The sequence below is a fragment of the Dryobates pubescens genome, chromosome 19 (genome assembly GCF_014839835.1).
Source record: "Dryobates pubescens isolate bDryPub1 chromosome 19, bDryPub1.pri, whole genome shotgun sequence".
Classification (NCBI taxonomy): domain Eukaryota; kingdom Metazoa; phylum Chordata; class Aves; order Piciformes; family Picidae; genus Dryobates; species Dryobates pubescens.
Window position 1 is genome coordinate 11787472 of NC_071630.1, and position 70112 is coordinate 11857583.

At 47.6% G+C, this 70112-nt stretch overlaps 3 protein-coding genes across 3 annotated transcripts; 1 reads left to right on the plus strand and 2 right to left on the minus strand.

Moving 5' to 3' along the window:
- Positions 1 to 3463: 3463 nt before the first annotated feature.
- On the minus strand, positions 3464 to 5332 carry FOXC2 (forkhead box C2). The gene has a single exon (XM_009904533.2). It carries the CDS (start codon positions 4993 to 4995, stop codon positions 3517 to 3519), a length of 1479 nt encoding a protein of 492 aa, XP_009902835.2. The 5' UTR covers positions 4996 to 5332; the 3' UTR covers positions 3464 to 3516.
- Positions 5333 to 11716: 6384 nt separating this feature from the next.
- Positions 11717 to 27763, plus strand: MTHFSD (methenyltetrahydrofolate synthetase domain containing). Its single transcript, XM_054170305.1, has 8 exons — positions 11717 to 11828; positions 11939 to 12042; positions 13944 to 14057; positions 15068 to 15181; positions 17603 to 17693; positions 18471 to 18583; positions 18792 to 18917; positions 27248 to 27763. The coding sequence occupies exons 1-8, from the start codon at positions 11717 to 11719 to the stop codon at positions 27761 to 27763; spliced, it is 1290 nt and encodes a 429-aa protein (XP_054026280.1).
- A 14558-nt stretch (positions 27764 to 42321) lies between these two features.
- Positions 42322 to 45186, minus strand: FOXF1 (forkhead box F1). Its single transcript, XM_009904531.2, has 2 exons — positions 44068 to 45186; positions 42322 to 42541 (listed from the first exon to the last, which is right to left on the minus strand). The coding sequence occupies exons 1-2, from the start codon at positions 45125 to 45127 to the stop codon at positions 42381 to 42383; spliced, it is 1221 nt and encodes a 406-aa protein (XP_009902833.2). The 5' UTR covers positions 45128 to 45186; the 3' UTR covers positions 42322 to 42380.
- Positions 45187 to 70112: the final 24926 nt, after the last annotated feature.

A 70112-nucleotide genomic window follows, 5' to 3' on the forward strand; every position in this document is an offset into this window, starting at 1 on the left:
CTTCTGTCTCGGCTGGGCTGAAATCACCTGGCGTGACAGACTCCTACCGTGTTATCGACCTCCGTGTGTCAGCTTTTAAATACAGCCCCGAAAAGATTCCTCAACCCCTACTTTGCTCTCACCTCATCTCTGAAACCGGCCCACCCAAAAGGAATAGAGAGGGAGGGGGTGTTTGTTGAGCTTGACACAAAGAGGCAGATGTGATCTGATTCCCCCCTCCCCCCAACTGAGTGAGGCACAGCAAAGGGATAAGTGTCTCAGCCCCCTGGTCCCGAGAGGGGGTCTGGATGTCCCCGCTGCCCCGGCTGTGATTCCCGGCCTATGAGAAAGATCTGATCCCGCAAATTCCTAGATCCGCACTGCACTCAACACCTAATAGGGCTTTTCTTTTTCTGTCAGGCTCCTGAAATCCTGACATCCTGAAAACTTGACATCTCTGAAGCCGGAGCACACCAGGGCAAGGAGGGGTAGAGGGGCTGGGAGCAGCTTCGACCCCAAGGGGGAGCATCCCATCAGGACGAGGTGGGGAAAAAGATACCGACAATGAGTTGAGGAAGAAGACAGGTTCCCCAACGCTGATTCAAGTTGCGCCCACCAGCACCCAGGAACTGTCCAGCAGCAGCCTGGGGGTTGCAGCAGAACCCCGGTGTGGTGCTCTCTGCCCCCAGCACCTTGGCATCCCCGTCCACATCGCGGGGAAGGGCCCCCGGGTGCCCAAAGTCTCCAGCTGGCGAGGGAAGATGTGGGAGCAGGTCGGGATTTCTCGGTACAGGTCGGAATTTCTCGGCACAGGTGGGAAGACCCACAGCAGCCGCCTGACTTCAGACACTTCCAGGGGTGGGTGGGAAGCAGGCACCCACTCGGGGCTCCCCTTCAGGAGAAAATCCTAGGGGAAGGGGGAGCTGGACCAGGGAAGAATTCTCCCCCACTTTGTTTCTTTTTACCCAATTTATTTTCTTTTTACCCTTTTAGTCTGTTTGTTTTCTTTACCCTATTATTTTTGTTACCCTTTACCCTGTTTATTTTCCCTCTTTAAAACAGCACTTTCGGTTTTGTTGCATTTAGAAGGAAAAAAAAAGAAAAAAAAGAAGAAGAAAAAATAAAAGAAATTTTTTTTTAAAAAAATTAAAACTGTCCCTCCGAGCCAGGAAAAAAATGGCAAGAGTTTTATAAGAATGTTCCTTAAAATACAGATCAAGTGAGACTTGGACATTTTTTTTCTCGTTTAAACCCAGAATTTCGGTGCTTTTTGCCAGTTTTGTAGCGCATGCAGAATTTCCCCCATCAAACCCAATTTCTGTCATCGATTTTAACAGGATCTAACTGCTTTCTAACCCAGCCAAGCCTACAAGGGGTACTGAGGGAGGTGAAAGGGGAGCACAGCTAGGAAATGTCCCCGGGAAATACTGGATGGCTGAGCCTCTGCAGGGTCTACGAGGGAACCGGGATCCAGCGGTTGGGCTCGAGGAGTCCCCAGGCTCCTAAATTGTTTCAGGCTTCACTGGAATTTCCATGCCTCCAGCGTTGCTGTTCCCCAGTGCTTCTGGGCTGGGTTAAAGCTGCTCTAACAGGTTAAGGACGATTTAAGGAAAAGGCACTACATCTGTCAGTGCCCGGCATTGCGAAAATAAGCTTAAAATCGATAAAGAAAAGGTTAAAATCAGCCAAATCTTCACAGGGGAGAGGGTTTAAAAGCTCCAAATGATTCTGAAGTGAACCTTCCACCTTACTTTTAGACTCTGCAGTAAGTCCGGATTTAAGAGCGCTGTTATGACCCACACCTACTCTTAGCTTTTTAAAATACAGGGGAAATTAGTGTTTTCTGCCATGGAAGGAGCCGGCTCCGCATCCTGGAACACGCGAAGTGACGCTTAAAGCCCCCGCAGGCGGGGATGAAGCGAGGGGAGCAGGGGGACGGGGACACACACACACACACCCTGCTTCATTTTCCCCGCACAGGCCTGAGAATTGTCCCTGTGTTTCAAGACGGCCAAGAATTTGGGATCGGGGAAATAGCTGGGTCTCAGAGCCGGCCGCCCAAGCCGTGTTTTATTTGTTTCCCTTCCCGCAGTTGTTTAATTTGCAGGTCTACAGGTGAATTAAACATTTTCCCGAGGAAATAACCATTATGAGAAACACTAGGTTGCAGGAAAAGGACTTTGCTTTAAAAGCAACAGATTTTATGCATAAAGAAAGGTGGAGGAAGAGGGGGGGGAAAAAAACAAACCAACACACACACACACCTGCAAACAACACCCCCATATGTACACAGAGAAGCGCCAGACTTGGAGCAGAAAAAAACAGCATGGATTTATTTTAAGGTAAGTACAACAATCAGGACCACATAAGACAAACGAACTTTGAAGCAGGTTAAAGCAAATAGTCCTTAAGAACGGTCAAGGTGAAATCTATTATACAAAAAAAAAAAACCAACCCAAACATCACACGTCGTAAATAAGAATTTTTTTTTTTAAAAAAAAGTATCAGATACTTTGGCTTTTTTTTTTTTTTTGCCTTGCCAAAAAAACCACAAAATAAAATAAAATTCACCAGCAAAACAAAATAAAAAATAAATTATTTCCTCGTCTTGCGAAAAGAACTGCCTCTAAAAGAAAAGGAATTCTATTGCATAATGGTAACACAGAGGAAGAAGAAATCACTTGTCATTAATTTGGAAGTTAGGAATGGTTGGGCGAGACAGGGGAAAAAAAAAAAACAAAAAAACAAAACAAAACCAACCAACAAAAAACATCCAGTGAACTCAACTTTAAATATTATATTAATGGCTCTGAAAAAAAAAAATTCAGCCTGATTAGAAATCCACACATTTTTTACAGCACAACAGAGAACTTAAAAAATTACCCAGGACATATATTTATATATATATATTTATATACTTTTTCCCCCCCCCCCCTCCTTTTAAAACGTATAAATGGTCGTTGCAATATTAGTCCATAACTTATGGGATTTTTTTTTTTCTGAGACCCCCTATACTTTAGCATATAAAATTCGCCACTTTCAGATAGACATATATCTTTAGAATTATCTCTTCTTTTTCCCCCCCCTCTTTTTCATTTTTTAAAGTCAGTTTTGGTTAGGGTTGTTTGTTTGTTTTACTTTTGTTGTTTGTTGTTTTGCGATTTTTTTTTTCTTTTCTTTTTTTACGTATTAGGAGATTCTCCCCCTCCCCTCCCCCCTCCCCCCCCCTTTTTTTTTCCCCCCCCCCCCCAAGTAGAATTTACTTGCCTGGAAATTTAAGGTGGCCCAAAATGGGGGGAGTTGGGATTAACAAACTCTGTGGTCCCCCAAGTCCACAGGGGAGCTGTCAGGTTAATTTTGTTTCCTGCGTTTGAAGCCTTTGGTGTAGTTGTATTTCTCCTGATTATTTATCAATAATAATTATTAATAATAAAAATAATTGCATTTTTGTTTTGTTTAATTATTTTTTGGTTGTTTGTTTTTTTTTTTTTTACGGATAGCCCTAGGCTGGAGGGGGGCAGGGGGGTTCGCGGCTACTCAGTACTTAGTGCAGTCGTAGGAGTAGGGGGTGGCATGACGGTATAGGGAGGGCGCGGATCTGTACGGGATCTGACAGGCGGAGTTGCTGCTCACCTGGTGATCGCTGAGCGAGGAGCTCTCCATCCCCAGCCGGTGCGAGGTGAACATTTCCCGAACGTTGGGAAAAGTCTGCTGTTGAGACCCAAAACTGTGCCCGGACAGGTGGCTCAACTCAGCCCCGTGGTTGAGGTACCAAGAGGCGGTGGGTTGCCCCCCAGCAGCCGCCGCAGCCCCTCCGCCGTGGGGATGCCCGGTACCCAGCGTACCCTCCTGCCCCGACGGAAGGCTGAGGGTACCGAGGGGCGATGGGGCACCGGTGGGATGCTCGGCCAGCCCTTCCTCCAGCGCTGCGGGGGGTACGCACATGTGGCCCGGCCTCTCGCCGCTGTAGAGGCTCATGGCCCGCATACTGCAGTGGTAGCTCCCACTAGTGTCCAGGGCCTGGCTACACGCCGCGCTGTAGCCCGACGGCTGCCCCGCTGGGTAGCCCAGTGCCATACCGGCACCCGTCCTGCCCGAGGCGGCACTCACCGGGCTGAGATCCCCCGCGGGAGAAGTCCGCAGGGTCATGATGCTCTCGACGCTGAAACCTGGGAGTCCGTTCCCGGCGGGATGATGCTCGGGAAGTGAAGCCTCCGGGGAGGCGGCGGCGGCGGGAGGGGAGGCCGTGCTGCGGGGACTGTCCCGCAAAGCCCCACCGCTGGCAGGGCTCAGCGTCTCCACCTTGGTGATCACCGGGAGCTCGGGAGATGCCGTCTCGCTCTTGATCACCACTTTCTTCTCGGAGGCCGGAGCCGAGGCGGAGGAGGAAGAGGAGGAGGAGGAGGCTTCCTTGGAGAGGTCGGTGCCGGGCAGCCCGGAGGGTTTGGGCTGCTCCTTTAGCAGCCGTTCCCGGGCCTCCTCTTTCTCCTTGGAGACATCCTTCTTCTTGAAGCGTCTCCGACGGCGTAAGAAGCTGCCGTTCTCGAACATGTTGTACGAGTCGGGGTCCAGGGTCCAGTAGCTCCCTTTGCCCGGCTTCTTGTCGTCACGGGGCACCTTGACGAAGCACTCGTTGAGGGAGAGATTGTGGCGGATGCTGTTCTGCCAGCCCTGCTTGTTCTCTCGGTAGAAAGGGAAGCGGTCCATGATGAACTGGTAAATCCCATTGAGCGTGATCTTCTTGTCGGGGGCGTTCTGGATGGCCATGGTGATGAGGGCGATGTAGCTGTAAGGTGGTTTCACCAGGTCCTTGGGGGCTGCGGGTTGGTGGGGGTGGTAGGGTCCGTAGGAGCGCCCCATGCCAGCCGCATACTGCTCAGCGTGGCCCGAATAGACGCTCATGGGGTTGCCCATGCCGCCGTACGTCCCCGCCGTCCGGTAGTAGTTCTGCTCGCTTAAATACGGCACCACTCCCAAAGCGTTGGGGTCCGAGACGGAGTAGCGAGCCTGCATCATGGAGAGGGGCTTCCCGCGGCCGGGTAGGAGAGGAAGAGGAGGAGGAAGAGGCTGGAAAGGCCTCACCCCCCTCTGCGGAGAAGGACGAGGGGAGAGAGAGTAGAGAGTCTCAGAGACGAGCTAAATCCCAGCGCGTCCTCCTCTAGCAGCGGCACCGCAGCAGCATCTTTCGGGGCGCCGGGGACAGGGTGGTCTCTGGTGGCCTCTCCCTCCCTCCTTATGACTGTGATTCTTATATACACACCTATAGCTTGCGCTGCTGCGGAGCGGGAGGCGGGGACCGCGCAAGGGATGTCGTAGGGGTGGCAGGGCGGGGGAGGGGGCAGTTCGTCTTACCGAAAAAAAAAAAGAAAAAAAAAAAGAAAAAAAATTAATAATGAAAAAAAAAAAAGGTGGGGGGGAAACAGGAGAAAAATCAGCCTTGCAGAAAGCCAGCTCTTGTCACAACCACGACCCGAAATCTTGCGGGGCCCCGGCGGCTCCTGGCGAGGGGGGTTCTGGGGGCAAGGGGAGGGGGGGGCCGCCGAGCTTCTCGGCCGCGCTGCTGCTGCCGCCGAGCTTCCAAACGCGGCCCGCGCCGCCGGCGCGCTTTTACTGCCCGCTGGCCCCGCCCCCCGCCGCCGCCGCCCGCCAATGGCCGGGTGCACTGCTGCCTGCCCAGCCAATGGGAAGCTGGCGGTGACGGCGGCATGCGGACGGCGGGTGCGCGCCCTCACACGCCAGGGCCCCGCCACACACGCGAGCGCGCCCCCGCTTCGCCGCGCTCCGGGATGATATAGCCGCGCTTAAACAATTCTATACAACCCTCCTTCCCCGTGTATGATTTTTAACGTTTTAGCACACAACGCCCCCCAAAAGCTTTGGCCGGCGCGGGACTCCTCTGGTCCGCGCTGCCTTCCCGTGTTCTTCACCAAAAAGCGACTTTTTAAGCACTTCTAAAAAGTCAGATTGACAGCGGGAGTCGTGACACAGCGCTTATCGTGCCGCAGTGCCGATATAACGGTGTCGACGGGACTGACAGGTCCTTCTTCTTCCACATTTTTTCCTAAATATCGTTATTTTAAGCGAAATCGACGACCGGGGAGGGAGCCGGTGGCGAGCGGCATCTTGTCCCGCTTTGTCCCTCTTACTCCAGTGGCCCCAGATCCCTCTGCCTCCTTGGAGAAGTTTAGGAGTATTTTTTTATTATTATTATTATTTGAAAATAGGCAAAATTTAGAGAGTTTAAATGGCCTCTTTTTTTGTTTTCTTTCCGGCCACTGAGGCGAATTTTCTTCTGCCTGTGAAATCCGCCCCGCTGCCTTTTCCCTAATGAATTCATTAGGGGCAATCAGAGCAGGACAATTAGGGACGCATGGTGACCAAGTGTAAACTTGGATATTTGGGAAAAAACTTCTGCGAGCTGCCCTGTCCCATCGGGAGGAAATCTGGATCTGCCCAGCCAAGGGAGAAAAGTGGGAAACGGCGATTTCTTCCCCTCCAACTCCATCTCGGCTACAGAAAAAATAATAATAATAAATAAATAATGTATACATATAGTCACTGCAAAATCGATTCGAGCCCGAAGAGCCCAAGATAAGGTTGAAATTAATTAGCTGTCACTTGGGCAGGCTCCTGCCCGCTGCCTCCCCCGAGCCCGGCTGATTTCTGAGCGGTCATTTTTTGGTTTCTTACACTATAATTCTGCCTTTCCCTCCTTGTAATTTGTGGGGCTTCGTAAGGCTTTAAAGAAAGCTATTTTCCTTCCATTTTTTTTTTTTCCTTTTTTTCCTCCCCAAAGGCGGATTGTGATTTTTTTTTATTATTTTTTTTTCTTTCTTCCCCTCTGGCTGCCGGGATAGAGGGTCCTTTCCCTGGTCCCCGCCGGGGTGGTGGGGACAGGATCGCGGCCGCCTCCGGTCGTGGGAACGCGGCCGTGATGGTAATTACGGGAGAGCTTTTTAATAAGAAAGGAAACGAATTTCTGCGATAACCGGGGTCTGTGGGGGGAAAGCCCTAAAATATGAGCTGTAGCTCCTCTACAAGGAGGTTAAAAACCATCGGCGGTGGGGAAAGTATTGACTGGGAACTTTCGCAAACGCTTTGAAATCGTTATTTAATGTTGATGGAAATTAATGTAAATGTTCTGGGAGGGCTTCATCAACCGAGCAAATGTCCAGGGGGATAGTTTTCAGGAAAGCAATGAGTAAATTCAGTGAGATGTGTTGATATTTTTCATGTAAATATAAGGCTATCGAGAAAACATTCCATTTTCATTATTATATTTTTTTCTGGATTAATTTGAGAACGGCTTCACATTTGTACCACCCGCCTTCAAAGAAATAATATTCCTCATTAAAAAAATAGGGTATTTTCTCAGCATATTCAAGAAGACCGGAATCTTTTAAAACTATAACTTCTTAAAAGGCAGGAAATTTTAACTGCAAAGGCTTGTCCGAAGTTTCCCCTAGAGCTGCCCCTTCCTAGGAGCCTGAGACGCTCTCGAGAAAAAATATAACCTCGCTGAAGTCTTACCTCTCCTCGGCTGCAAACCCTACCGAGCTGATTTTCTACAGGAAAGGGGGGGGAGGGGGGATAATTTATTATTTTTTTAAAAATTAAAATAACCCAACAAAAAAACCCCACCAACCAACAGCACCGGGTGTTTGCTTGTTGCAGCTGGGAACTGGACAGAGACTTAAGGAACGGGCTCGGAAAAGCCCAAATTTAAAATTGCAGGATGAAAAAGAAAAATAATCTCGCTATGAAAAATAGACAGTTTTCAAACGGGGGAGAGCGAAGAAAGGAGTCCTTCCCATCAAGAGAGCGCTAGGCAAGAGGGAAAGTTTCTCTCCTCTCCCGGACACTGCCGATTTCTCTCTCCCCTCCTTCGCGGGACTCCGGGACCGGCTTTTGCTCGAACTACCGGGACAAACGGCAGGTTTCCCTCCGCAGATTTTTATTTCCCTTTGACGAACCCCTGAGAGCAACAACCTGGCCCCTTCCCCTTCTCGGGGGGCTTTCCCAGCACCGTTTGGCCGTGCCCCGGGGCGGACGGGTGCTCGGTGCGGTGCCGGTGGCTAGTCCCGGCTGCAGGCGCATCGCTCACCTGCCCGCTCCGGGGGCTCTGCGCGGCGTGTGCTGCCCTCCAGGGGATACAGGGGGCTTTGCAACGCCGCACCGGCACCGGCTGCCCTCTTCGGGTCCTCCGGTTGTGCGGGGGTGCAGCGCGGGGGAGGAGGAGAGGGTGATGGAGGGATAGGGGAAAGAAGGCGAGGGGGAAATGAGAGAGGGAGAAATGGGACAAAGGATCAAAGGAAGAGAGTGAGTGAGTGAGCAGGCAAAAAGGAAAGAGCAAGAAGTGCATGAGACAAAGTGAATGGGGAATAAGAAAAGGACAGAAAGGAGGTATGAGGGTGGCAGAGAAAGGAAAACAGAAAGAGGAAGTAAAAGAATGGAGTAAGGAGATAAAGAAGGAAGAGAGAAAAAGAAAAAAAAGAAAAGAAAGAAAGAAGAGAAATAAAGGAAAAAGAGAAAGAAAAAGGAAAGAAAGAAAGAAAGAAAGAAAGAAAGAAAGAAAGAAAGAAAGAAAGAAAGAAAGAAAGAAAGAAAGAAAGAAAGAAAGAAAGAAAGAAAGAAAGAAAGAAAGAAAGAAAGAAAGAAAGAAAGAAAGAAAGAAAGAAAGAAAGAAAGAAAGAAAGAAAGAAAGAAAGAAAGAGAAAGGAAGGAAGGAAGGAAGGAAAGGGTGGAGGAGAGGAATGAAGGAAGGGAGGAAGGAAAGAAAGGAAGAGAAGGAAAGGAAGGAAAGCCTATTTTTACTTGTTAGCATTGAACCCCAAGCAGTGTGGTATCACTCGTTCAGTGCTCCTCTTTGGGTGCCCTTTGGGTGCCCTTTGGTTGTTTTCTGTGGCTGTCCCTGTATGTTCAGCCTATATTGCAGAGCAACAAACAATTCCCACATCACAAGGAGTTCCTTTCTGCATTGTGCACAGGTTTTCTATTAATTTGGCACTACCTTTTTATAGGTGTTTCCACAAATTGCAGCAGGAGTTCCATTTTGTCTTCTGTATGCAAGCCCAGGATCCTTCTTTAACCTATTTCAGTGGAGTATTTTATTAACTTTTCTAAAATAGATAATAAAAGTGATTCAAGCACCTCCCATCGTCTAGCTCAATATACAAGGATGTTGGTAGCCCTCTCCACTTCCCTCTGAAAGGTTTCCCAGTAACATCCATATGAGCTGCATCAGGCTGCCACAGTTGATCACAGGGTCCCAGAATCCCAGCATTGTGGGGATGGAAGGGACCTCTGGACATCATCAAGTCCAATGCCCCTGCTAAAGCAGGTTGCCTAGAATCACAATGTCAAAGAGGGTCTGGAGTCTTTCCATAGAAGGAAAGTCCACAACCTCTGTGGGCAGCCTCTGTGGTCTAGTGCTCCATCTCCCTCAGATGAAAGATTTTCCTCATGCTTAGGTGGAAAATTATGCTGAAGGTGTGATAGAGAAGACCCTGGAGAAGTAATTTGGATGACATTTCAGAACTGTAGGACCAAAGCAGAGAATTAAGCCAGCAGAAAAGACATCACCTATCAGCAAAGTCCCCATCTGCTTAAGGCCAAGTACTCCAATTTCTACAAAACCAGCTCAGGCCCTCTCATTTGGAAGCTGAAGGAATGGTTCTAATGAGCATCTTGCATAGAGGTTGGAGGGAGATGTAGGTGGTCTGGTAGGATCTCAGCCTCTCTTGACTGTTAGTGCACTCATTAATGGCACTGTTGCTACCTCACTTGCTTTCCTTTCCTGAAAGGAGAGGAGAAAGAGAGTGTATTGGAGTGGAAACAAGTCCCACGAGCTGGAGTGTGGCAAGTTTGGGTGACAGCAGACATACAGACAGCGTCGGCTTTGGCAGCTCGGGAGTGCAAATCACAATGCTGACTTACAGTGAGGTTGTAAATTGCTCACCAAAGGCCTGAACCCCAGCTCCCTGCAGAGATATCAAAGTCACTGGGAGTTTTCCGTGAGTAGGAAGTGGAGGAATGAGCTTCAAACATTTAGGCCCAGCTCCACATGGGTGGTCTATTATGCCTGGATGGATTCCCACTGGCTCCAGCAGCACTCCGAGGTAGTGAAAAGGCTGTTCCTAAATGCACCCCGTTGCAGAACTTGGGCTCTAAGTACTTTTTTTTGAATGCTTGTGAAGGACTATGGTGGAAAGGTGAAGCTTCAAGACTCACCACAGCTGTTCCACAGCATTTCGTCCAACACGCTGATATTACAGAGTTTGAAAAGCACACATAGTTGGAAGGGGAAAGACTCCTGAACCCAGCAGAGTCTTGGCCTTTGATTTGCACTGTGAAAAAAAAAAAAAAAGCCAGTTCAGCCACCAACAGCAGCCACAGAGAGAAAAGGCATTCACATTTGCCCAGCTACATCTGCAACCATTCAGAGAAGAGCATCCGAATTTGTTCCGCTTTTTGGTTGGCAGAGCAACAGTCAGCTCTGACGGTGGATGTGTATCAGTAGCATCCAAGCCAAGCAGATTAGGAACCCAATTTGAAAGCCATTTCCCTCCCCCCTTCCTCAACACACTTTAAAATAAACCTTCATTTCATTGTTCCCATGACCCTTCCATCCCACTCTGCTCAGGAATGTTGGGATTCTCAATGTCCTCCTTCTTCTTGGGGTAATCGTTGAATGCATTAATTCTATAAATAATAAAATCATGCAAACAAATAATTTGCTATCCTATTACATGCAAATGAGAAATGTGCTTTCTGAGAGACAGCAGACTTGGAATCCCACCTAGAGGCCAGATATTGCTTTATTCATAACCAGACAAATTCTAAATGGAAAAATAATTGATTTGGGAATTATTTTATGAAAAGTGGAGTGTTTCCCCCCTAGCTGTAACACATGATTGAAATATCACAGAGTTTTTAGAATCTTGGGGGGCATTCCTATGATGTTAATGGTGTGGTGGATCCATTTCTACTTTTAACTTTGGAAATATTGGTGATGCTGTTATAAATGTTGGGGTGTGAGACCACTCACACGCCTCACCCTGAGCCTGGCCATGAAGACACTTGACAGTGCTCTTAGCAGCTGCCCACCAAGAGAGACACTCAGAAAAGGGAGCCCAAACCCTCACAGGCACATTTTGTGTGAAATACACAAGGGGTAATGGTTTTAAACTAAAAGAGGAGATTCAAATTGGACCAAAGGGAGAAATTTTTCACGCAGAGGCTGATGAGGCACTGGTCCAGGTTGCCTAGAGAGGTGGTAGATCCCCCATCCCTGGAACCATTCCACATCAGGTTGTCTGGGGCTCTGTGAAACCTGGTCTAATTGCGAATATTCCTGCTCACTGCAGTGGGGGTGGGGGGTGGTGGTAAAGGTCCCTTCCAACCTAAGGCATTCCATGCTTCCAAGAAATAAAGTTTTTCCTCGGCACATGTTCTAACCTGAAGCCTGAACCCTGAGGAAAGGTCCCTCCATCGGGCTTCAGGTTCACTCATGGCTTTTAACACTGCAAGAGAAGGAAACACAGCCTTCCCGTGGCCTAGCAGCTCTCCTCACCCCACCCCGCACACCTCCACTCGCGCCACCCCCACTTCTCCTCCACTTCGCTTTCTAGCCTTTTAGACCCTTCCGCGCCGCCGTAGAGAAGAGCGGGTAGGGTGGGGCAAAGGCAGAAGTTCTTCCCCTTGGTCCTCTGTCGTCCCCGCCGCCGGTGGCGCCGCCATGGAGGGGGGCGTACGGCTGCGCGAGGGTGAGTGGCGTGCGCGGAGGGGTGGGGCGAGGCGAGGCGAGGCGGCGAGCTGCGTCACGGGTGCTAGCGCGAGCGCCGTCCTTGGTGTGAGAGGGGGGTGTGGGAGGGGGGCGGCGGCGGCGGCCGGCCCCGCGGCGGTCGCAGTGCTCCCCCGTGAGGCGCCTGCTCGTCCCCTCAACTCTGCCTTCCTCCAGGTGCTTCCAAATGGGACGTCCGGGAGAAGGTGTGGGACTACCTGGAAAGCAGCGGGCTGGCCGATTTCCCACGGCCGGTGCACCGCCGCATCCCCAACTTCAAGGTACGGCAACTCGCTCTTGCGGGTCTGGGCCGATTCCTTCTTCCCTGCTTCCTCAGGGAAGAGCAGGAGAGAATACTCCAGGTATTCTGACTGCACCCTGCCTGTCGCTGCAGCCCTCAGACAGCTGGGAACAGCACGCTGCTGTGGGCTGAGCGGGTGGCTGGTGATGATCGCTCACAAAACTGCCACAGCACGTCTGTATAATCTATGGCGAGTAATGGAACACAGACACCCGTCCCTGACAAGGCATGGCAGGTGTATGCTGCGTTTTCATCAGTGGATACCAAATCACCTTGTGAATGTCATAAATAGAGTTGGGGAGACTGATGCATTTGAAACTGGATTTCACCCCACAGCCCACTAGGACAGAAAGAAGATGTCACACATCTCGTAGGGCTTAGCCTAGGAACACTGAGTGTGCTCCTGAAATGTGAACAATGACCAAGTTATTGCTGGCAAAGTGTTGCTGAGGATCTCTCCTGATCTGTCTGCCTTGTGTCCCCAGTTTAACGGTTTGGGAAAAGGTGGTGGAGTCACTGGCCCTGGAGGTGTTCAAAAAAGGATTGGACGTGGCACTTGAAGCCATGGTTTAGTAGTCATGAGGTGTTGGGTGACAGGTTGGACTTGATGATCTTTGAGGTCTTTTCCAACCTTACTGATTCTATGATTCTAAGAGATGAAACTTCTAAATACTCAGTTACCCAGGGCACTGCTTTACCAAAGGGAACTTTTCAAATCCAAGCTCAAGGTGTGCAGCCACATGTCTGCTGTGTATTGAAGACATGATGACCAAAATAGCATTGTGGGGATGTGCATTGGGTGTTTAGCCCATGAGCAGCTTTAGGAGATGTGCTCTGCTTTTTCTCAAGGGACTGGCAGACACATTCTGCTTTAGTCTGGTGCTGAGGTAAAAAAGGTGCTGAAGCAGGCCGAGGAGGCCTGAGGCTTTATCATACCCTAAAGCAAGGGAATATTAGGAGGTTACAAGGGACCTGTCTGCTGAACTTGGGCATCTTAAGAAGGGAATCTTCTGATGTCAGTATAGTCTCTGTAAAGAGACAAACTTGTCCAGAAAGTCTTCACCTAAAAGAATCTCTGTGGCTTTTCACAGAATCACAGAATCACCAAGGTTGGAAGAGACCTCAAAGATCATCAAGTCCAACCTGTCACCACAGACCTCATGACTAAACCATGGCACCCAGTGCCATATCCAATCCCCTCTTGAACACCTCCAGGGATGGTGACTCCACCACCTCGCTGGGGAATCTGTGTTTGTTGACTAAAAATGGAAATCAGTCTCCAGCTTTCAGTTAGATCTGAATGAAGCAGGCAAAGGATGCAAGGAGCTTCTTTTTCTGAGGCCTGCATGACTGAACTCAATGATCTTACAGATCTTTTCCAACCTAAACAAGTCTATTATTTTGTTTAGTCAGGCACTTACCATTCATCCCTGGAAGTGTTCTGAAAACTTGTGGATGTGGCACTTCAGGACACGATTAATGGCCCTGGGGGTCTGAGATTGACAGTTGGACTCAATGATTTTAGAGGTCTTTTACAACTGAAACAATTTATGATTCTACCTGTTGGCATGTGAGAGTTTTCCAGAGAGAAATCACAGAATGAGCAGTACGCCCCACATTTGAAACCTGGGGAAATGGGCTTCTCTGTAGGATGGAAGATTGTATGTTTCCCATCTCTGCTGTGAACACCTTGGTGATGCACTGGTATCTTATGAAAACAGGGTTCTGCCCATGCTGCAACAAGGCTTCTGGGCTTACAGGAGTTCAGAGCTGCCAGTACTGTAAAAGTAAACCCTGATGCTCCCCAGAAGAACGCTCGCTTTCTAACGCTGGAAGTAAGTGAATGCATTCTCTTCTCTCGTCATTCCTCCCCTCATGCAGGGTTCTCACCAGGCTTGCTGCTCTGTTAAAGAGCTGGATCTATTCAGCAGAGCACATGAGATTAAGGTGGATCCTGACAAACCTCTGGAAGGTGTTCGGCTGGCTGCACTGCAGGTAATGTCACCTCTGCACCCCGGAGGAGAATGGGACAGCACCGCAGCACTTGGTGGCATCTCGTGGTCTATGCCTGCACTTTCTCCAGCAGGAGATTTAGCAGCCTTGAGTTTCATGGGGTTGCTCTTGGATGGGTATCTTTGCATTTTTGGCAAATGGTGAAGGGACAGGTAGGGTTTGGGGGATATTAATACATTTCTGTGCAGCAGTAGCCGTGTCACCATTGTCATATTCCCCAAAACGCAGAAAGTAGCCTTGCCTCAAATTGTGTTTGTCACAGGACAGACTCACCTCATGCCTGTGGCTGATATGTGGACCTGCAATTTAGATCAGTAGGTGTGTCTTGCAGCTATTTGGAGCACAAGCCATATGAGGAGAGGCTGAGGGAGCTGGGGTTGTTTAGCCTGCACAAGAGGAGGCTCAGGGGAGACCTTTTTGCTCTCTACAACTACCTGAAGGGAGGTTGTAGCCAGGTGGGGGTTGGTCTCTTCTCCCAGGCAACCAGCACCAGAACAAGAGGACACAGTCTCAAGCTGTGCCAGGGGAGGTTTAGGCTGGGTGTTAGGAAGAAGTTCTTCATATAAAGAGTGATTGCCCATTGGAATGTGCTGCCCAGGGAGGTGGTGGAGTCATCATCACTGAAGGTGTCTAGGAAGAGACTGGATAGGGTGCTTGGTGCCATGGTTTAGTTGATTAGATGGTGTTGAGTGATAGGTTGGACTTGATAATCTCAAAGGTCTTTTCCAACCTGGTTAATGCTATGCTATTCTATTCTATTCTAATTCTAGTCTATTCTATTCTAATTCTATTCTATTCTAATTTCTTAAATAAAATATTTCCTGGAATTCTGCTGTGCTGGAGGGGATCAATCTACAGGCACCTCACAATCAAAAAGCAAACTGCTCTGTAGTAAATATGACTGACCACATGGAGACCTAGAGGAGAGCAGAAGTATTTCTTTAGTTCCTCACCTCCTTTTAACATGGTAACTTCTTTTCTTGTTTATACAGGCAAGGAAGACTCTCTTGGTTCCTACACCCCGTCTGAGAACTGGGCTCTTCAATAAGATTGTCCCACCTCCAGGTGCAACTAAGGAGATCCTGCGGACATGTGCCACATCTCAGGTAGCAATGAAGAATGGCAGAGGTCTGAATTAACCTGTTGTGTTGTGGTAGTCCAGGTAGAATCATAGAATCAATAAGGTTGGAAAAGACCTCAAAGATCATCAAGTCCAACGTCACCCAACACCTCATGACTAACTAAACCATGGCACCAAGTGCCACGTTCAGTCCCCTCTTGAACACCTCCAGGGACGGTGACTCCACCACCTCCCTGGCCAGCCCATTCCAATGCCTAACAACTCTCTCTGTGAAGAACTTTCTCCTCACTTCAAGCCTAAACTTCCCCTGGTGCAGCTTGAGACTGTGTCCTCTTGTTCTGGTGCTGGTTGCCTGGGAGAAGAGACCAGCCCCCTCCTGGCTACAACCTCCCTTCAGGTAGTTGTGGAGAGCAATAAGGTCTCCCCTGAGCCTCCTCTTCTCCAGGCTAAACAATCCCAGCTCCCTCAGCCTGTCGTCTTAGGGCTTGTGCTCCAAACCCCTCCCCAGCTTTGTTGCCCTTCTCTGGACACGTTCAAGAGTCTCAATGTTCTTCTTAAATTGTTTATCCTTAAGTCGTGAGGAAATTTATCCTTTCTGGCTGTGTTTTATTAACGGAATGATGTCAATATTTCCTGAGTGCTCTTTGGAGCATTGTGAGCAACTTCCATAGGTGATCTTCGAGTTTCTAATGAGTAGAATTCCTTTATTCTTCTGTAATTTGGAGCTACTGAATCCTGTAAGGAATGTTGTAGTGTTCACAGGTTTTGCCTAATCTAGTTGATAAAATAAACTGGAAAGCTCAATTATTTCAGAATCCTAAATCTAAAGAAACATTACTTCTGTCGTTTGGGTCAGCTGAGGCACAAAAATGCCTTCGGAGTTCTCTGTTAACTGGTCTGTTGGTGCCCTCTGGTGTTACAGTGTCATACTGCACAGCTAAAGCCATCTGGCAGAGAAACCTGCGCTGGTTTAGACACTTCTTTATTTGGTATAAACTCATAATTTATTCAAAATACATAGCCCAGCTATGTTGGTTTTATTTATTTCTCTATCTCCTGCTCAACACAATAAGGTTGGGCAGTAATTCTGTGTATACCTGGAAGTTGTAAACAGGTGGTAATTAGTAGTGAATTTCTGTGTTGGAAGCTCTATTAAAGTCTAATTAGGCTTTTCAGGGTTGAAGAGTACTTCTGAAAGAGACTTATCTCTTGGCCTGCTTTAGGCCTCATCTCTGATCTTACCACCCTGTGTCTGGGCTTTTTTTCCCCCCCAACCCGGCATACTGATGAATGAATGGTATCAGCAGTTGATACTTAGAGAGCACTGTGCAAACAGTTCTTATCACAGTGCTGTGAAGTGGATAATAAGGATTATTACTGATAATCAGCCATGAATAACTGATCTTTTGGATGTTATGCTCTACACAGAAATTGGGCTTTTCATTGTGAGGATTAATTTAGCACAGAGCTGTATCAGTGTGAGAAGGATTTGCACTGTGTTCTACACACCAGGAATAAATGAATCACAAGATAACTGTTAAAAGTCCTAAATCTCTGATGTTTGAAAGGCAAAGTAAACACCAATTTTAATTTCTGCAGCTCTGGACAGAATTTTGTTAGGAAATGTTCTTTAGAGAGGAGCCTAAAGGGGGTTGACTAGGGATGAGCAGGGAGAGAGGGAACTCAAAGAAGGATGACAGAGTTATGTAAGGCTTTTCTTCACACTTGTCGGAAACTATGTGGGTTTTTTGTTCAATTAGTGTCTTGAATAAAAGGGTTTGGTAAAGATAGCTTAGCTTGGCTGTGGCACATCCTGGATGATGGCCACACAGCAAAGTGTTGAGGAATGTATTCTTGGGAAGCACATAGGCAGTTTTGGAAGGTGCCTTTGAAGACAGAGGTGTGGAGAAACTGGTAGTGCAATGTGAATTGGAGAGTGGTCCAGTGTTTCAGTAAAGCACTTTGTGCAACTTCAGGCAAGGAGTTTCCCAATTTTATGCTGTACCTGTTTACATTAACTCTGTGATTTGTATGTGAAAATGCAAGGATTTGTAGTGCTTTGATAGATCTTTTGGGGCTTGAATTTGCATATTATAACTTGAAGTTGGTAGAGATAGAGCAGGAAGTGTTCTTTGCTCTCATTTTTAGCAATAGGCATGCAATAAAGGGTTTCAAAAAAGCAAGAGATTTTGATCCTAAATAAGTACTCTTGCTTAAAAAGGTGTCCATCTCCCTTACCTCTTCTTGAATTGTGCCAAGATTCTTGTTACTGTAGTAGGGAATCTATTCTGAGATTCCCTAGAGGACACGTACAGCTTGGCTATACATGGAAGAAAGACTTGGGAACGTGGGGAGTTACTTGGATTTATCAAAATATTCTGTATTTCTGCCTCATTGGTTGGAAGGCTGTGCCCTCTGCAAACCTAAAGTTCTGGTTTTCTTGCAGGGTGTAAAAGAATACAGTGTTCCTGTGGGTCTTGATGCAAAAGCACGAGTGGACTTGGTTGTTGTGGGATCAGTGGCTGTCTCTGAAAAAGGTAAGATAAAGCCTTCTAAGCTTTTCAGGAGGATGGTCTCCAGTCACAATTCATGATGTCAGTGGTTACACTGCATGTTCCCTTTGGCAGAACCAAAACCAAACCTATCTTTGGAACCAAGTTAGTCTGGAGTTCTGTCTCTGCTGTGTAACCAGTCCCAGTCCAACCAGAAAGAATCAAATCCTGCTGTATAACAACACCAGGAGATAGTGTGCAGACAGCAGTGGGATTTAGGGCATGTGAGCCAATATTTTGGTCTTCAGTAGAACTATTCAGGCAAGCAATTGCTGGGTTTGGGGGGTTAGTGAGTTTTTGTGGTGTTTTTAAGAATCAAGGAGAGTTCCCTGTTTAGAGGATCTGCTCTGCATTTTTCCACTGGCTTTATCCATTGGCTAAAAATAATGTGTTTTCTGTCTGTGACCCAGACTCCTCTTTACCCACATGAAGTTAACCTGTGTTTGACATGAGTGGAGGCATCTAAATACACTGGGTAAATCAGGTTCTGTGTTAACTGAATTAGACTAAAATGGGTTAGTCCGAACGAGAGGCTCCGGAATCCTTTAGGAATTCATTGAAAACAATCTTGTATTTCATTTCAGATTACAAGGCAAGTTGCATTCTGTGAGAGAGGCTGAGCTCAATTTTCCCAGAGTTACAGCTCTGTGCTTGGGTTTTTTCGCAGACTGCTTGGTTTAACTGCGTGCATTTGACAGTTACCAACCTTTCTCCTCCCCTGCTTCTGTGCTCACTATCCCTGTTTACCTTTACCTATTTCAGGCTGGAGAATAGGGAAAGGGGAAGGTTATGCTGACATGGAATATGCCATGATGGTGTCAATGGGAGCAGTGCAGGAGGATACACCTGTAATTACAGTTGTGCACGACTGTCAGGTAAGTTAAAACATGCATACTCAAGTGACAAGTCCAAACCATGTGATACTGAGTGTGTCTGAAGAAGAGGCTTGGAATGCTTGGTGTGGCTCTCTACTTTGCTGCTGCCATTGTCACTGACAGATTTTCATCCATTGTGAGACATCAGAATGGTTCACAACTTGGTCAATTTGTTTTTAACTGCTTACTAACCTCTTGTTCTTTGTAGGTGCTTGACATAGCAGAAGAGCTGCTTGATGATCACGATTTAACAGTGGATTATATACTCACTCCAACAAGAACTATCAAAACTAATTGCAAACGACCAAAACCTCAGGGAATAATGTGGCACAAGGCAAGTTACCTCTGCTAATTACAGTTTACTGGTACCAACACTCTGTTAAGTCCCCCTTTTTTATTTATAAACACTTACTGTATTGGAAATACTTAGAAAAGGAGCAAATGTGTTTGTCAAATGAGACAAACCAGCATCTGTGTTCAGTGTTTAAGTGGTAATAGTGAGAAGTACATTACTGAAGCTGAGGCTGTATGAAATGGATTAGAGGGTGAGAGCCTCTGGAAACATCATTATCTATCAAATCCAGTGGGGATTTTAAGACAGGCATCATTTCTTGTAGTTGTTTGTGGTTTAATAGTCTGTGTAAGTCTGGGGGCTTTTCCACCTTTTGTGTTTCATTCCTCAGTGCTCACTCAAATGGGCTTTGGTCATTTTCTGGAGACAGTCCCACAGAGCTTTCTGTGGAATGGATGGGATATGTGCTGCTGCTGCTCTAGTTTTGAAAGGACAGCATGACCTGGTGGCTGGTACATTGCTGGTTGTTATATAGTGGATGGATTGAATTAACTCCCAAAGGATAGATGGATTTTTGGCTGGAGTTCCTTTTCAAGTAGAGGAATACTGACTGGATACTGCTTTACACCATGAATCCTTGCTCATTGATAATTATTGCTGTAGCCCAAGACTTGTCAGAAACATTTAGCAGATTTACAAATGCTTTCAGAAAAACATTTAGTGAATTGTTTTACTGGAAATTCATGCTGGGAAAACTTGGTCATTAGATTTTCACTCCTAAAATCATCCAGTGAGGGAGCAGACACAATCCTACATGACTGAGTAACAGCAGGGAACTCTGGAACAAGGAACAGTATATCCATGTCTTGCAGGAACCACTGAGGAATCACTAGGGAATACTTCTAGGGAAATCAAGAGTTGTTTTAAGTACTTGCCAACAGGCTTGAAGAGTTAAATGTGTTAAGGTAATGTATCTACAACAAACAATTCAAGCCAGTACTATTTTTATGGTGGGAGAGTATTTTACCCTGCCTGTGGTTGAGGGTTTGAGGTTAGAAATAAATAAATAAAGGCTCTGTCTGCACTGAAGCATTTTTTCCATTGAATTATTTTCGAGTCGTAAGTTTTGCAGGGTATTATTGAATGTAATTGTTTTGAGGGCCTACCCCTAGTGCTCCATCCATTTTGCCAACATACTTTTGATTGCAGTCTGTCTGTCTTGGTGTCAGGCTTCAGTCTCAGTAAGTGGCCTTGCTAACACTTTTTTTTCCCCCCCTCTTTCTTTTCCCTGTCTGGTTCCTTTTTAGCAGGGACATTTTTCAAAGGTCTCTTGCAGGGGCTGTTGAGTTCATATGAAATTTTTGCCACACAAAGTCAGTCAGTGCCAAGTGTTGTATCAGATTCAGTGTTACTTTTGCATTTATTTGCTTCTCAAGAGAAAAAGTCCACATCGATATTATATGCCTCAAACTAATGAAGTTATCTCCCACAGCTCTACAGTAGTGATATTGTCTGAAAAGCAGAGCTCTCTCTCAATGTTCTACAGAGAAATTTCCCTGAGAATGGACTATATCACACAACTGACCCTTTATTTGAGTATTTCAACAGCTTTTGGCTGTTCTTTGATAACAGTGTTGGAGAACACAGGATAACTGTGGCTTTTCTGTCGGTTTGGGTCAAAAACAAAGTGCTGTGTCTATATGAAGAAGAATTATTTTGGCATTATTCTTTCACAGAGAGATGAACAATTTGTTTACATTCTGTTTGTGCTTGAGGTGGGAACTTTGCTCAGCTCTTGCACAGAGTATCTTGGAGGTGGGAGGTCTAGATAATTGGCAGGGTGTTAAAAACGCAGGATTTGATACGGGCTATTTAACTGTTTGTCCTTTGGCTTTTCCTGGCTGCTTCTACATCCTTTTCTCTACATCCTTTTCTCCTTCAAATCCTGGCTTTACTGGTGCATTCCTGTTGCTCAGAGCAAAACTAAATGAACCAAGAGGCAGCAAGTAAATAAATTACCCACTTCTAAATATGGTATTTTGTCAACAGTAAGGAGCTTAACTTCATTATTAAGATGTGTGATGCCCAAAACACATTGCAGATAAGTTCATCCTTCAGGAACGTGGCTGGGTCAAGCCAAGACAGTGATTTAAGAACTCAATTAAAGGTGTTTGCAAACACAGGATTACAGCTGAGCATTGTGGTAAAGGATGTGCTTTACCCAAAGCTCTTAGGGTAGAGAGCCATCATTACATATACTCTGTTTTCAGCTCAAAAGAGGTAAGAAAGTACTTGGGACAAACAAAATGCATGTCTCCAGGCTGGATTTCTGTGCTCACAGAGGTTCTGCATTTTCCTGGAGGTTTTATGTTTTTGTTAGTTATGTGCTGTCTAGGAAAGAAGTAGATGTGGGGATAGGGTAAATAGGTGTTCCTTTGTGAGTAGATGATTCCCTTCTTGAGGAACTGACAGGACTTGCCCTCAGTTGCCTTCTTTCAGTTCACCTCAGTGCAGCATTTCCAGCTGAGCTATTTCTTGCTGTTGAGGCAGTGTGTTCTTCCAAACAGGAAGAGGTGAATTACTTGCTGTGATTTTTATTTTTCTTTTTGTTACAGATTTGCTGATGAAAAAACTTTCAAAGAAGTATCCTATTAATACCAAAGAAGTATTATCAGTACTAGGCACTCTAGAACATTTCTGAATACAAAGGTAGTGCTGGAGTGTGTCTATGAGTAGGTTTTCTGCATCTGAGTTCAGAGGTTTGAGAAACAAGTGTGTACTCTTAAGAGGACAGAAAGAGCTGTGAGGAGCTGAGCACTCTGGAAAACTTTATTTGGATACCAGTGGAGAATTATTTGGCTCCATCTATATTGAAAATCTAACCCATTGTTTCTGGGAACTCTAAATTGATGAAAAAACTAAACTTCCTCATTTAGTATTTTGTATGGGTAGCTGTGATCTTTATCTGTGACACTGCCTATTAGTCACAATTACAGAATAGAATCATAGAATCATTTGGTTGGAAAAGACCTTTAATATCATTGAGTTCAACCATTCTCTGACTCTACTGTAAAGACTGGTGCTAAACCGTGTCCCTCAACACCACATCTCTGCAGGGATGGGGATTCAACCATCTCCTTGGGGAGCCTATTCCAGTGTTTGAGAACCCTTTCAGTGAAGAAGTTTCTTGTAACGTCAAACCTGAATCTCCCCTGGGGCAAATTGAGGCTGTTTTCTCTTGTCTTATCACTTGTTACTTGGGAGAAAAGACCAACCCCCACCTGGCTCCAAGCTCCTTTCAGGGAGTTGTAGAAAGCCAGAAGGTCTCCGCTCAGCTTCCTTTTCTCCAGGCTGAACAACCCCAGCTCCCTCAGCTGCTCCTCCCAAGACTTGTTCTCCAGGCCCTTCACCAGTTCATTGCCTTTCTCTGGACCTGCTCCAGCACCTCAATGTCTTTCTTGCAGTGAGGGCAAAGTGGTGAGGATTATGTAGTTAGTAGTAGTGAGGATTCTGAAGTTATTTGTGCTGTGCTTATTTTAAATTGACACTATACAGACCAATTAAAATATTTGGGGTCATGGAGAGGGAAATGAGAACAGTTGGTGGAAAAATCACTGTGTTATAGCAAGCATTTCCTTCTGGTTTTTAAATCATTCTTTTGCTGAGAATTTTATAGAAGTAGGAAAAGATTTTTCCTGAAATGAACTGAACTGGGGGGAATCCCCAAGTCTAATGCTGAAAGAGTTCAGTGTGCAGTGGCAGAGATGGAAAGTATCTGACAACAGCAGCTCCTGATCAGTGATTGAATATTGGAAAGTAAAATGGCCTTGTTTAACAGCTCTGAAAAATCACACATTCAGTCTGGAAAAACCTTCAGCAGGGACACAGCATTGATATCAGGAGAGAATTGCTGTTAGTTTAGCCAGGGTTTGGGTTTGCTCTATTTTTTTGGAGGGATAGTGTGAGCAGGGGATGCTTCCACGCGTGGTTAAACATCTCAACACCTTTGCAAATCTGACCCTTGCAGCAGAGTCCATGGAATCATTTCTTTTTGTTGATGGATTCCAAATGTGGGTTGCATAAGTTTTTCCTGAGGGACACTAGCAGACTTCGTGGGCTGCCAGCTCAGTATGCCCTCAGATTGCGTGCACATATTTGGACATTTTGTACAAATGAATGATAGAGTGTTCAACTCTGCTGGCCCGTCCGAGCTCCCTTGGCTTTGTCTCTGCTTTAAACCCCTGTGAGCTCACTGTTCCTACAAACAAGCATCTGATCAAGGGGACAACACAGTAAGTGGGCTCTATCCTTGAGCCAGTCTTGGGTCAGAGACCCTTCAGGGTAGCCAAAAATTCATCTTTCTAACACCTTCCAGCCTCACTACTTGGAAGGACCAGTGATCTGCTGCATTAAAGGTTGCTTGGTCTTGTTTGCAGCCTTCCAGGGCAGGGCAGCATCATCTGTCTCCATCTTGAGCCACATATTGGTGTGTGCAGATGGGTGGCTGTGTGAAGCTGAATTAAATAGCAGCCCTCTCCAATGCATAGCTGTCCTTCCCTCATCTGCCCTACATCAGCCTCTGCTGCCAGGGAAATCGCAGTAGTGTTTGACTTGGCCTGCTCTGTATCAGGGGTCAGCATTACTCATTCTGTCAGAGGACAAACACATCTTTCATTTTCCCCAGGAAAATATTGAAAGTGGCTACGTTAACTGTTCCGGAATAACAGAGGTGGAAGAGGGCCCTGACATTCCAGCAGGGACGTTGCAGAAGTCCATCTGCCACTACGCTGTGTTGGGACCAAACCAGGTGTCATAAGAGTGGATGCTCAGGGCTAAGTGCTGGGAGATTTGTGTTGGCACTCAGCATCCAAGACTCTCTTTTCTTCAGGTTACTGTCAGAAAGGGGCCACATTTCCCTTCTCAGCTCCTTTCCCATAGCCCAGTAATTGTGTGCCTGAAGAATTCATCTATCCTGCTGTCCTTTTCCCTAAGGCTCTCCCAGCTATGGCAGGGAGTAGGCAGGATTGTTAAATGATTAATTGCCTTTAATGGAGTTATTTTTAACCTGAATCACTTCAGTTACTGAGTTTATAGCACAGGCCCACAAGCACTTCTGTTGGACAACCCCAGAGGGCTGAAGTATGGAACTGGCCTGGGAATTGGTGGTCAAGGAATAATAGGAAACTTGTTCATCTGGTTCTGCTGCCAAAGACAATCATTTAGCTAAATCCCAACGCTCAATACAAAGTTTACAAACACCAATAAATGGTTTGGCCTTGACTTTACAGGCATGGGGGAGCAAGGGAAGAAGCTTCCACTGCTGGGTTTGTCCAGGTCTACAGAACTGGATCAACAAGACTTGGGGTGGAACCCAAGTCTCTGTGTCCTGGCCTAGCCTAAAGCAGTAGGCAAAGCTAAGGAGAAGAAACCGGCCGGCACAGGACCAAGAAACGTGCAGCTTGTTTGAAAGAGAGGAGGAATATCTTTGGCCTCTCTCCACGTGGAAATAAATCATTGCAGTCCTCCTCAGCTCACAAGACAAAAGAAACTTTTTGCATGATCGTAATTAGCAACACATTGTACTACCACAGTGTTCTTTTGTTTGCTATTTTGCAACAGAGCAGAGCAAGCTTTTTCCTCTCCTCTGCCACCCACTGCCCTCCTTGCCCTTTTTGCTCTCACCCTCTGCACCCCAAAAAAGGTAGTGAATCAGTGTTGAATTGAAACTCTGAAATCCCAAACCGAGTTTCTGCTTTTCCTCAGCATAAAAGTAGCGGGTAATAAAGATTTGGAAGGTTTGGCCTAGCTGAAAGGTTCTCCTAGATCCCAGGGAAAATGGCTCCTAAGGTAAATCCTCTGTCTCTCTCATGGCAGAAGGATAGCAGTTGATGGTGTCAGAACTTGTCTAATGTAGGGATTTTTTGCAGAATGTTTTCTGTTGCAAGAAAATGTAAGTGCCACATTATCTGCCTGTGCTGCTTTGGTACTGTAAGGGCTACTTACATCTGCACAGGGCTGGACTGAAGATAATGGTAGGTTCACCTCAGGGTGGTGTTTGATGAGCAGAGCTTCAGCCATTATAGAAAACAACAGTTTGTTACAAAGACACATGCTGCTGCTGTAACTCCATCTTCCAGGGCTTGCATGGAGCCTGAAGGAGTAGCTCCAAGAGCTCCAGATAGACGCCAATAAACTACTGGTCACCTTAGTGAGAAGAGAGGCCATGTTGAAGTCTCGTAGAGACTATGCTGACCCCTTCATCATCTAAATCCTCTCCTTGGTTTGTCCTTGAAGGTCTTGGAGTTCCAGAGATTATCCTCTTGGTGCCCATTACTCTGGTTTCCACATCTACAAAGTGGTGAGGGTTTGCCCTTGTGGTAGCATTGATCTTTCTGACTAAACACCCAGTCCATGCCTTGGGAACTGAGTGTAATTCCAGGGTGAAAGGAACTGTGTATGCACTTGATAAAAGATTGAGGTTGTGCTTTGGACTCAGGAGTGATTAGTTGCATGAGAATAGAAAAATGTTTTTCCTGTTTGGTTTAATTAGCATAGAACTTCTATTTCACATAGGGACTTGACAGAGGACAACAAATGTTCCTAATGGTTGGCCAGTAAAAACAAAGTAAGATGGCTTCAGCTGTTGGTTTGATGTTGTATTGCCCAGGGAAGGGGAGTTTGCTGTCAAACACAGCACTTGGAATTCTTGGCTGAGAAAAACAGATCAGTCCAAGAATCCACAGAGCAGTAACTCTTCAAAACCTGAAAGTGACATGTACCTTTCTGAGTGCAGAAGCTCCCAGAGCCCCAGAGGAAGTCCTTGCCTTTCTGTACTGGCTGAAATTGTTCTGAGTCTTTGTTTGCTTGTTTAAAGGACCTGATCCCAAGCACCTTGACTCTGGGTCTGAGGTTTGGCAGAATGAAAGTGGCCTCTGCCCATACCAGTTAGTCCAATTCTGCTCTTTGGTGTTATATTAACAAGATAGATATAGAACAGGCTTTGTGTAAATTACATTTTTGTTTAGTTTCAGCCTGAAATGCAGCTTGCTTTTCTGCTCCTCAGAAGAGGAGCCCTGGAAATGCTTCTGTTGACTGACTTCCATGTCACCTAAACCTCATGTTTTACTCCAGTCACTTCAGAGCTGGACTCTGCTCCTTAGAGTTTTGTGAAGTTTAGACCTTATGGGGTGCAGCCAATCCAAACTCAATCTGTAATTGTAGCACCAGGAATTCAGGGGCTCAGAGGTGTGAGTGGTCTGAGCAGGGAGATCTGTAGGCATAGTCTGGCCAGAGTATGCTGGTATTAGTCCAGCACAAGGAGTGGCTCACTCACACTGTGTGGGCTACTAGCTTGGGTCTCTGGTAGATCAGACATCACTTCCCTAGGCTCTGTTTTACTCCCTAAATTCAAGAACTGGATCTTGTGTTGATGGATGTTCTGTTTGCCCAGCAGCCAAGTACGAATTATTCCCCCTTCTAACTGCAGTCTGAAAGCCAAGAGCTAGACCACATGAGCGAGGGAACCACTGCATTTCCTGCCAGTCACCGAGTGCAGCCTGGGGCATCTCAGGCCTGAGACGGATGGGCTTCAGCTGCTGAGAGGAAGAGCCTGTCCAGAAAAGCGGCTTGTGAGCTGGGAGTGGGTGGAAGGGACAGAGGGTTCACAGTTTGGAAGTGTAGTGTCCAGGCTCTCTTCCGTTCTGTGATCCAGCCCAGCAGACTGATGTGGGATCTGATGAGTAGCTGCGGGTGGTGTGTGAGGTCAGATGACAAGAGGGAGGCTGTGGGGATGTGCCACAAGCAGAGAACGTGCCTCCAGCTGGGCCCACACTTGGAGGAGCCTCGCTGCAAGGCACGCTCCCCAGCTGCAAACTTCACACCATCAGCCCTCCCCATTGTATGACCCAGCCTACAGAATATCCTGTTTTGAGAGGAAAAGAGCACAAGGAGGTCTGTGGAATGAAAAGTGTCTGGTGAATTGTAGGCATGTGAGATTCTGCCAGAGCAGGAGCACAGGCCCTTGGTCAAAGCAAATATTAAAGGATAACAATGGGAATGCAAATCTGAAAGTGCTCCGATAAATAAATGTCAGAACAGAACAGTTCTGAGTTTGGTTTTGATTTTCCTGCTGGATCTACAGTGTTCTACTTGCTTAAAGAGTTACTAATGGTTATTTTTGTCCTGCAGTGTGTATTTAGGGAGCAATTTCAGAATCAGGCCATTAATTAGTAATGTTTTGAATGCTCTGGCACTCCAAATGGTAGCAATATAATGAGGTTCCTCTCATTTTCTGGCACGTGGGTCCTGATGGCCGTCCTCTTTTTGTGGAAGGCGAGAAATCTCATCATTGTATCTGTCTTCCTCCTTTTTAGGTCAGCTATGAGATGCTGGAAAAAATCCCCATCCTAAAGAGTCTTCGATACAGAGAGAAACAGGCTGGCAAGGACGTTACCCTCAGAGATGAACACTCAGACGTGGCAAATGCCAACAGACCGGCGGCATTAGATGAGATGGCGACAGCTGAAGAGGCGAGACCTCAGGCTGCTACAGGCTCAGCTCAACTAGGACCACGCTCTGTTGAAAGCAATGCTTTAAGTCCCAGCTTAGAGGGATCTGGCAGGCTAACTACTGTGTATGTGGGGAACATACCTCCCAGCCTACGAGTGAGCGAGCTGAAATGCGCTTTGAGGGAGTTCCACGCAACTCCTTTACGACTGAACTGGCAAGGAGCGCAGCACAGGGCTTTCCTTGATTACAAGGATAAAGCAGCTGCAGCCAGTGCTGTATCCTCTTTGAAAGGCTTGAGCCTCAGGGGTAATACTTTGCGAGTTGAGCTGGCCAAGACTCAGAGAAACAAAGGGCAAGGAGAAACCGATAGTGAGAAATGAGCGTGAAGAGGGGGAGGGAAATAAGCTTGCATTGCTTTGTGGGAAGCCAACCTAAACTTCCACGGATATTAGCGTATCCTCTGTTTTCTGCAGGCTGAACAGCAGTGCAGAAGCCAGCTCTTCAAACAAATGAGGTGTGCATCTCACAGCTGGCTTGCCTCCCTCATTCCTGCACTTGTACCTGCAAAGTGTGTTTGTCAAGATGATGACAGAGGGGTCGTTTCTTTAAAGGCTTACACACAAAGTACCCACACTCTGTGTGTTTGTTTTTCACTGCCTGTAGGCTGATTTGCTGTTCAGTGGGGATGTTTGTTTGGCCTGGCTCAAAACCCTGCCCCTCAGTAGCTGTGTGCAGCTGAATGTAGCGAGGTGGTTATGTTCTGTCGTCTGAAGGTTGTACCTGTATATTTGTACTCCTGAGCTTAAAAGCCAGCAGCAGAAAATTATCTCTTATGGTTTACAGTTCTGCTGACTGAAAAAATTGGGACTTTTCAGCATGTTTTTCATAAGGAAAAGCTGCCTTTTTTTTGTGCAATGGAAACACTGCTCAGCCACTGAGTCCTAGTAATAGCTGCTAACATCAGGTGGAAGGGGTGGAGCCCCTTTCTCAGCTTAATTTTAATTCAGTACTTTATAAACCACCTATTTCTTACCAGTTTGGCAAGGGAAAGTGAAGACTTTTCTCCAAAACACTTGGTGCCTTTTTCCTGGATGCAGCTAATTGTAAAATAAAAGCTCTTCTTGCTTGTCTTGTCTCTTATAACTTGATGTGATTCCATCGCCTCTGTGGAATCATTGCAGTGGAAAGGAAAAGTGGATCAGAACTCATGGGTGACTTTCAGGGAGCTGCTTGAAAAGTTGCTGGAGATCACAGCAAAGCCCCTTCCTGCTGTGCCTTTGGCACCACCAGCAGGATCTTCTTGCACCCACCGCATCAGGCAGCAGTGAGGGTCAGACAGCAGCACTGTCAGAGCGCTATCAATTACTACCTTGAGCAGTGAGATTTGCACACATGTGAACATTGGCCTAGAGTGTATAGGAAAATGATTGCTTATTTGGTGCAGCTTCTGTTACATCTTCCCCCCCACCCCCCGCTTTCAGTTTCCTATTCCTGAAAAACAAGTTGAATTTTGGCTGAACCATCCTCTCTAAAACAGAAGCACTTTTGCCATCGATGCTGGGCACGTAGTCAAAGTAAGCATCTAAATGGATATTTTTTGAAGTATGAGCTGGAAACTTTTTTTAGCCAGAGGGTACTGTTAAGTATATTTTAAGCATGCTGTTATGCATCAAGGGTCAGGCATTTTCTACAGTATGAAATGCAAAGTTCTCATCGTTAGCATAGACAGTAACCCCATGCAGTGCTACAAGCTGGGGTCAGAGTGGCTGGAGAGCGGCCAGGCTGAAAGGGACCTGGGGGTACTGGTTGATAGTAGGCTGAACATGAGCCAGCAGTGTGCCCAGGTGGCCAAGAAGGCTAATGGCATCCTGGCCTGTATCAGGAATAGTGTGGCCAGCAGGAGCAGGGAAGCCATTCTGCCCCTGTACACTGCACTGGTTAGGCCACACCTTGAGTACTGTGTCCAGTTCTGGGGCCCTCAGTTTAGGAAAGATGTTGACTTGCTGGAATGTGTCCAGAGAAGGGCTACAAAGCTGGGGAGGGGTTTGGAGCACAAGCCCTGTGAGGAGAGGCTAAGGGAGCTGGGGTTGCTTAGCCTGAAGAAGAGGAGGCTCAGGGCAGACCTCCTTGCTGTCTACAACTACCTGAAGGGAGGTTGTAGACAGGTGGGGGTTGGTCTCTTCTCCCAGGCAACCAGCACCAGAACAAGAGACCACAGTTCTTCACAGAAAGAGTGATTGGCCATTGGAATGGGCTGCCCAGGCAGGTGGTGGAGTCACCATCACTGGATGTGTTTAGGAGGAGACTGGATGAAGCACTTGGTGCCATGGTTTAGTTGATTAGATAGCGTTGGGTGATAGGTTGGACTCGATGATCTCAAAGATCTTTTCCAACATGGTTAATTCTATTCTATTCTATCCTCTGCAGACAGGGGCTGAAGGAGAGTGTTTCCTTGGCTTTTTGTAAAGTCCCACAAAGGGACTGCTGAAAAATAATAGTGTAGTGCTCTAAAACACTCTCTTTTTTCCCCAGCTCAAAGCTGTTTTCAGTATCACTTAGTCTGAATTAAAACATGAGCGCTGCACAGTCCTCTGCATCTTGTCTGGGCAGTTGAGCACTTCAAGGGGAAGAGTCAGGGGTTATGTTACTACTTAAACATACTCATTACATCATGAGCTTAGAAAGTAGAGGAAAGAAAAGCAGAAAAGTAATTATGCATCACTGCCTTTCCTTCCAAATGGTGGCAAATTAAGTAATGTGATCATCTGATGTTATTTTTGATTCTTGCAACACAGCTTGCTTTGGTGAAGATGCCCAGGTGACCTTAGCAGTTGAAAAGGAGTTGCTCTGCCAATGAAAACTTCCAACACCTCAATCTTTCCCAGATCAAACCAGCACTTTCTTCTCAAATTTGTGGGAATTTCGTCCTCTACCTTCTTTTCCTTTCTTAGCATGTGAAGTTTCAGTGCAGATATGTTTACATGATAGGTAAATGTGTTACATTTTCTCTCAACACCGTGCAGTCAGGGGCTGGTTTTGGCTGGACAAACACATCTGGATTATTTTCTGTTTGCAGTTGTGGTTCAGCATGTAGCCCACAGGCTGTGCTAGGTCTGCATCCAGGTGGGCAGATCTCTTTGTCTCTCTTCCAGCCTCTCCCTTTTTAGTCTCTCATGTATCATGAGACTACATTTCCCAGTGCTACCTAATACCTTGTTACTTTCTCAGTAGGGAGTTAATCATCCAAACCACACTATGGAGAAAACAACTAGACAGAGGTATGTAGCTGTAGTAAGAGAAGACAAATAATTACTTAAGCATCAGCACCATTCATTAGCATTTTGAGTGGACAGGAATAATGATACTGATGCTATAATAATTGTATTTCCAACTTTTTTTGATCCAGGTTGTTAATAAATGGCAAAGTTTTTTGGTCCTCACCATCTTAAAGTCATTAAAGAGTGTTTTTAATTCAAAGTGGCAGCAGCTCCAGGTCCATTTGGCAGCCTGGTGCAAATCCATCTGCATGAGCAGCTTCAGCACTTTGGTAGCTACTGAAGTCCAAGTTCATTTCTGTCATCTCTGCTTCAAAAGCAACAACCTACAGGGAAGGAATTGGTAGAGGCAGCTGTTGAAAGCCTGAGGCTGCAGAAGGCTCACCAGGATTCAGAGATTTTGTAGGAAGGAGTTGCATGGAGGCAAATTAGTCATATGTGGATACTACCCTGGGGTTGCTGTAGGATTCCCACAGGGAAGATAAAAGCTTAAGTATTTACATTCTACAGCAAAGCTGTTCTGTGAGCTTACCTGTGAGTAGGAGGGTACAAGATCATGCCTTTGGAAATGCATCTTGTTTCCCAGGGGACAGGACTGGGTTCGGTCTTGTTCACCATTTTCATCAACAACCTGAATGAAGGGACAGAGTGGACCCTCAGGAAACTATTGGAGAGAGTCCAGCAGAGGCTATGAAGATGCTCAGGGGACTGGAACATCTCCCTTAAAAAGGTTGGGAGACCTGGGGCTGTTTAGACTGGAGAAGAGCAGACTAAGAGGGGATGTTCTTAACATTCAGCAAGAGCTAAAGGATGAGAGGCAAGAGGATAGGGCTAAACTCTTTTCAGTGCTGCCCAGTGACAGGACAAGGAGCAACAGCATAGACTGGAACCCAGGAGGTTCCACCTAAACAGAAGAAGAAAATTATTTGCAGTGAGCGTGCTGGAGCCCTAGAGCAAGCTGCCCAGAGAGGTTGTGGAGTCTCTTCTCTAGAGAGATTCCAAACCCACCTGAACACTCTGATCCTGGACATCTTGCTGTAGGTGACCCTGCTTTAGTAGGGAGGTTGGACTAGATGTTCTCCAGAGGTCCCTTCCAACCCCTGCCATTCTGTGAGTCTGTGATGTACCAACACAGCAAGAGCTGGAGCCTGTCCACTTCGAAGTCAATGCAGTTTCTGTTGTGGACAGTGAGGGAAGCTGTGAGAAGGATGGGGCCCTTCCTGCAGCTCGGGAAGTTGCTCATCTGTGGCTGAAAGACATTTCAATGCAAGATGCTAAATTGCTATTTAATGAAATAATGCAAGACTGCTCAAGGCACACGCCTTCATAGCCTTCTGGTGTCTTGAGCTCTATGATGTGGATTTTTTCTTGTGGGCTGACCAAGTTCATACTTGAGGAAACAACAGATTTTGAAGAAAAAGTGAATGGGGCAGCCTGTGTGTCTCTTAGATCTATTGTTTCAGGCTCTCTGCATGCTCAGGAAGACGTTGGTTATACATGAGTCACTTCTGACTTTTCTCTGAATCCACAAAACTCTCAAATACAATAAATTTTAGTGAAACCTTGGGCTCTGGTCTCATGATGAAACTCGAGGAACTGAAGTCTGCTTATGCTTTACTTTGGCCCAGATCAAGACCAAGCAAGATATTTGACTGATTATCAAACCTGTTGGATTTATAGTCTGAATTAACAAGCTTTAAAGATGAGAACCTTTACATGGGTAATAATTCTTCATTTTGGACCTGTTGCAGCTGTGGCCCTACTGTTAGCATAGTGGGTTGAACTTGGCTATGTCTATGTAGATACAGTTTGTGCCTCTCACCTCAGGTGGATACTGGTCCTTACCTCCCCTCTTTCTTGCTGTGAAGCACCAGTTTAGGACTTCAGAGGTCTCAGTGCTTCAAGTCAGTCCTCTGAAATGGTCTTTGACTGCTTATGCCTGGACCAGCGGGGAGAAGTAACTTTAAGCACTTAATCTTCAGTCTCTTCCTGTAAGGACATTCTTTCCTTTCAAGAATCTCATGCTAAAACCATCCACAGTGACAAAGAAGTGCCTGGACCCTGCAGAAAGGTCTGAAATGCTGGTGATAGATGAGTAGTCTGTTTTTAATAGGGAATGAAGTGATCCCTAACGCAGACTCGAGCTTAGTTCACTTGCGGCAGCAGAGAAGCCGACGTTTCACTGCTGTGTGATGAGAAGAAACGTTCAGCAGTACAATGGGAAATACTTTACTGAGCCAACTTTGTTCAGAAGTAATTAAAAATGAGGCCTTTCTATTCTCTGCGCAGCCCGATGTCCTCGCTTGTCATGTGGCTGAGCGCATTCTTTCCAGCTCCTTTCATGGCACAAACAAGTCGGGATGTTGTTATTGCACACCCCTGGTTTTGAGGGTTCAGTGGGGAAAGATGCTGAACAGCTCCAGCGGCTGATCAGTGTGAGCAAACCCAGCTCTGCTCTCCTGGCAGCTGGGAGGGTGTGGGATCCAGCAGGGACCACCCTAGGTGTCATGTGACCCCCTCTTCCTACCCTCACTTATGGGAGAGCAAACAGCACTGGGTGAATAGAGCCTCTACCAGCTCCTTTCAGCTGGAGAACGTGGTCACTTCAGAGGGGATTTGCCTTTGTTGGATGATGTTAGTCACAGCGTGGTGTGTGGCGCAGAGCAGTGAGGCAAGAGGGTAATCTGTTACCAATAAGCGCGAGGTGGCCAACTGCCACTCGGCGCTGAAAACTATACAATCATTAGGGTTTTCCTTCAGACAGCTATGTCCATGCGTTTCCTGGAACGAGGACAAGGCCACACAGCTTCAATCCACTAAGACAACAGCCAGTAAACAAGCCATGCTGCTGTGTAGTCCTCCCTTGAGTGACAAGAGTCAGAGATTGTTTGTTTCCATGGAGAGACAAAGGGGAAAAATAAGCTTACCATCAGGGTACGGAGAGGGTAGAGCCCTCTGCTGAGTCCCACAGCCAGGTCTTCATCCAGCCCTCCAACATCGCCAGGCCCATAGAATCATAGAATTGTTAGGGTTGGAAGGGACCTCAAGGATCGTCTAGTTCCAACCCCCCTGCCATGGGTAGGGACACCTCACACTAGATCAGGCTGCTCACAGCCACATGCAGCCTGGCCTTAAAAACCTCCAGGGATGAGGCTTCTACCACGTCCCTGGGCAACCTGTGCCAGTGTCTCACCACCCTTATGGTGAAGAACTTCTTTCTAACATCCAATCTGGATCTACCCATTTCTATTTTTGTTCCATTACCTCTAGTCCTATCATTACCTGACACCCTAAAAAGTCCCTCCCCAGCTTTGTTGTAGGCCCCCTTCAGATACTGGAAGGCCACAATAAGGTCTCCTTGGAGCCTTCTCATCAGTCCCTGCTGCCTCCAAGAAAGCAGTCTTCAAGGACAGAGCTTTTATCTTATCTTTGGAGACCAATAAAATAGGTCAGAAAAGGGATGGTTAAATACTCTCTAAAAGTTACGGCTTTTTTTTTCCATTTTATCATCATCTCTTGCTCCAAAAAGAGAACGAACTGGTATGGAGAAGAATGTTGTTGTTGAGAACTCTAGCACCAGAGCTGCATTTTCCTCTGAGTGCAGCAAGGGGCAAGGAAGGAAAAGGAAAAGCATGCAGCAGGTCTGGCTCTAAAGGAAACATCTGTGGCTGTGGCCAGGTTACTCTAGCAGACATGTCCCTCTGTGAGGTAGGCAGTTGTGTCTGAAGGACTTTATTAAATATTATCTCCCTCCAAGAAAAGTGCACCATTTCCCATGCTTTCGTGGGTAATGTCCGTGATGGCTGCTATAAACACCATGAAACGTTTCCCTGCCCCTGCACTGACATAGGTATGAAAGTCACTGCTTTTCATCTTACAAAGCCCTGCAGAAATGTTTAGGGTCGTGTATCCTGCCATTGTTCTGGGCTGGGCATCCCACTGAAGTCACAGGGAGAAATGAGTTCAGGATATGGATCTATCTAGTCAATCTTTACTGTGGCCCTGGTAACATCCACTTTTTACAGATGTGGGAAAAGGAGGAAGGCAGAGATGGCTCCTGACAGACTAGATCCAACTGGCTATTCCTACCACTGCAGAAAACAACTAGAGAGAACAGACTAGAAACTCATCAGAAGGTTGAGGGTGATAAGGCACTGGAACAGGTTGCTCAAAGAAGTTGTGGAGGTTCCAAGCCTGGAAATATTCAAAGCCAAGTTGGATGGGGCTTTGAGTAACCTGGTCTAGTAGGAGATTTTTCCTGCCTATGACAGGGGAGTTGGTACCAGAGGATCTTTAAGGTCCCTTCCAACCCAAACCATTCTATGATTCTATGAAAAGCACTCAGCAAAACCATCCCATAGCATGGTGGTCCTTGGTACCTGATGTCCCAGATGGCACCTTGCTGCTTCCCAACAGAGAGCTGCAGCATTGTGGTTGCTCCACCCACACCCCAGCCAGCCTTCCTGTGGCTGGGAAGCAGGTAATCCTGCAGGTCCTTGTGATCCAGTACAGCATTCCAGTCAAGGCACCCCACACAAGCCTCTTTCCAGTCCAGGGATATAAACTGCTGGGTTTCACCCTGCCAAACAAGACATGAACTAGAGATTGAGAGATTTCTCTCAAAACATACCTCCTCCAGAGGTCTGGCAGGTCACATAAGTGTGTTAAGGTCCACCCATCCCATGCAGAAACACCTGGAGCTAAACCAGGGTGATTTTCTTAAGGAATAAAGCAAACATACAAGACTCTTAGATGGGAGGAAGGAAAAATTAGAGCAGGGAAAGAAGGGAAACATTCATGAAATGCTGCAAAGGCTTCTACATTTCTAGGCATTAGCATTTCTATTGCTGCCACTCCTTGGTAGTTCTGAGTGAGTAATTGTTCAGACAAGAGTACTACTTACATTTTTCCAGAGGGATATCGTGTTTTCAGAGTGGTTCCAGGCACCTGCGCTGCTCAGACTTCGAGGTGTGGTGTTTCTAGCTCTGTGGAGGAGGTGATTAACTTGGGTAGCTGCTCCACGGTGGCTTTGCTTTACCACCACAGAGAAACACAATTGCCTTGGAAAGTTCTGCTCCAATGAACTTTTGGTGCTCTTAAGTCCCTGCAAAACTTTCCAGGCCCTGTCATCTTGCTTTCCCAGGTGGATTTGCTTATTTTTCCAGTGATTAGCCTGAAGCTGAGCTGCAGGGCTGCACTTTCTGTGTCATTTTGGGTCTTTCAGCTGCTGCTTTAGATAAAGAAATGCCTCTTTCAGGCTCATGTATTGACTCCAGTCTAAGAAATACTGAAGCCAGCTGGCACTGCCACTGTCCCCTCATCTCTTTCCAGGATTAAGCAGATAATTTGTCCTCTAGAATCATCATTTGCTCTCTGATATTCGTACCAGTGTCCTGCAGGTTTCTTAGGCATGCTTAGAGGACCTTCAGGAATCACACACAGAGCCACCATGGTTGAAAATTACCTTTCAGATCATCAAGTCCAACCATTATCTAACTCTGCTAGGGTCACTACAACACCAGATTTCTGAGCACCACATCTAGACAGCTTTTAAATGCATCTAGGGATGATGATTCAACCACCTTCCTGGGCAGCCTCTGCCACTCTTTGGTAACCCTTTTGGTATAGAAACTTTTCATAATGTCTGACCTAAACCTCCCCTGGCATCACTTCCATTTCCTCTTCTCCTATCAGCTGTGACTTGTGAAAAGAGACTAACACCCACCTTATGACAGCCTACCTTCAGGTAGATGTAGAGAGCAAGAAGGTCTCCCCTCAGCCTCCTTTCCTTCAGACTAAACAATCCCAGCCACTCCTCATAAGACTTATTCTTAAGACCTTTCAAGAAGTGGCTGAGAAGAGGAACTTTATGACACATGAAGGATCTGCATGTCCCTTGTGACAATTTAGCTCATTTAAGGGTTGGAGTTACATTTATCACAAGTTTGGTGGATCAGAGCAACCTGTGACAATGAGAATTGTTTTCAAAGAGCTTGTGCAAACTAGATCTCCAGCCCAGAAGCTCAAGAGCAGTAAGATTTATTTCATATCTTTCCTTACTAATATTCTGATTTTAGTTTCTTACTAAGCAAGATGAATACTGGCAGTGAATGTTATTTAACAACACAGCCCAGCCTCATGCCTCTCCTCACTTGCTGAGCCAATCTGATAATTGTTTCTATGAATAGCTCCAGCTCATGATTGCAGAGCTGCTGCCAGCACTCAGGGCATCTCCTGCTCATCAGGGCTTCTGCTTTAGCCAGACACAAGCTCACCTGCATCATGTATTTTGTCCCTGAGAGTCACTCCCTTTGACGAAGATTTCTTGGCAGACATGCAGATGTGAAGCCCACAGAAGCATGCCAGCACTGCTTTTTCCTGCAGAGGTTGGGATCAGGCAACAGTCGTGCTTGGAAATATGCGTGGAAAGGAGATAAATGCACAGGTGTGGTCTTCCAAAAGTATTTCAGTGATGTAGGAGTCAAAACTCTCTGGTAAACAACCTACATAGGTCCTAAGCTTCTTGGAATTGAAGGAGAAATCAGGCACCAAATTATTCTGATGGATCTGTGTCTTCACTTGCTAAGAATCTGGTACCAAACTTAGAACCTGGCTTTTGAAATACCAGTTTAAGATCCAAGATGTCTGTTCCCACTAGTTACGTCTCTGAAGTTCCCAGTCCTCTGCCAGTCTGAGTAACCAAACCCATCTGAGAGCATTGTGCACTGAGTGACTGTATTCAGAGGCTACTTCATGCTGTCCCAAGCCAAGTGTTCCCATCTGTTCCACCTGAGTGTGAATTAAGCCTGGCTCAGAAGCCTCCCATAGATCAGTTTCTTCTAGCGTGTTCCATCATCAACCTTGAAGATGTGATAAAGAGACATGCACCTTCAGAGCTCCGCATGCCAGAAGGAGATAAAGTAAAAGAACGGGAATTTGTAACACCCACCTCATGGAGAAAAGGTCAAAAACCGCCAGAACCGGCCTCATTTAAAGCCCGATATGATGAAAATCACAGCCGGGCGAGGAGAGGAAGCGAGGCGCTGGTGGTGCCAGGCCGCTGCCGCCAGGTGGCGCTGCCGACAAGGGAACGGCGACTCCCGCCCCTTTGGCTCCGCCCCCTGGGCCTAGCTCCTCCTCCCCCGGCCCCTCCACCCCGGGCACCCCGGGTCCCCTTAAATCCTACCACATACCCCAACCAAACCTTGCTGACTCTGTCGGGGATCCCTCCAAATCCACTCCCCTCCATTCCCCAAGAGGCCCCTTGATGCTATGTCTGCCAGGTGCTGCCCCGTATAAAGGGCCACAGCTTTCCTCGAAGGACCTCCCTCCCCAAATATATACCCACCCGCGGACGACCCAGCCCTATCTCTCCTTTTGCACGGGCTTCACAGTGCATGTCCCCACTTTGGAATCTTAGCGTGATCCCACGTTTCTTCAAGTTCCTCCACACAGGACTCTGTGACCCCTAAGAGCAACCCTGTTGGCACAAGCCCAAGCACATGTGACAAAGTGACAGCTCGGTGGTGGCCCTGCAAAGATAGAAGGAAGCATCCAGGGAGGAGCAGAGGGAAGCGTTGAGGCTCGCGATGTGCTTCACCATGCAAACCCTTGCTATGACAGCACATGGCCCTGGGTGCAACACACCTGAGAACACCCAGCCCTCCTGAGCCAGGGGGACAGCTTGTGCCACATCCAGCTGGAGAGACCAGGTTCTGGAGAAAACTCATGGGTCTGCACAGGGCATCTGCAATAACAAACTCTTTTCTAGAGTAAAAATGCAAGGGAAAAAAAAATCCAAGGGAAACTGCAGTGTCGTGTCATCTACAGACTGAGAAGTGGTTGTATGAGGAGCAGAGACAAGTCTGCTGATACTGAACTGAACCACAGCAGCTAACCACAGACAGATCTGGACCATGCCATGAGCAAAACTGCCTTTCCAAGCAAGTCTATTTCTCATCTTCTCTTACAGGGCTCCAACAGCACTTCTGATCAAACTTCATTCTCCTCACCTCCTACAAGAGCCCAGCCGATGCTGCAAACCTACAAATGAAGCTTACACAAAGGGATCACTTGTGGTAGCCACTGGGGCAGGGGGGAAGTTTGCCATCCCATGGGGCAATATATGCAGGGGAAAATAAAGTTTGTCTTGTGCAGAAGAAGGGCTGGGAGCAGCAGCCTGTGGGGTTTTATCCTCTGCTCCCTGATGGAGGTGTCTGAGATGGAGAGCTGCCTGTTTAGACTGCGCTCACTGGCTTGAGGAATATGTGGCGTCCACGGTATGTGGTGGCTCTGTTTTTCCAGGTTTGGAAACCAATGGGAGGGGAAAAAAAATTAATCACATCTACCTTTGTTGGGGAACCAGATATCAACCCCCCTTCAAGCTGGGACCTGAGGCTTGCAAGGTATCTGCCTCCCCTCTCCAGCCAAGTTGTGAAGGCATTGGCACCGCAGGCAAACGAGCAAATCCAAAATTAACCTGAGTGATCAGAATGAGCCTTAAGGGTGACAGTGAGATTTCAAGGAAGGAAGAGCCACTCAGCAGAGACTCACCCCCTAACCCTGGACCTGCATCTCCGCCACACCTAGGGCAGACATGTGCTTCAGGAACAGAACAGCCCTCACTTTTCAGTACATTAAAAAAAATAAAATAAAAGATGGTGGCAACTCAGGAATGGGCAGCAGCAGAGGCAATGGAGGCAAGGATCAGCCAAAAAGAGCATAAACCCAGGGAAAACCCAATAAACACTGCAGGTTGAGTGCTGCTAGCTTGAACAGACCTACTCTCAAAAAAACCCCAACCCAAACCAAAACAAAATAAAAAACCAACCAACCAACCCCCCAACCCTCAAAACAAAGAAAACCAAACCAAACCAACAACCCCCCCAAACAATAGCAACCCCCCAAACCAAGAATAAAATAATCCGAAACAATAACACAGCCCTGAAAGCAACAACAACAAAACACAACCGCAAAATAGCAATGAAAAATTTCCCACAGCAACGACAAAAACCCCAATAACAACCCCTCCTAAAACAGCAAAAATCCCCGCTCTGAGAAAGGCCTCCACCAGCTCTGACAAAGCCTTTCCCACCTGCCTTAGTTAAAAGAATTCGATATTATTGTTGTTGTTGCTGGTAGTAGCTAACTTGGCTTTTAATTAACCTGATTACACACCCCGAGGCTGATTAGCGTGGAGTAATGTAAGCTCCCTGGATAAAGACACTAATACACCGCCAAGAAATCGCATCATTTTTGCCTGCATCTATTTTTTATGTGCTTGTATATTCACTGTATGAGCGCTGATACAGACATATCGGCCCACGGTTCACAGAGAAAGTTCCTGGATATAGTAATATCATTAACTGAACCAATTAACCCCAAACTTCGCAGGGAACGACCTATTTTTCCAGTGATCCCGGCTTGTCCCCCCGCTGCCTGCTCTCCTCCCTTTGCTTCCCGGCTCAGAATGGTGATGCTGCAGGAGCTCATCTCCTTCCCTTTTATTATTTTCTTCCTTTTTTGCCTTTTTTTTCCCCCCTTTTTTCTTTCTCTCTCTTTTTTTTTTTTTTTTCCTCCCGCGGGAAAAGAACTTTTGGGGCTTTTCGTGACCGTTCCCCGCGGAGGTTCCGCAGAGCCGGGGTCGAGCACGGTGCAGACCGTGGGGAAGCTCCAAAAATACCCCGGGGTGGAGGAGGAAAGAAAAGGAGCAACAGGCTCCATTCCTGCAGCCCCACGCCGAGTAAGAAGCAAAGAGCTGTCAAACACTGTCCTTCTCCTTGGGGGGTAAAGAAAAAAAAAAAAAAAAAGGAAAAAAAAAAGGATAAAATTAATAAGTCTAATAATTAACAGATAAAAATAAGAATTGCCTCCGGTTTTCCTCCCGCTTCGTTTCATTATCCTCGCGTTAAGTATTTCCGCGCACGGAAAGGAGGAACCAGCCCGGGATCCCATCAGGAGCTTCAGCCAACCCCCGAAAAAAAATGCCGTTTCCATCTTGCACCGAGATGAGGAATTATTTCACCAAACTCAAGAAGGTTGGCAGCCGCCGGGCCAGGCTTTTCGCGGCTCTTTCCGCGCCCTAGAGGAGCCCTCCGCGGAGCCCACAGACTCCTCAGATATAATTAAGCGTGTTCCACCGCATGCTCGTTTATTTGCTGCTGATACAATGGTGAAGCCCCACGTACAAATAACATACAATGTTTTATTTCGGTTCGAGGTTTTGCTGCCTTTTTTTTTTTTTTGCCTTTTTTTTGGGGGGAGGGGGGTGGAGGGGGAAGAGATAAAACGTACACAAAAGGGCTGGGCGGCAAAAAAAAAAATTAATAACCCACATAATTACAATTTTATACAGTGCAGAAAGACTTAAAATAGGTGTCACCGAAACTGTACAAAGTTAGGGAAAAACAAGACAAAATAAACCACCGAGGGGAAAAAAAAATTAGAGAGGGGTTGAGAGAGGGAAATAATCCTTCATTATATATATATTTCTATAAAAACATATGGAGGGTCGTCCATGATTGGTTTCAAATTTACAAAGGTTAACTAAAAACAAAACAAAACAAAACAAAACAAAACAAAACAAACCCGGGGGAAAAAAAAATAACAACCACCGCCCCCAAAAAAAACCCCAAAAAACCAAATAAACAAACAAAACAAACAAACAAGCAAAAAAAAAAACACAAACGAAAAACACAATAAAACAACCAAAATCTATACGGCAAATATTGCCAACAGAGTTTCCCCGATTTAACACTGATCGATTGAGACTGTTCCTGTCTCGATTATTACCAACAACAAACAAACAAAAACAACAAACCAAAAAAAAAAAAAAAGGGATAAAAAAAGGGGGGAAAAAAGGAAGAATAAATAACAGAATGAGCACGGCTGTCTCTTTTCAAAGTGCCTTTTTCTCTCCGCTTAGGGTAAGATCCTGCAGTTTTTACGCAGGTCCCCCCCCCCCAAAAAAAAAGATATTCATAGCTAAAACAAAAACGTAATCCCTTTGAGAGATTATTTTTTTTTGTCCCCGTTGATCCTTCGCGGCAAAAAAAAAAAAAAAAAAATTAAAAAAGAAAGTATTTCGTGGAAAAAAGGGCTCGAAGTGAGATGGGATGGATGGCTTTGGGTTGGGGGGCCCCGCTATTCTCGCGGCGCACCTGGTTTTGGGGTCGGGGTCCTTTACGGCCCCCTCCCTCCCCCCAACACTTACCAAGTGGGCTGGTGGCATCGCTCAATGCCAATCCCTAAACTGAATCAGTAACTGAATTTATATTCTTTTAAAAGAAGCATCAAAAATCTTCATTTATCAAATTCTCAAACCAAACTCGCAGTCAGGGTGTTGGGGATTGTTTTTTCTTTTTTTTTTTCTCTGTCTTTTTTTTTGTGTGTGGTTTTTTTTGGGGGGGTGGGGGGTGGGAAGGTGGGGAAAGGCGGGGTGTAAGGGAAATTTCCTTTTCTTTCTTCTCAACCCATCCCGAAGCGAAGAAGCAGAAGATGAAGGCGGCAGAGACGGTCAATGATGAACGACCCGTGGTGAAGGCTGGGTCCGGCCGGTGCTCAGCCCCGGGGCCGCACTCCCTGGTCCCCCGGGGGCTTCTGTCTATACCTCCTGAACAACCCCCCACCTCCTTTTCCACCGAGAGGGTCCTTGCGGGGGGGGGGAGGCTTGGAGCCCGGGTCAGCCCTTGCCGGCCCCAGGAGGTGTTTTTTCCGTCCCGTATCACATAACGCACGGCTTGATGTCCTGGTATGTCACTTGTTGGTGGTAATAGGAGCCGCTGCCCGCTGAATGCATGGAGGAGGAGGCCATGGCGTTGAAAGAGAAGACGAATTCCTTTCTGTCGCACATGCTCGGAGACTGGGAATGATACCGCGGGATGCCTGCGGGACGAGGCGGGGGGAAAGATTGTCAGCCATCGAAATTATATTTAGGAAAGGAGGTTGAGAGAGGGGGGAGAAAGCAGACATGTGGGGGTGTAAAAAAAACCCCAACCAACCACCAAAAACAACAAACCAACCCCCCCAAACCCTGGTCTCAACGCTTGTACACGAACACGAATATACCGCCTCACCGCGGGCGCGGACAGGTGCGGAGGAGGAACACTGCGGCCCTGGGACACTGTGGCCTGAAAAGGCTTCAAGGAGACAGAGTTTGGGTTGGGTTTTTAATTTGGCTTGGGTTTGATTTGAGTTTGATTTGGTGGATTTTTCCTCCCCCATTTGAAGGTGACGGCTGCTTTTTCCCACCCGTGGAACGTCCGGGGGGTGCGGAGTGGGGAAGTGACATTAGGTCACCGGGATCCGGACAGAGAAGCCTAGGGTGAAATGTCGCCGAGAACGGGGCCATTGCGGCCATTCCTACCGTCCCCTCGGGACATGAAAACACCCAGAAAAACTGGGGGGTTCCGAGGACAGCAGCAGCCCGGGGACCCCTCTCCCCGCCGCTCCGGCGCCGGTAATTTGGATGTTAATCCGGAGCATTTTGGTTAAGGCCGCGGGCAGGCCCCGTGGCTCCTCAGGACAGAGTTTTTGCTCCATTTTCCGGTGGATTTGGGTGCTGGCAGCCGGGACCCACCCCGGGGCAAGAGATTACCCTCTGGCTGGTCCCGGCGCTGGTTGGCTAGGTGCTGTGCTCGGGCTCGGGAGCTCCGCACCAGCCCGGGTGATGCTTTTTCCCCCCTCTTCGAGTTTTTTACCTGCTCCGTTTCACACCCATTTCTGCCAGGTGCTTTCAGCTCCCCTGAAAGCCTGGAGTGATGTGAGGGGACCCCTAATACCTGCCTCTTCACTCGGCCACAGCTCCCAGGGAGCCCCCTCGACCCCGTGGTGAATTTGGGCCGCAGGACGGAGCCCGGTGATGGCCTCATCCCTCCCGAGGCCTCCTCCTGGCCAAAACACCATCTGCCCCCTCCCCTTCCAAATGTCAGAGCAAATCTCCCCCGACAGCCCCATCTCGAGGTTAAGGGGGTACAGGCCACTGTTTTCCGCATGGACGGAGGGTGGAAGGAGGAGACGGGCCTGGAAAAAACATCCCCGGGAGGAGCTGATGGCGGCGGATGGGGAGGTACGGATGGCGGACCTCAGTGGGGAGATCCCGCAGTTTGTCACCCTCAGGTCTTGATGGAAGAGGGACCCATCCCCGGGCTCGTCTTCCCGCAGCTCCCCGCCTGCCTGAGCCCACCGGCCCTAGGCCTGGGGCAGCCCCAGGGGGACCAGAGCCCTGGAGCTCAGGCCCTGCCCCACAGCTGCGGAAAGCCTCGACGGCTGCCCCGGGGAAGGGAGGAGGAGAGTGGAGAGGGAGAGACAGAGGCTCCTTCCCCGGGTGGTGCATTAAACCCAAACGGGGCTCTAGATCCCCGCGTGGATCGACCGACAACTGGTGGCAGCCCACCGTGCCCGCGCCTTACCTTGCAGCTCGGCAGTGTTGTGGCTATTCTGGTGCAGGTAAGACTGGTCGAGGGAATGCGTGGAAAGGCTGGAGGAGAGTGGGTTGGCCGTGGGATTGCAGGGCGAAAGGGGCTGCTGTTTGATGTAGGATGCGCCGGTGTTTAAGGCTGCCGAGGCAGAGGGTGCCCACGCCGAGGCCGAGCTGGAGTAAACCGAGTGAGGTTCCATCACTCCACTGCCGGCGAGTAACGGTGAGGCGGGCACCGAGCTGTCGTGGTGCGGGTAGTCTCCCGCCGAGGAGCCAGTACAGCTGCCCATGTAGGAGTGCCCACCGTTGGCGGGAAGATGGGGCACGGAGTGTCCCGCCAGGCCCATCCCCTCCACGTTGCTGGATAGATGCCCGTTCATCATCCCCAAACCCCCTTCGAGGGAGAGGCTGTTGGGGGGGCAGGACAGTCCGCCAGCCGAACCCTGGAAGCTGTAGCTGTCGGGGAGGTGGTTAAAGCTGAGCCCGTTCATCATGCTGTACATGGGCTTCAGCGCTTGGCATTTCCTTCGAAAACCGCGGGGGCGGCGGCGAAACGAGCCCTCCTCGAACATGAATTCGCTGGCCGGGTCGATGGTCCAGTAGTGGCCCTTGCCTGGGCGTCCCAGTCCCTTGGGCAGTTTGATGAAGCACTCGTTGAGGGAGAGGTTGTGGCGCACCGAGTTTTTCCAGCCCTGGTAAGAGCCTCGGAAAAAGGGAAAACGGCTTTGTAAGAACTGGTAGATCTCGCTGAGGGTCAGGCGTTTGGAGGGTGAGCTCTGGATGGCCATGACGATCAGGGCGATGTAGGAATAAGGCGGTTTCTCCGGCCGCCGGATCCCAGCGTTAGTCTTCTTCGTTTTGGGACCGGTGTTACCCGGGGTTCCGCCGCTACCCGGAGCGCTGCCGGTGGCCCCGCCGGGAGCCGCGGAAGCGGTTTCCATGGCCGAGTTCTGCGGCTGCTTCTCGGCCACGGAGGACATGGGGCCGTAGCTGTTCTGCACCGGAGGAGGAGGGGGCTGAGAGGACAGAGCCTGCTGCGCTTCTGCAGTCATCTACGGCCAGGTCCGCGGCGGCCAGCCCTGGCCCTCCTCCGCCACCCTCCCCCAAGAGCCCCCCCAAAAAGCCACGCTGCTGGGGGCTCGCCGACACTCACCCCCCACCACCACACCCCCCCCTTAACTCCCGGCCTCCCCCCGGCGGGGTTTCTTTCCACCAAGAGACTTCACCCCTCCGTGGATAAACAAATGGAAGCGGAACCCCCCCCGCCACCTACCCCGCCGCCTTCCCCTCCTCCTCCCACTTTATCCCTAAATCCAAGCCCGGCTGCAGAAGGCGAACGAGAGGCGGAAGGTCGGAGGGGGGGCCGCAGAGGAGGCGGGATGGGGGGGGACGGATGGAAGCGAGCTGATCTCGGCTGCTGCGAGAGAGAAGCCGGCGGCTGCCGCCTCCGTCTGCCCCGCTGTCCCTCGGCGGGCCGGGCTCCCGGGGCCTCCGTTAGACCCCCCTGATTCACGGCTTTAGCTGGGTTGGCTCTGTCGGTGTTGTGGGTTGCTGTTTCCCATCGCGGTGGCTGTCGAGTCTGCCCCCGGTCCTGCCGCTCGCCTTTTACTTTATCTCTTGCAGCGGCGTCTGCCGCTCCTTGACAGACGTAAGAGCGGAGAGGAGATCCCCGCCCCGACCCGCTCCCCCACGCCCTCCCGGGCGGCCCCCTCCGCCGGCCTGTCCCGGCCCCCCTCTGCTCCCCGCTCCCAGCTGCTGCAGCAGCTTTTAAAGAGCCCTTTCCATGCCTTCCAGACCGACCCGGAGGCTGCGCGACACATCCCTGCCCACCCCCGGGGATGACACACGCGTGAATTAGTGTGGGGGCTTGTTCCACGAGTGACCGTGTTGTGGTGTAGAGCACCGCTTCCTCTCCCTTTCCCCTTCTTCTCTCCTGAAAATTACGGAGTAGGGTGGGAAAGGGCCTACGTGGGGCAGCGCGGAGCTTCCGCGGGCCACGCAGAGGAGCGGAGGGGGCTGCCGGACTGCGGCCTCCGCGTGTCGCAGAGTTTCACCCATTTAAAACCCCCTCTTCGTGCGCTCTTTTTAAGCTCGGCGGGCCCGGGCAGGATGTTTATACTGCGCAATATAAACACGGGCTCGGGGGTGCTTTAATAAAAAGAAATCGGCGAAAACTTCTGCTGCCTCTCGAAATGCCCTTTTCTGCCTCCACCGCCCGGCCGGGGACTGGGAATGGGCTCTGACCCCCAAGCCTGCTCCGAGCCTGCTTTAGCGATGAGGGTGGGATGGTTGTTCTTTCGGGTGGGGATATATAAATCCATGTTGTTTGCTGTTGAATGCCCAGGAGCTTGGTGTTCAGCTCCAGCAGATACCACGAGCACATAAGAGGGGTTGGGGGGGGGGAAGGAGAATAGGAAGGCAGGGGGGCAAGGACCCCCTTTCCCCTTAAAAATCTCCCCACTCTTCTGAGCATCACATCATCGGGAAAGCTGTCGCTCAAGGTAAGTCCCTTGAAAACTTTGTCACCTTCTTGTGGACCGCGTGTGGAAATCTGCGCTCCGACCGGGGATGTGGGAGGACGGGTGTATTTGGGGGTGGCTGCAGGAGCCTGGACTTTCAGGGCTGCTGCCTGGAAGCGGAGCAGATGTGCTGGCTGCTGCAGCCTGATCACTTTTAAGATTGGGGAAAGGAAGAGAGAAAGGAAGGTGTGTGTGGGGGGAATAGAAGAAGAAAAAATTCTACGCAGACCCACCCCCTCCCTGCTGCAGGCCGCGCCGCAATGCTGTGGGTCCATCCTGCTGCAGAGAGAGAGGGGACGCCCACCCCCAAGCCCCTCCGTCTTCCAGATTTGCTTTTACAGTTTTGGAGTTTTTTTAATGATAATTCAATACCTTTTATAAGAGGGGTAGATACCGATCGGGTTCCCAAACCCTCTCCGCGTTATTCACGAGCAGTTGTGAGCAGCCTTCGGGGCGCCTGGCACATCTGTGATACAACCAAGAGGGATTTCACATCTGGGGCTTTTATTTATTTATTTATTTTCCTCTCCCTTTCTCCTTTCCCTTCCTATCGTCTGCCCCATCTCCGCGAAATAAATCCCCCTACAGAAAGTACCGGCCCTCCTGTTCCCTGGGCATGGGGAGGGAGACTTGGGGATGGGGACAGGCAGTGAGAGCCCCATAGCAAATCCCAGGCTGGGGTTAGGCACCAGAGAAGAGGGTGGGAGACGGGGGGCGGTTATTTCTGGAGCTTTTCCCTTTGGGAGGAGGAGAAGGAGCTGCTTCTGCTGCCCAAGGGGGAGCAGCCGCTTCCCTACCCATCCGGGGCTGCGGAGCAGAGAGGCTATTCAAGGAAGGGGGGAACCCAACTCCAAAATCACTTTTCCCGGTAGCGATCACCTTCCCTGGGTTCTTACAGCCCCGGAGAGGGGTGGCTTTTGCAGAATAAACCCCCGCTTCTCCCCGGATTTTTTTTACTTTTTTTCCTGAGGAAGCACATCGGTGACCCTGAGCTTTGTTCCACATCGAACCCCCCACCTCGAGCCGTGAAAAGGGTGTTTTTCTTAGCTTTACATCACTCTGCCACCGAATCCCCCCCGATTTGCCCCCCAAACACAGCACAAACAGCTCGCGTAAAACCGACGTTCAAAATCACCTCCACCGGCCGCGATTCCACTGGGAAACAAAATATATCCGAGCTTAAAAATCATCACCAAAATTCAAACCATTTCCCTGCAAAGAATTTTAGTCCCTTCACGAGTGGCCTTTGTCACTCCTGCAGCATCTGTTAGGAGTGTGAAGATTTGGTTTCTGATATAGGTATTATAGCCAGCAAACGTTAAAAATGGAAATACACCGCCCCAGCTTTCACAGGCCTTGCCGTGGGAAAAGCAGAAACGCTGCAGGTTTTTAAACCGAGACAGTGAATTAGGGAAGGGAGACTTTTGGGGAGGAAAAAAATCCTCTAATATGTGTCCGCTGTACGAGGCGGATGTTGATGTGAGAGGCTGGACTGACCTTGCCAGCCTTGGAGGGATGGAGAGGAGGGAAATCCGCCGCGAGAAGGGTTGCTGGTGACACTTTCTCGCTTATGAAGCTTCGGCGAAGGTCTCAGGAACACCTTCGGGTTCAAAATGGGACTGGGAAGGGGGTTAGAAGGGAGGAGAATGATCACGGTTCTGGGTTGTAGATACGGGTTGGCCTCGCAAATGAACGGGTCTCACTTTTAGTGTTGTTCGTCGTGGGGTTGGGTGGTTTATCAGCTCCGAGATGCAGGGAAGGGCGAAAAAAAGAATAAAACAACAAAAATACCATTGAGGTCATTTAGCTTCACTAATCCCGGCACCGTTTGGAGCCCGTTTTGCCGACCCGACACCTCATATTCCCCACCACCACCTCCCGGCCCTGAACCGCTTCCCGACCGGCTTCTTCCCAAACCCTCTCCCCTTCCCTCCCCCCCGAAACTCGGGCAGTGTTTTGTGTAAAAATAGACAAATCTGAGCTTTCTTCCTTTTCCTGCGCCGAAGGTATTTTTACTAGTTAATTGCTTAAGTGAAGTCAACTTCGCAACCAGGCCGGGTGTAATCCGAGTATGGAAATGTATATAGGTGGTATTGTTATAGGCGGGCTGGGTGCTGCTCGGAGAGGGGCCGGGGTGTTCCTGCCAGCCCGGACCACCCAGGGTGAGGGGAGTGACCGCCTCATGTCCCCCTCCCCGCTGCCCCTGCTTTGCATTAACACCACCCGCAGGTCTTCCCCCTTTCCCCCCCTCCCCTTCCCTTTTCCCCAGCACCAACCCTCGGCTGGTTTTTGGGGTTAGGTGGTTGTTTTTTTGGTGGTGTTGTTTTTGGTTTTTTTCTTCCCTCATCCCCGTGGCCGCTGATCCCAAATCCGCGGCAAATTGATCCCTAAATGTTTATTTAAGGCACAAGGGATGCGTTCAAGTAAGGGGAGAGGGGGAAGGGTGCTAGAGGGGGGTGAACGAACCAAGGAAGAAGTGGGATTTGGGGACACACATACATCATCCCCCTCCCAACCATTTCTGCGGGTTCATCACACGGCTACGTTTTGCCCCACAGTCTCGGGGGGTGCTTTTCCCGGTGGTAATCAGAGCCCATCCCCGGTCTTTCATATCGCCGGGCATAGCCCGGCCTTCAGGACCCAATTGGACCCAGAGGAGATTTCGGCAGGAAAGAAGCCGAAATTGGGAGCGGGTCAGAGTAGAGCTACCGAGAGCGCCTGACGCGGCTGCAGGGAGGTGCGAGCTGGCTGTCAGTGCCGGGACTCAGGCAGAAGTTCGGGTTTTGGCTTGGGTAGGGGGGAAGGAAAAGATTACACTTTCCCCCACTTTTTTTCCCCTTCTGTCCATCCCGATACTGCCCCCCCCCCCCCCCCCCCCCCCCTTCCCAAGCCCACATTTTCCATGACGTCCTTCGATGAAATATTGCAGCACAGGAATTTACAGCCTTCTTCAGCGCAGGATTTTGGAGGAATTTTCTGGCAGGACCCAGTCCCTCACAGTACAAATCGGTTCCAGCGATAATAACCTCCGAGCGCTACTACTTAGGCACAATCGCTTCCCACAGAGATCTTCAAAATCTCTCCGAGTATTTATATCTCTGCTCAGGGACTGATAGCTGGAATATTTTATCCCGGAGGGATGTTTTTTTCACTGGCTGGGATTCTGATCTGGGGATCCTGGTACCGAGATAAAACAGCGGGACTGAGTAGGAAAGGAGCTGGGACACGGCGAGTGATGCTCCCGGTCACCCCTCAGAAAAAAGATTCGCCCTTAGCGTCCCGAAGCGTAAATCAAGGTCTAAATCAAGGTGTAAATCCAGGCTGGCATTGCTGAGCCATCCATACTCAGCATCCATACGGACACGTTTTCTTCCCTCTGTGGATGGAGCCCGGTGCTGGAGGTGCCCCCAAATCAAGCAGCATCCTCAGGATGCTCCACTCCCTCAACTCCTTGGCAGAGCAGTGTGGCACGGAGATAAAACAAATAGTCATTTTCACTCTCTCGTAGCCCCGAATTGCAATGATTTAGAGATACAACAAAGGCGACCATGCCGAGCAAACATTTCAATCCGCTGAGATTTTTGGGGTTGCGAATTACCCCCACCCCTGGACGTGTCCCAAAGCGGGCCGGGCCGGGGTCTCCCCGTCAAACTGGGAGGGTGAGGGGCTTCCCCAGGGATCGGCCTTATTTCCAGGCTTCTTGAACTTGTTTGTTTGTTTGATTATCGTTGTTTTATTCCCAACTTTTAACCCAAATCCCCATCGAAATTGCCCCAGCGTCTCGGTTTTAGTCAAAAAGGGTATTTGTATCGTCAGGCAGGGGAAGGCCACCGGATCCCCGTTTCAGGCTATCACACAAAATTCGTCTGCATGGAGAGCTGAGAAAAGTTAAAACGGAATAGCCCATATCAAGGAGAAAAGCTCTTCTGTGCCACGAGTACTAGGAGCCTCGGGGACGGTTTATTGCCAGGCTAGATAAGAACCGACCAGGTGGCTTCGTCTACACTTAAATGTCGGGAGATGCTGAAACAAACCCAAAAGATTTTGCGAAAGATATGGCCTCCCTGTGCTGCCTCTTGGGTGCTCAGTCTCGGGGGACAGTGATGCCTAGACGTGGCCGCCCACCCCGGGGCACCCCTGTCCCCCGGGGTTAGGGTGGGGTCCTTGGAGAGAGAAATGACCACGGTCCTCCCGGTGACCACTAACGCAGAAATATCACCTGACACGGGAGAAAAGGGGATGCGACGTCCAGGCACTCCCCAGAGCAGGTATCCATGGGGTCCCCAGCAATCACCATCCCTTCTCCCCAAGTGGGGAGAAGAAGTTGAGGCAGCAGAGTCATCCACGCAGGATGCTGCGGTCCCCAGTGGAGAGGGATGAGGCAAGAAAAGCAGCTGCCAGAGAAGGATGCTGCGCGCAGAGCTCCTCCGGGAGAGCCGGGTGGGGCCCTAACAGCGACCTGCCGGGATGTAGCGAACTGCCAAGCTGCGAGAAGGTCCCTAGAGCTTTGCCCGTTCAGTTTCTGCCCACGGAGCTCCCGGCACCGGCCAGGTCCACCCCATTTACAAACACATCTTTTGCTGGAGGGATCTCCGGAACATCCTTCTTGGGGGCAAGAAAATATACCCGTGGGCTGTTTCCCCGGGTGCAGAGAGAGGAGCCGGGTTGAATCCCCGGACAACGTCCTGATTTTGTAAAACCTTTTTTCCATAACAAATCGCGCAGCTAAAGACAGTTCCCAACCCTCCCCAACTCAAAGTGGGGGGAATTCGGGATTGACGTTCACAGAAAAGGTAAAAAAGTCCAGCTGTAAACAGCTCTCCTTGCTCCCCTCTTTGTAGAAACCCAGGGATGGCTTTCCTTGGAAGCTGTCCCGGCGAACCTCATGTTTACCATCGTTGTTATTAGTATTTTAATAAGTAAACTCCCAACTAATGATACATCACTTAACTAATGGACTCTGGCCGCTCTGTAGGGTACCAGCATCTCGGCGTGCTGTATATTTGGGACCCGATTTGCTTGGCGGAGAGTTAAAAGACACTAAAAAATTTGGTTAATCACTTTTCCCACCTCAGAAAACCAGAAGAGAGCCTCATAAAACATTCCCTTTTGCACAAGGAATTTGCACATCGGTTGCAATTTGTACAAGCGATACTGTTTAGGGTTTTTTGTTTGTTTGTTTGTTTTGTTTTGTTTTGTTTTTTTGGGGGGTGTGGGTGTGGGTGTGGGGTGTGGGGAGGTGTGTGCGAGGTCGGCTTTAAAAACTGTCCTGCTAGGAACACCGCGCTTCGTTGGAATTCCCGGGAAAGATGCTCAATGGATGCTTGAAATGTCTGACCCAAGGTGGGAAGGTTTTCCGCAGCTCTGGTTGTTATGCCCCGAAGTTAACCGATTTCTTGCAGCAAAGCAGCTGCTTTTGGTGACAATCAGGCTGATAACGGGACCGGGTTCATCTGTCTTGCCCCTGCCTATCTGGGCTTTTGGGGAAGGGGATGTGCGTGTGCAAGTGAAAAGAGAAGGAATCTGTATGAAATCCCAACCAAATCTGGAGCAGAACTCTCGAAAAATCCGACCAACGAACCCAGAACTGTTTTTGCTTTTCCTGTTTTTGCAGGGTCACAGCTGAATTACAAACCACCCCAGGGCGTTTTGCACAGCACCCTCAGCTCCGCGCCCTTCATCTCTCTTAAAATTCTTAAAAGATGCAAAATAATTTTGCATCTGACTCCTTTACAATTGCTGGAAGCAAAAATCCCTTTCTCCAGCAGGTTTTGCAGGCTACCTGCAAGGAAAGACGCTGCTCGAGGGTTTGGGCTGCTGCTGAATAGTTCTCTTTTTTTTTGTAGAGAATTATTAGTTTCTTCCTTGCGGCCGATCGAATTTGGGTGTTTCACTCTAATAACAGCGAGCTCAAGGACTTCATCCCGCTCAACGGTGTTTCTCCCACCGAAGCCGAGATCGAAGCCGCAGTCGCCGGGCTCCTGTGGGGCCGGTGAGGAACTGCCGGTGCCCGGTGCCGAGCCCTTAAAGTGCATCGAAATCTGCCTGCACAGCCCTGGCCTCGGGGACGGGAGGGTCCGACCCGTTCAAAGCCTCCCCACTCAGGTTACACGGTGTAGTGTGGTGGAATTTGCACTGGCATATCGGGAAAGGACGTTTTCTTGATATTGGGAAGAGGTTTTAGAGCAGAGCTGAAGTAGAGCTGTGGGTTTGGTTTGTCCCGCAGCATCAAGGGAAGAAAACCAGGAGAGTCTCCAAATCCTGAAACAGATAAATGGGTATAAAGAGAGATTTTGCTGGGGCAGAGAGGACTGGAGAGTGAGGAAGAAGAACGGCAGAACAGAAGTAACGACTTACAGAACTATAGAGATAGAAAGAGAGTGAAATAAGAAAGAAAAGAAAGAAAAGAAAGAAAAGAAAGAAAAGAAAGAAAGAAGGAAAAGAAATAAAATCAATAAAAGAAAAGGAAGAAAAGAAAAAAAGGAAAGAGAAGAAAAGGGAGGAAAGGAAGAAAACAAAGAAAAGAAGGGAAAATGAAGGAAGAAAGGAGGGAAGAAAGAAAAGAAGAAAGCGAGAAAACGAGAAGTAGGATACAAAAAAAAGATAAAATATTGAAGGAAACCCCTCAAAAATTAAAAAACCCTAAGCAAACAAACAAACCCAAACCAAACCAAACAAAATACAGAGAAAATGAGAGGATTTAAGAGAGTAATAGCGACTAGGAGAGTGAGAAAGAGGGAAACAGTGAAAGAAAGAAATGGAGGAAAGGAAGGGTGAAAAAAAAAAAAAGAGAAACAAAACTAGGAAAGAAACTGAAAGAGAAAAAAATGAGAGAAAGACAAAGTAGAGAGAAAAAAAATAAGAAAGCAAACAAGAAAGAAAGAAGAAAAGCAAACAAGAAAGAATGAAAAGAAAGCAAGAAAGCAAGAAAGCAAATAAAAAGAAAAGAAAGTCAGAGAAGGGGAGAATAGGACGGAGTAAGCATGAAAGCAAAAACCTCAAACCAAGCAAGCAAGAAGGAAAAGGGGAATTAATTTCCCTGCAAACCCAATTATAAGATACAGACCATAAATTTATCCCTGGAAAACAGGGGTGAGAGGGGAGGGTAACGTTGCCTTGGACAGAGCAGAGCTGCCCAGCTCGGCCCGGCCCATCAGGGCCATCTCGGTACCCTACACCCTGGTACCTACTGCCCCAGGTATCCGTCTCCAGCAGCCTGGTGCCGTTAACTCATGTCCCTGGACACCACAAAACGGAGGGGAAACAATAACACCCCGGCTTTAGGTTTGGATTTGGGTGTGTGTGGGGGGACTTGCTTCGGTGGTTCCTTATTTCCCTGTTTGTTTGGGGCTTTTTTCCCCCCTCCAGAATTGCCTGTGGGTGAGACCGCAACCCCCTTGGGCAGGGACGAGGAGGAGAAGATTATTTAACACCTATTCCTGCGTGGCTTTTTCACGCAGCTCCTGACTCGCGGCAGCTTTGCACCCCTTAAGCCCGGCTCAATACCCGCAGAGAGCCGAGCGAGCAGCTCCTCGCTGATTTCCCCGGCTTAGTAGGTGGCCGTGTATATTTTTGTTGAAGTAGTGTTTATGTTAATGAAAAAAGGCTGAGATTACAAACAGACCACTGAATGCCCGAGATCTTGCTGCTGTGTTGGGCTAAACTGTGGACTTTAAAACTTTAACCAGCTTTTGGGACCAAATATGATGATATTATTATTATTATTATTATTATTATTATTATTATTATTATTATTATTATTATTATTATTATTATTATTATTATTATTATTATTATTATTGTTGTTGTTGTTGTTGTTGTTGTTGTTGTTGTTGTTGTTGTTGTTGTTGTTGCTGCTGCTGTTGTTGCTGTTGTTGCTGTTGTTGCTGTTGTTGTTGTAATCTTTATATCAGAAAGACTTTTGGGGATCTTTGAGGAACACCATGCCCATTCCCCCAGTTTTCAGGTTGTAATTCCCAGCATAGCAAGCAGGGATGGAGAAAGGGCAGAGGGAAAAGTATCTCCAAGAATTAGCCATAAACCCCAACGAAAACAAGCCCTAGGCTCCCGGAGGAGGGCAAGGGAAGTGAGGATTTGGCTTGCCCTCTCTGAGTCTTGCTCAGAAGGCTTCCCAGTGGCAAATGAGAGTGTGATCCCCAAAAGCTTGTCTCCTCCAATTGTGGGGAAGGTAGGCTGTGCTCAGGAGTTTGTCTTTGCTGTGATAGAACCTGAAATTAGCTCCAGAAACCCCATAAATGTACCCATTTAGGACAGTAAAAATAAATATACAGAATTCCAGTCCTTTAAAATGCTAATGATAATAATAAAAAGGAATAAATTTAATCAATTTATATAAAAATATTAATATATAAGGGTCCTTTTAGGGGGGAGTAGCAATGACCATCCTGTTACTTTGATTTCAGAGTCTGACTTTGATGTCTCATTCCATTTTTCTCGACAAAAACCCTTCTCCAGGATTATCTGGGCTCCCTAAAATTTTTATATCCTCTTCTGCTTTTACAAGCTTGAGCTATTGATACTAATAGTTAAAAAAAAAACCCCAAATCAGATTTTTGTAGATGTTTTCTCCCTGCTTGATAACCTCCCAGTGTGGAGGGATCCACCTTGGGTCGCAGTGAGCGGATTTCTCCCTCCCAGGAGCTCTGCATGCAGCGTTTGGCATCTTGCTCCCTTTCAACACTTTCCTTTTGTGGGCAAAAGCTCTCGGCGGAGCAGCCTCTCCAGCAGAGCCAAGGCAGACCTGCAGGACTCGTACATTCAGATGGTTTACTACTGTTATGATTCCTCATTGACTGAAGCACACGGAAAAGGGGAGCACTGGAAGGGGATGCAAACAAAATTTGGGGCGAGGGATATTTTAACATGGAAGGGATTCAAGAAAACAAAGGGGAAAAGGGAAAATGAGAAAACCCCTACCTAAATTTTCCCCCATGTAATGGCTGTGCAGCACCAGAGCTTCAGGGGGGATTTCCACCTGGGCTTTGGGGGCAAAGAGAGCTCCAAAATCAGCTTTCTCTCCTTTAGAATATCTTTAGGGGGTCCAACCGTCTCCCTGTGGAACAGGGAAATTCCAAGCATGGGACTTAGCATGACCACAGACAAGTTTCTTTGTTCTCTCCTTGTACCTGGAATTAGCTTTAATCCCATGATGCATTTTTTTTAACTCGCATCTTTTGGGGTTTTGGGGAGGGAAAACATTGTAATGGCATTAAATGATTCTGCAGGAGGGATTTATTAGGGTAAAAAAAATACCACTAAGCCCAGTAATGTAGAAGATTTTGGAGAAGATATCATTGAAAAGCAAGCCTGTGCTGTTAGAGCCAGGTAGGCCCTGCTGAGGTGCCAGGAGAGGGGAGGGAGCAGGGGAGGATGTCCCCCAAACACACAACCCCTCACTGGTGCCTGCCCTGTACCAGGGCCATCCCTTGGGCTGGGCACTGTGGGCAGCCCCTGCGTGGGGACTGGCTAAAGGGTGAGCTCAAAGGGCTGTCCCCAAACCCACACACAGAGACTTGCCCCCCCCCCCCCCAACCCCCACATCCTACCACACTGCTCTCTAGAAGCACTAATGATGCCGCAGACCAGCTATGCGGTGTGAGGCAAAAGCAGATGAAAGTGATGTCACATTAATGTCAGCTCACAACTCAAGCCCACACAGCCTTGATTGCTCTTATTAATCTTGCCAATTTGTCTGTCAGCACTTGGCTAATCCCTAAATAGCCTCCCAACAGGTGCTTTATGCTTCCGCCACATCCTTGCTCCCCGGCACCCCCCGGGAGCCCCGCTCGCCCTCCCTGGTGACACCGTCTTTCTCCTGTCCATCTGGGACCAGCTCTTTTCCCTCTTGGGAGGGCTGGATGGGGAGAGAGGCGACTTTGCAGATGTTGTTTAGTCTGTCCAAAGAAGGGTCGGAGCTTTGGGCTTCCCAAAAGAAAGTGAAGACTGGGGCGGGGAGGGTAGAGGGTAAGGGGACAGAAGAGATGCTGGAGAAACTTGGGGGATGTGGCAGACAGGAATTACCAGAGGGTGAGCAAACCCTCTGCATAGGGTTAGCCAACTACATCATGATTAAAACCTTCATTTATGGCATCGTCCACCTCAATTATCTCACAACAGCAAACCGTGTTGCTGCGATATGTCATGGGTTTAGTGATTTTTTTGAGAGGGGAGAAAAGATGAAAACCTAAGGTCTGAGCTGAGGCTGCAGTGGAAGAGCCACATCATACAATTTTACCTCACACTTAAGCTGAGGGTCCATTATTTTCTTTACTGAGCCATCAGAAAATCCACCAGCTTATCATAGTGTCTGGTTAGCCACAAAGAACCAGCCCTGTGTTGAGCTGAGGACTCAAAATCATTGTGTTGCAAGGCTGGATCCTCCCAAGGCTGTTATTTGGTGCAGTAGCCTTAATCACAGAACACAGTTTTTGTGTTTAAGACTATTAACTGCTAAACCCAATTAACTGCTAAATCAAATTAACTGCTAAACTCTATTAACTGCTAAAACAGGGGACAGGCTGCTTTCCGCTCTCTGCATTAAGTGGAACCAAACAGATTTTATTCTGGTTTGGCAACACTGCTGCACTAAAAGCTTCACACACACATTATGAGCCCTGTGCATAGCAGAGGTCTCCTCCTGTCATTCACCTGGGAGATGCTCTGTTCTGGAGAAAGAGCTGCCAAACCCAGCTCCAGTGCTGCAGACTCCTGTTGGCTCAGGTTGTTTCCAACCCAGTGCTCAGCACGGCAGGAAGGAAGAGCTTTGAGGAGCATCTTTCTCCCAGAGCCTGGTCCAAAGTGTCACTGAGGGAAGTATAAGCACTAATTGATCTTGAGGCTGTTCATCATTAACCTTTGGTGCTTCAGACTGGCCTTTGGTGGTGCTTCAGACCGGCTCCTAAAAGCTCTCTGAAAACACCCTTCATGCCTGCAAGCTGTTTCGCTCCATCCTGCCCTGGATTTATTACCAGGAGGCAGATTTTATTTCAACTTTATTTTATTTTGGGTTAAAGGGTTTTTTTTTTGCTTTCTTTCTCTCCAGGCCATTTATTTCATCCAGGGGGACTATCCATCACGGTGTGCTGGAACCAACCTATGATCCAAGGATATTCTTAGGTACGCAGCATGTCAGGAAACGGCTAGCAGCCCTGCATGGTGCAAATATTTGGACGACCAAGAGGTAGGAAGGATTGTCCAAATGTTTACTGAAGGCTGTTGATAGCCTAAGGATTTATAACTGGTGTCTAACGTCTGCCCCCACACAGCTCCTCCAGCAGGTGCATCGGCTTTCAGCATGACACATGGTATGTGTTGTGCTCTGGGAAAGGGGATGCAGGAGAGAGAGCCAGTTTCACAGGTCTTGGCTCCCCTTTTCCCAGCTGCTTGCTGTTAGAGTCCACGGAGCAGCAAGGCAGGAGCCCAGGAGCCACTCCAGTGTGCCCCTCATGGCAACTGAAACCATCGCTGACATTTAACTCAAATCACAAACATTTAACTCAAATCACAAACATTTAGCCTGTTTAGTTGGAATTTCCCAAGCAAAACCAACCCTCTGAATCATTTAGGCCCATCAAAATACTCCTTGTCACACTGCTTCAGCTCTGCGGTGGGGGAAATTGGTGACATTGTTCTAGTTATTGTTCTTGGCATCTCGCTTCCTACTTTCCACCGCAGGGATTTCATCTCTTCTCTCTCACAGTAAGCCCTAATTGCTGCTACAGGCATATCAGAAGTGCTAACAGGCCAGGTTTAACCATTTCTGGTGCTCAGATGGCTACAGCTCTCCAGTGGTGATGTAGACCCCACTGTAAAAAGCCCTATACCTATTACCAGGTAGCTTCCACCTCTGCCTTTCCATCCACAAGAGGAGTGGACATCCAACATAGACCAGGTTGACTGACTAGAGCTGGAAATACTGTCAAAGAAAGATTTAGTACCTTGCCCCAAGCCAGCTTTGGATATGCCATCCTGTAACCTACTGTCCTGATGCTGCTGCCTCAGAGGGTGGGTCAATGATCCAGAGAGACCTCAGAGGGCTCCAACTAAAATCTCTGCTCAAAGTAAGTCTATCACCAGCACTAGATCAGGTCAGACACGGTTTTGTACAGCTGAGCCTTGAAAAATTCCAGTGATGGAGTGGAAGAGCCATGACATTGAGGAGGTGTCAGTGCTCTTGTGTCTATCTAACCAAATTGTCAAGTCCTGCTATCACAGCAGCAACCTCTTTATCTGTCAGCATTCCTGCTATCATGCTACTGAGAAACAATATCCTACAAACCAAGCAAAATCAGCACTGATTGGAGTTGCTCAAGCCTGGTAACCAGCTTCCCCTCCACTATTTTGCAAGGTTTGGCTCTGCTGGGAACACAACCATGTGCATCGAGCGTGCTGCAGCCACCCAGACAAGGAGCTTTCCTTAGGAACGAGCAGCAATTGCATCTGCTGCAGAGAAGTTTTTAATTCATCACAGCCCCAGACTAGCAGAGTTCACTGGCTGCTCAGATGGGGAATACAATGGCCCCTATTGTTTTGCCAAGGGACCAGCTCTTCGTTGCGTGCTCTTGCACAAACTGTGTGTTTTCTATTTGTTACCTGACTCGTTTCACTGAGCTTCCTGAGGCAGGCTCAAGTCCATTTCTAGCCCCGTGCTGCAGCAATGAATCAGGAAACCCTCTCAGGTTGTGGACCAGACCATCAGTGTTACCTCTTCTGATTTGTTTAAATAAAACCCCACTAAGAGAACTTGGTGTTCTTCTAGGGAGAAGGAATTGCGTCATAAAGTATATGGGGGGGGGGGGGGAGGATAGAAAAAAAGAGAAGTGCTCAAATTCCAAAGTCATCTGTTGCACTCAGTGAATGGTTTTTTATATGTTAAAAGAATTCAGTCCTGGGCTTGATGTCACATTCTCAGTGTGACCTTAGATGTGGAGTCATAACTCAGCCTAATCTAGACTTGTTTCTCCTTGACCGTATTTCTCAGCCATTACGCACCGGTGCTGGAAATGTGTTTTCTGGGCAAGGATCTTGAGCCATCAGCTGGTTCCAAGCCAGAGGAATGCAAGGAAGAACTGGTCTCATCTGGTAAATTGTCTGGTTGGTAGCTCCAAGTTCTCACTGGGGCTGGTGGCATCTGGACTGGATGCCCCAGGGACCAGAATTGCAGGTGTGGAAAGATCAGAGGCAGAGCTTTAACTGCAAGAGAAGTCTCTTGCTTCTGCCAATGCATGTGCTGCTTGTCCTGTGGTTGTACTGTGAACAGTCCAAAGCTTTCTTGATGGCCAGGCCAGCCATGCTTACATAACTTAACTGTGAGCCTTGAGATGATGTTTGCTCTCATTGGGAATGGGCTATGGGACTGGAAGGGTCTTCTTACATGTCTGCTTCCATGGAGGCTGTCCAGGAAGATAAGATGTTGGTGTGGCTGGCTCTGTCTTTTCCCCAGACTCAAGGCTGGCTCAAGTGTATGCTACATGGTGGGAATGTGAGAGATTAGGTAAAGGAAATTGCAGGCTGGGCTGGGGGGACACATACATATCTTCCTCCCATCAAAGTACCTGAAGAAATTTCTTCTGGGAAGAGGATTCTGCCTCTGTCTCTGTTATCCTTCCATACTGCTGGGCCTCTGGGTTGGGAGCTCATCCCTTCCTTTCCAGCCAGCTGGTTTGTGGGTGGGTTCTGACTTCTCAAATACTATAGGTACCGTAATGTTGAGGTTAAAATAAGGTTGGATATAAGGCAATTCCTGCCCAGAACTCCAATCCTGAAACCTCAGTTTCCCTGTTCTCTGAACCTAGAAGCACCCACATTGCATGGGGGGCAATTGCAGGCATGATCTTCTCCAGCAGAAGAGAGAACCTGCTGCTGCTGCCCCACTGTAGGTCTATATTCTAGACTCCATATCAGGGCAGCTTTTGGAGAGAAAGACCACTGATACCAGCTTTCAGAGAGGGTGTTGAAGGATGGAGGCTACTTTTCTGTTTTAGCATTTGCTGCTCTCCTCCCACCTGGTCGAAGCAGCTGCATTTGAAGCTGCTGGCTTTAGGTAGGTGTATGGTCACCTTGGTGGAGGAGATCAATCCATTTTTGAAGCCCTGACCCTCCCCAAGCCCTGAAATTTAAATGTCTCTCACAATACCTCTTCACCCCTGGGTGTGCTTCTGCTCTTTGTTGCAACTTTTCTACTGAAGTCTAACCAGGAGAAGGTTACAAAGCCAGGAGGATTCGGCCCAGCCTTTACCAAAGCAGAAGAAAAAGAGGTGAGCTCAGTCCCTGGTACTTCTGTTCCAGTGAATTTGGCCTTGGAGGCTGTGAGTGATGGCTTGTGGTGCAGACCAGCAGGGTGCTTTTAGCGGTGTATAATTAGATGTTTTTCTAAAGCAAACCATTACTGACAGATCCAAAGCTTTTTTATTCTACAGGATTTTTCCTGCCTCATTTGCCAAGGAACATGCAGGACTCACTCAAGCTCTGCTTCCTTGGAGTAAATCACAGTGTGGGGCTGCCTTATCTCAACCAGAGACCCTGCATAGGAATGTTGCACTGTCCAGCCCTTGGGCCACCCACCCTTGAGCCCAGGCACCAGCATCTGCTCCAGGCCCAAGCTCTGACCCTTCAGAGACATATTTTCACAAGGTCAGGAGGTTGGGTGGTAAAAGGGGAGCGGAGAATAGCAGAGAGATGGTTGAGGCTGGCTCTGCAAAGTGATTTCAGGGGGATGTTTACACTGGCTATTAAGTGCAGATTCAAGCCTGCTCTCCTCTCCAGATTTGCTGCCTCTCTGTGTTGTTTGCAAGCAAACATGCATGAAGTACAGACATAGTCCCACCTTCCAAGGTTTCTGGATGAGGGTGGCCTTGGTCATGCAACTTGGCTCAAGTGGACCAAGAAAGGATCAGGTAAGACAGCCACCTCTGTTAGACATCATCATAGCCTCAGTTCCTTTGCAGCACAACAAGGATGCTTTTAGCATGAGCTGCAACTGAGATGCTGTGGTACCACCAAAGAGAAGCAGAAATAAGCAGAAAAAAACATATGGCACGTAGGAGAAACCATGTCACATGGCAGCAGATAGGTGTCCACTCAAATAGCTGGAGATACAGCTCTATGTATTGCTTTCAGTGATTCACCACCTGGCAGCTTGTCAGCAGAATTGCGTATAGAAAATACCATTGCACTGGACAACTAGGGTCCAGTTTTTAAACAGCAGTGGCTGTGTGGTAACGTCGTCCTTTGTGATCAGGTCAAAAAAATAACTCAGGTGAAGGTTCTCTGTGAAATTTCTGTTGGGTTTGTCTGGAAGGGCCAACTGACTGACTTCATCCAAGAAATGGCTACAGAAGGGATCACTGAACGTGGTCTTACTCTCCATCAAGAACAAGGAGACACTATTTCAGAGAACCAACCAGGTTGGAAAAGATCTCAGAGATCATCAAGTCCAACCCATTACCTAATACCTAACACCTCATGACAACTAAACCACGGCTTCAAGTGCCACATCTAATCCTTTTTTGAACACCTCCAGGGGTTGGTGACTCCACCACCTCCCTGGGCAGCACATTCCACTGGCCAATAACTCTTTCTGTGAAGAACTTTCTCCTCACCTCTAGCCTAAACTTCCCCTGGCACAGCTTGAGACTGTGTCCCCTTGCTCTGCCACTGGCTGCATCACATCACCTTGCCAGGACATATTTCAATCAAGAGAAGGAAAGAGGAAAAAAAAGAGAATGGTCCAAGCAAAATGATGATTTTCTTATGTTGCTGAACAGAAATCAGGTTATTAATTTTTTTGCATAACCACTTGTGTGTAAATCCTCCTTCAATTAAGGGGAAAATAGAATTTCCTTTTCTCTAAGGGCTGGTCTCAACAAAGATTCCAATCCCTCGCCCAGGGGGACAAGGATTCAGGGTCTAACACAGAGGGTTGCATGGTGAATTTTTCCCTAACTACTCATAAAATGAGCTACTCCAATTCCTACTGAGCCTTTTAAGTGAGTGGCTCATTTTCAGAACAGGATTACTAAGCCTGAAGTCCGGGAAGTCAGCCCTACCCGTCACCCGGCCCCGCCCATCACCCAGCCCTACCATCCTGTCCCTATCCCACTGAAGAGCCCTGGGGCTGAGCCACCCACCACAGTGTCCTTGAATTCAGTTCCCATTTCAATCCTTGCTTTTCTTCATGGCAGAGCATGGGAATCTGTCTCACTCCTTCCCTCCCTCCCTCTCTTGCCTTGCAGCTGCTCAGTTCTGCGAGGGAAAGGCTCCCAGATGTGCTTGGGAGGGAGCAGGCAGAGTCCTGAATTCCACTCTGTGCCGAGTGGACTCTTTGTATATTTTGTTTCAAGGAGAAAATATGTAGAGAGTCCTCGGAGAAAGGCTGGGGACCAGGCACGTCCCTGTGAGCACATTAACCGCAAGGCTAGGAGGTCCTGCAAGCCATCTACCCTTGGCACGATGGGCGGGTGGCTGACGGGCAGCTCTGGGCATCGTCGGCAGCTGAAATCCATCTGCATCATGCAACAGGTCCCTAAACCCTTTCCTGGAGGTGGCTCAAGGCGACCAGGTCCTTTGAGAAAAGGAGGCTTTACTCAAAAGCCAGTAAACTCTACCCACACCTAAACACCCATGTTTGGTATTCTTGGTGGTTTTGGCTCAGAACCGATATGCTGTATCAGATCAGTAAGTATTCACACGCTCCCAAGTGCTTTCCTGAGCTGGTTTCATTGCATTTCGCTGTGGTACTTGGTAGCTACTTGATTATTGCGTGAGACAACCCATTTAGGAAGTGTTGGCCTTCATTTAGTTAATGACTTGGTTGATGTGCAATATAAAAATGGTATGAGACTAATTGTTCCCACGGCAACAGGAACACAGCAAATGATTTCATATCGCAGCTTGGCAAAAGAAGAAGAAACTTCTGTAATTGTTCCCATTAAGCGAAGGGATTCATGCTCAATCTCTACTGTGCTGTGCTTCACTTCTGCTGTGAATTAGGGGACGAAAAGTCAGGGCAGAACCACATGAAAAAGCACCGAAACAAGCTGTGCTTTATTGAGCATTTGTAGTTCTGCCACCAAAACCATTTCCCTTCTGCTTTACAGGTTTCTGGCCAGCAACACCGACGACTGTCACGGCCAAACGGTTCCTTCCAGGATGTCATGCACAGGGGCTTTAACCCTGCACGAGCTGTGGGTGAGCAGGAAGAGGGAGGACATCCTTGACCACACTGCAAAACGGAGTTGTGGGTTGGAGGCAGGACAGCCCTCACCTCGAGGATGTGTTCTTAGAAAGTGTAGGCAAAGCCAGCTCTTGGAGCTGTGGCAATAGTGGCAACCCTCCCCAGCCCTGGAAAACACAGGTAGTCTGCCATTCCAATCATTCTTGTTTGCACAAGATACCTTAAATCTCATCTTTACTGAGGTTCTCCTCTCTTTTTCTACAGGATGTACTGATGACTGGGTCATTTCATGGGCTTTGTGGCTTTAGAGAGCCCCCCAGTATCACTGTACTAGAGGGACTCATGTTTTCTAATCTCTCTGAATTTTTTAGCAGATCAAAATGTTCTCATCCCAGCTGGCCCAGTGAGGATCAGAAGGTCCCAGCAAGAGACTTTTTATTCATGGACTATCATGTGCAAAATCAGAATGGCCAGTTTAGTAAGACCCATGGCTCTACAATGCTGTGGGGTGGCCTGACTGTGCACTCATGCAGAGGTGTGAGCCTCCCACACACACCTCCCACCCCAGAATGGAGGAGGTTCTCCTTAGCACTGCTAAGTCCACCTTTAGTGGTGGTTAATGGTTAGACAGGGTTAGACTAGTTAGTGGTTGGACTCAGTGACCTTAAAGGTCTTTTCCAACCTAAAGGGTTCTGTGATTCTGTGATCACCCCATTTGCCTAGATGCTCCTCCCCTAAACCCAGTCTCATCGTGCACAACAATAAAAGGGAACTGGCAGCACAAACCCCATTCTGGCTACCAGGTCAGTGGCCACATGATCCCCACTACCTCCTCTGGAGGAAGAGAGATGTGCTTCACTCCAGGAACCACCACAGAATGAGGTTCTCACTAGGCTAATTACTGCTAATTGTGCCACTTGGCCATCGCTGATAGGGTATCAGTCAGATAAAGACCACTCAGCACAGGTAACTGGTAAATGTTGTCAGACCTGTGGTGGGATGACTTGCCTTCTGAAGGGGTTATCTCTCCTGCCAAGAGCCCCAGGAACTGACCTCCTAAGGAGAATACAGCGGTCCTAAGGATATGTGGGGGACAGCTGTTGCTGGCTTGCTCCTCCAAGCTTTTGAGAAGGGATTTTGGTGTCTCAGGATCTGCAAGCACTAGACCAGCAAGCTGACATTAATTTTATAGCAATTCTTTTTTCAATTTACTTAACATGCAGTTTATTCTTTTGAGTGGTTTTTGCTGTTGTGAATTCAGTGCTGTGGAAAATGAACTTTTCATCGTTTCTTCCCCTCCTCTTTTTTGTTTTTTGTTTTTTTTTCATCCCACAGAGAAATAAATTCTGTTCTTTTAACAAAAGTTGTATCTCGTACATCTTTTGCTATTTTTCCTCATCTCTGATGACCTACACAAAGTAATTTAGCTTCTTTGCTGGCCTGAGGGCTAGGAAGGGATTATCACCCTCTGCTAACCGACTTGGACAAGGTATCAATGCTGTTCTGCAGGATTTCGGGGATGAATTACACGACATTGAATGCTTGAAGATTTTGCAGCCAGCCCAGAGAAAAGCTTTGTTTGTAGACATGTAGATGTGGTGCTGAAGGACATGGTTTAGTGCTGATCTGGTAGTGCTGGATTAACAGTTGGACTCGATGATCTTAAACATCTATTCCATCCATAACAAATCTATGATCCTGTGTAGCTGGCTATGTGTATGTGAGCACACAGAGAACCATTAAGGTTGAAAAAGACCTTCAAAGTCATTGAGTTCAACTGTCAACCCAACACTGCCAAGTCCACCAATAAACCATGTCCTTAAGTGCCACATCTATGCATTGTTTTAACACTTGCAGGGATGGTGGTTCCACCACTTCCCTGGGCAAACTGTTCCAAGGCTTAACAACTATTTCAATGAAGACATTTTTCCTCATGTCCAACCTAAATCTCCCCTGGTACAACTTGAAGCCATTTCCTCTCATCCTGCCACTTGTTACCTGGGAGAAGAGACAGACTCCCACCTTTATCCAGCCTCCTTTCAGGTAGCTGTAGATCACACCTGGCGGGTAAAACACAGTGGTACAGAATGCCTGGCTGTGTCAGAACCTACATGTTGGCTTGCACTCAGGACCCTTGGTATTTAGTGGTCAAAACTAAGAGAGTACCACTCCTTTGTTTGATGGGTGAATCAACAGAGCTTCTTTATGATTATCACAGCCCACAGCAGGGCAACTCACATACCTGAGAAACCTGCTGAGTCACCTAACCCAAAGCTTGGGATATTTTCCCTGTTAGGTACCTCCACATATAGGATATTCTGAGAGATTGATAGGTGGAGAGACAGAAAGAACGTTTCCTTCTTCAAGGTACCTCAGCCATCTGCTTTTCCTTTTACCCTTCAAGTCTGGTCCACTTTCAGTTTGGTTTAAGTTACCAAAGTTTCTCAGCCTGTTACTATAAAGCTCATAATACAGTCTGTGGCCAGCTCTTTCTTTGATAATTCCTTTCCCTTCATTTGTTTATCTCAAGTATTGAGCTTTGTTCCAGGCCCAAAACCAAAAGCCTTTCTACCCTGCTCTCTTCTTGACTTGTTGCAGATGTAATGGAATAAATCTTTAGAAAGAACAAACCTTCACTTCCTCTCTCCTGCCTGATTCGCTCACAAACCCCAGCAAAGAAAAATAAATCACAAAGTGAGCTCACCCAGTCTCAAAGGATGCCACTTCTAGTCCTGCAGGCCACCATTCAAACTGGACATGTCCATCCCTCAGATAAGTCAGTGAATACAGTGACTGAAACAGCAACCTGGCCAAAGTCAAGGACCAACAAAAAGCTTGTGGTCAGCCTGAAATGAGGCTGACATGATGGTCATCAGTGGTTCTGAGCACAACCAAGATGTTGGTGCCCTTTTGGAGCTTGTCTCCTGGGCACTAAAGGGTGGTGTGCATCACTGGCTCTTCTCACAGCCCCACTGGCAGCTCTGCCCCTCTTGTCTCTCCTCTGCCACCCATCTAAGGCATTTTAAATTGTAATTGGCAAAATCAGCTGGAGGATATGTTCAGTTTTTCTAAATTAGCCATAGCAAAGAGGTGTCAATGTACCTTCAAAGAGAAGGTCTCCTTATTCTGGGAGGTGCTACGATGTAAGAACAGTGTTGCTTTTCCATCAACCACTAAAGGAAGCCTCAAAGCCTCCTAATCTGGTTATGGTGGCTTACTAAATTAAGAGATCTCATGTATGTTCTCCTACCCTGCCAAGGGCTCTGGGGTGAAACACAGCAGCCTGAGGCTCTTCCCCATAACCACTTACTTTCCATCACCACAGTCTAGAAGGGGCAGCTTGTCATGGTGTCTCCACCACAGTTATTGCAATTGAAGCGGGGTACAACTTCTTAAAATGGGTTGTCTACATCTGCTTAACAGGATCTTCAGTTGACATGGGTGTAAGTTCAAGACAGACCTGGCTTTAGGCTGAGGAAAGTGCAGACTGTATCAAAGGAATGATCTGGATTTGCACCAGGTAGCATCTGACCTGTTGGGTTTTACATGATTCTCTCAGGGAAACTTGCAGAGAAATGAACAGAACCATGAACAGTGCTGAAGTGAGAAGACATTTTGTTATCCCTCCAGTCTCAGACCTTTACTCTGGAGTGATGAACTGAGGGTTTTCTTTCCTTTTCCCCCTTTACATTTAAACAAGAGGTCTTTGCACATTTGAAACAGCCTGTACAGTTAGCATTGAAGAAAGTGTAATTAGACACTTGGAGAACTGGAAGAAATTAACTCCAGCCACAGACTGTCACTCAGACTATTACTTAATAATACTTCCCAAATGTGCAAAGTACTTAGTTTTAGAATAACAGGAAAGAAGTATAACTTCTCAATGAGAGCAAAGAGTTTGGCCCAGGAAGCATATGCATGGAGAAGCAAAAGACGCTGTGCTCCAAAGCCAGAAGACACTTGTCACCTGCCACCACCCAAGGGCTCTGCACAGGGATAAACCTGCTTGGCCGTGGTGCGGGGCTGTGAAGGATGCAATCCATGGTCTGATGGTGCTTGAATGGCTGGAACAGAGTCAATGGGGAACGACTGAGCTGCGTGCGAGAAGATCGCCTTCAGTTTCCAACATGCCAAGGAAACCGCTAAGAAATTGCCGTTTTCCTCCTTCTCCAGCAGCAGGCAGAGCTGTTGACTCGCCCTATGCTACGGGGGCCTGGCTAGAAAGAGATTATTGTGATTTCTGCCTGTTTTCTTCCCTCACTACAAAAGGCCCCATTCATCTGGGCTAATTTTTGAAGGGAGAGCAAGGGGTATCAGTAGCATGAACTCTATCTGAGCGTCTCGACCGCATCGCAGCAAGCCACACTTGTTGGCCAGTCCAAGCTGAAATAGATACCTTCCATTGGAAGCCTTTCTCTTTTTTTTAGTGGGTTGTTTCTCTGATTTTAAACAGAAGTATCTTTTCTAGTGGTGGCAGGTTTAAAAAAGCACTGACGAAGCAGGGATGGGCATTTTCATGGGGAAAAAAAACAGAAACCAAACCCAAACCACACCAAGAGGCCATTCAAAAAGTGGGGGGAACAAAGGTTGTTGTGGCAGATGAGTTGCTGCTGCTGCTGCAACCAAGGTACCTGTGCTCCCCTACCTAAACACAGCCCATGTAGGAGCAGCAAGGATACAGCCAAAACAGTAAATCTCTTGAGTCATTTCAAAACAGTGAGGAAAAAAAATGTGTTGTTTGTTTTGAATGAAGAAATCTCTTGACTGATTTCAAAATGCTGAAAAATGTAGTTTTAAAAGAAACCCCTTGACTTACACTAAAATAAATAATAAAAGAATAGGATGGAATGGGATGGAATGGAATAGAATAGCATAGCATAGCATAGCATAGCATAGCATAGCATAGCATAGAATAGAATGGAATAGAATAGAATAGAATGGAATAGAATAGAATAGAATAGAATAGAATAGAATAGAATAGAATAGAATAGAATAGAATAGAATTAACCAGGTTGGAAAAGATCTTTGAGATCATCAAGTCCAACCTATCACCCAACACCATCTAATCAACTAAACCACAGCACCAAGTGCCCCATCTAGTCTCTTCTTAAACACCTCCAGTGATGGTGACTCTACCACCTGCCTGGGCAGCCCATTCCAATGGCCAGTCACTCTTTCTGTGAAGAGTTTCTTCCTAACATCCAGCCTAAACCTCCCCTGGCACAGCTTGAGACTGTGTCCTCTTTTTCTGGTGCTCCTGAGCCTCCTCCAGGCTAAGCAACCCCAGCTCCCTCGGCATCTCCTCATGGGGCTTGTGCTTCAGACCACTCACCAGCTCACCAATAAAATAAAATAATATACAATAATAAAATTAATAAGATAATAAGAAGATAATAATAATTAAATAAATAAAATAATATAATAAATAATAAAATGTTAAGAAAAGTCTTTTTTTTATAAGCAATCTCTTTTCCTATTTCAAAACGTGCTAAAAAAATGTATTTTGAAAAGAAAACTCTTGACTTATTTCAATGGGCTGAAAAAAAATCAATTTTTTAAATAAGAAATCTCCTGCCTCATTTCCAACTGTTGAGGGAAAAAATGTATTTATTTTTTTTAATAAGAAATCACATGATTATTTTGAAGTGCTGAAAAACTGTTATTTCTTAATATTAATATTGAGAATATTAGTATTCTTAATCTTAATCTTTATCATTCTTAATCGTCTTAATCTTAGTCTTAATATTATTTCTTTAAATCTCTTGACTTACTTCAAAATGTTGAGGAAAAATATATTTTATAAGAAGAAATCACCTGATCTATTTTGAAGTGCTGGGAAAAAAATATCTATTTTTTTAGAAGAAATCTCTTGACTTATTTCAAAGGGCTGAAAAAAAATCATTTTTTAAAAATAAGAAATAGAATAGAATAGAATAGGAATAGGAATAGGAATAGGAATAGGAATAGGAATAGGAATAGAATAGAATAGAATAGAATAAACCAGGTTGGAAGAGACCTTCGTGATCATCATGTCCAACCTTTTTGGATTAAAACCTATCATCCAACACTATCTAATCAACTAAACCATGGCACCATGCACCCCATCCAGTCTCCTCCTAAATGCCTCTAATGATGGTGACTCCACCACCTCCCTGGGCAGCCCATTCCAATGGGCAATCACTCTCTCTGTGTAGAATTTCTTCCTAACATCAGCCTAAATCTTCTCTGGTGCAGCTTGAGATTGTGTCCTCTTGTTCTGTGCTGGATGCCTGGGAGAAGAGACCAACCTCCACCTGGCTACAACCTCCCTTCAGGTAGTTGTAG

What these genes read in the sequence shown, in the direction of transcription:
- FOXF1 (XM_009904531.2), bottom strand. Translation starts at nt 45,127, where the DNA reads ATGACTGCAGAAGCGCAGCAGGCTCTGTCCTCTCAGCCCCCTCCTCCT. An exon ending in CAACACTGCCGAGCTGCAAG is followed by an intron (nt 42,542 to 44,067) that starts GTAAGGCGCGGG and finishes CTCGTCCCGCAG; the next exon opens with GCATCCCGCGGTATCATTCC.
- FOXC2 (XM_009904533.2), bottom strand. Translation starts at nt 4,995, where the DNA reads ATGATGCAGGCTCGCTACTCCGTCTCGGACCCCAACGCTTTGGGAGTG.
- MTHFSD (XM_054170305.1), top strand. Translation starts at nt 11,717, where the DNA reads ATGGAGGGGGGCGTACGGCTGCGCGAGGGTGAGTGGCGTGCGCGGAGG. An exon ending in GGACATGTGCCACATCTCAG is followed by an intron (nt 15,182 to 17,602) that starts GTAGCAATGAAG and finishes GTTTTCTTGCAG; the next exon opens with GGTGTAAAAGAATACAGTGT. An exon ending in AGGGAATAATGTGGCACAAG is followed by an intron (nt 18,918 to 27,247) that starts GCAAGTTACCTC and finishes CCTCCTTTTTAG; the next exon opens with GTCAGCTATGAGATGCTGGA.